The sequence below is a fragment of the Pleurodeles waltl genome, chromosome 7 (assembly GCF_031143425.1).
Source record: "Pleurodeles waltl isolate 20211129_DDA chromosome 7, aPleWal1.hap1.20221129, whole genome shotgun sequence".
Lineage (NCBI taxonomy): Eukaryota > Metazoa > Chordata > Amphibia > Caudata > Salamandridae > Pleurodeles > Pleurodeles waltl.
This window is the reverse complement of record NC_090446.1, coordinates 669,163,693-669,235,781: the sequence shown is the minus strand read 5'-3', so window position 1 is coordinate 669,235,781 and position 72,089 is coordinate 669,163,693.

The window sequence follows — 72,089 nt, the reverse complement described above, 5'->3', positions numbered from 1 at the left end:
TAGGTGGCCTAAATGTTGGTACATCTGTACTTCTCTGTCAATAGTACCCTATATAGACATGATTGGCTCCTATTTTGTTAGCTGTTCTGACAAAAAGGCCACACCAATTTCCTTCATGGAAAAGTAACCTGTAAGTTTGCTGAGCACGTGCTACCTGACAGCTAGCAATTGTGTTCCTTGCCATAGTGCATCAATGATCCCCTTATATTTCCCCAGCATTACACACAGTCAGCAAGTTATTTGGCAGACATTGCACTAATCCCCTGATGTCACTACAGAGCATTTAATCGTGCACATTAACATAAGTCGTACTCACCAACAGTGCCACCAATCATGATTCCCAGGTGGTCCAAGAGATCCTGCTCCCTGGTGATGAGGTCAGCCCACCGGTGCTTCAGCTGGTGGTCACTCCTCTAGCTGGCATACACAGGCTGCAGGTGATGCAGCACCTTTCCCCACCGGATTCTGCGCGCCTCTGTCGGATACCCCTGTATGACCCTGCCCCCTGCCTGGATCATGAGCGGCAAGAAATGTGTCACCAGCCAGATGAAGCCCCCCAACTCCTCTTCCCCCATCCTGCCAAGACGTGGCCTACCAGACATACTTATAATTGACGATAAGGAATAGGGGTACAAGAAATAGAAAGGGGAAAAGGGTGAAAGTAGGGGTACAAAGACAGAAAAAATGTAAACCTAAACACTAAAAGAGCCCAACTATCGGCAAACTATCACTACCCACAACAGACTCCCACAAACAAGAAAAACACAAGATAAATGGACAAATGTAGACAAAACACAGTACTACAGTATACACAAACAATATTTATTTCACAAAAGGACTTTACAGATAGCACACAGGACAAAAACAGCACAGCATCTCAGGACAACACTCTCTACACAGCCACACAGTCTAGAAGGATCATAGACTGCAAAGTGAAAGTGAAAGTACACCCACTGTACATGATCTGTAAACAGGATATCCTATTACATCACTTTTTGTATGAAAAGTCCCGCCTTTTTCAGAGAATGCGTCATTTTTCATTTACCAAAACTGTATTTGCGTCATGTTTTTTTGACGCACAGACGTGAATATTAACCCGCATCCACATAATGATACATGGACTGTACAAATATCTGGATGCGGGTTAAATTTTACTCCTGTGCGTCCAAAAAAATTACGCAAATACAGTTTTGGTAAACAAAAAATGAAGCACACCGCTAGGGACGTCAAAATTACAGTGCATTAACTGGTTTGGGGCATTTTTACTTGTTTTTTGGTTATTTTACATTTGGAACACATCAGAGATTGGCTAATTGAAGACAGTATGGTGTATGTGTTGATGGTGTATGTTCACATGTGTGACATCATACTGCAGCGGAACATCATCCACTACACCCTTCACAGTATTTTTACAGTTGGCTGACGCAATAGATAGTCATAAGTGTGGACTACGTATATGTGTTGCACTAATGGTGCATGTGTGGCATAACTAGAGGATAGCAATGTGACGCACATATGTACAATACCTAAATGCCTTTGGGTCAAAGTGTGTGCTTTGACAACTAATGTGTTGGTTGACCAAATGTGTGTGTATCACATGAAGCATAATTGTACATATGGTTGTATGAATATGACGTCCATGTGTCCAATCCTTAGATGCAAGTCAAATTGAAAATGAGCAAGGGCATGTGTTAGTCATACATGTAACAACACCCGTAAAGTGTACTTGCAAGTTTTAGGGTCACGTAGACACCACATGTGACATAGCATGCACCAGATAGATGGCAGACGCTTGTTCATGTCAATGGTCCACATTTTCTACATCCTATGTCCTAGAGTATTGGTAAGAGCTTCCTAGGCACTAGTTGGTGAATCCCACAGTGAGTCATACACATGCATTGAGGAAGTGGGCACCATGTTGTTTGCACAGACAGACAAGGGTGAATCTCATATGTATGATGACACCACAGTTGAGGCCATAGAAGTGAGCCCCAACTATCAAGTGGCTGTGGTGGACCAGCATACAAGACAGCACGTGTCCACATATTTCCAGTGATCAATTGCACATAGGTGTCTTGTTCATGTGTGTGGTCCAATGATGATCCTGTAGATTGTTTGGGGTGTAATTTGTCACAGTTGGGTCCAGGACTCATTATGAGTCAATGGCAGCTATCCCTGTAACTACTGAGTATCCTTGGTTGATCAATGTGAGTAAAGTAGATGTGGACATGTGAACCAACATGTGGATGGTCCCACCCTGTCACTAAAGACGTGTAATGAGACAGTCAACAGGGCAACCTTGGTGTGCTGGTTGAGATAATGTCTCAGGTGTCATGTTCCGGCAGGTGTCATTACAACATTTGTACACAGGTTGGCCTCTGCACTTCCCACTGCATCTGGGAACATCATAGCCTCTGTGCTGATTATTCTTGCAGCTATTCACCACACACAGCCCATCACTATGTTGTGCACACTGTGATGCTGTGTGTGAACTGTCATGGTCCTGACATTTGTGTATTATTCATGGACATTATCAGAGGTTGCTAGTTGTGCTTAAAGCCCCGTACCCAATCCCTGCCTACGGCCCTGGGACACTGTCACACTTTGTCATTCATGTATAAATGCAACCCAGACAAGGGATGGACCATGTATTTTGCTTTCCCAACAGGATGTAACTCAAAAGGTACAGTTAAAAGGCAGATGATGCTATACAAGGTATTTGGGTATGCATGGAAGAAGCCCATGCCCAATGTCCCCTGATGAATGGCAAGTTTGCTAACGCAAGTGTGGTACATATGTAGACACAGGGATACTTTAGTGTGATGCACAGACAGTTGCCAGTCTGGCTGACAGAATGCATGGTGATTCAGGATCCAGTTACTTGACAAGTTACGTAATCAGTGGTCTGACTGAGACTGTTTTGAGAACAAACTAGACAGTTGACATGTCAAACTGTGTACGTCCTGTGTTTTTGAAGGTGACAAATGAACCCAGTGGCTGTGTTACACAGCTTAATTAGTATCAATGGTTGACGGTGTATTTGACATAATGGCAACTCCTATGCTGTTCCAGGCATCATCAGGGGCAGTGCTTTTTTAAATGTGTGGTGTGCATGGAGGTGATCATAGGTGTGGGCTGCATCTGTTTCTCACCAGTCCTGTAGGTGAGACTTGCATTCTAAGGGCCAACAGACATTTTCACAAGGGGAAGCAATCTACATGTGCTAACAGGGCTTTGAAACTAGAAGACGTCCTTGCAGTCGGATGTTCAATGACAATGGCATACCATAGGAAAGGGTGTAGCACACTGGTTTGCTAATGTTTGTCTGTGTGTGTAGAGGAGGTATTATCAGGGTACACATCTTAGTATTCCAGGGACGTCTTCCGACAGGTGGGTTGTGACCAGGTGCATGGGTGTGTCAGGAGTTAGGAAATGGCCTGACATGTACATGGAATGTCATGTGCGCAATGCATGTCATATGTGTGGCACTTGTGCTGTCTATGTTCTGCTTCTATGGAACTCTAGTCACAGATAGTCCTTGCAAATATTGGATGCAGTTGGACTAACTGCTGTCAAGGGTCTGGTCAGGCATTCCTGTTACTGATGCCAAAGCACATTGACAGCCTCATGTATGAGGCTTGTTTTCCCCTTATTGAGTGATGGTGTCTTAGTTGTGTGTCATATGCTGTGTTGGACCTTGCTTTCAACATGTATATGTGAAATAGTTGTGGTCCTCTGCTATTGGCCTTCAAAGGAAATATGTACATGATATATGTCATTCAGAGTGTGTGTGTATGTGACCATTGTATGTTAGGCATCACATTAGCTCTGTGATGTTCCGTGTCCTACTCAGTATCTCAGCAATGCTCCATGAGGCAACACTCTTATTTTGATAAGTAGAGATGAAGGTGTGCAAAAAGGAATAGCCAGACCATGATATGGTGATTAGAATAGGTGTTTATTTAAATTAGTTAACTAAAGTGGTGAAGGTGATCATATTCAGAAGAAATTATTTACAATCTGTTGCCGCCTGCGTATACCAGCGGCTTTTTTCTGTAGTTCCCCCTCCTGTTGGAGGCCATCATCCTCCTCTTCCTCCTCTTCAGGCATGTGTGGCTCTGGTTCCAGGACGGGAATGTTTCTTTTGATACAAATGTTGTGCAATATTGCACATGTGAGGATGATCCTACAGACCATCTCGGGGGAACATAGGAGGCTTCCACCAGTGATGTCGAGGCAGCGGAACCTTGATTTGAGGATGCCGAAGGTCCGCTCGACAATGCTGCGTGTCCTCCTATGGGCGTCGTTGTATGCACGCTCTGCAGCAGTACTTGGGTTGCCAAAAGGTGTCATACTCCATGGCTGGATGCCATACCCCTGATCAGCTGCAAGAGAAAATAAATGGGATCATGTTGATGTAGCTGGCACTATTGAAAAGACCTTTTATGGCAGTAGTTGTCTTGTGTTGTCTGTGACTCTTTTGTGTACTAATGTGGCATCCTATGCTTGTATGGCTGTACCATCTGCATTGTGTTGTTTCCTTGGCTGAACGAGTATTTGCCTGCTGACCGTTTGTCAGCAGTATGTTTTGGGATTTACAGTACAGTGTGCCCTCCCTAGCATTGTGACTTGTGATACAGGTGTCCCTGTGTTTTCACTGGGGGTGAGATGATAGTTCCATACACAGGTTCAATTTGACAGTGTTGTTAACACGTTCATACAAGTACCCTGGACATCCCATACCCTGAAACTTATGCAATGTATTAATGTAAAAGTCATTGGGACACTTACAATTTGCAAGGTGACATTTAGGCAACCACACTCATTAACGTCTTAACATTAGGCTGTACAGTAATTTCCGATGTGTGACAGGTTCAATGGTGACTTCAGAAACATGGCTAGCGATGTCACGACCTCAGTATGTTCCTGTTGACATGTTACTGTTGTGGTGTATGTGTTGTGTGTCCTAGAGGGTTGCTGTGCAGTGTGTATATAAGTAGGTTTTTGTACTTACCAACAAGTGGTCCATTGCCATACCGTCCATCCTGGAAGTGTTCATTGATGGTGCAGTGACGGAAGATGTATGAGTAATGTACACTCCCAGGATATTTAGCCACAATGTCAGTGATCAATCCCTGGTGATCGACTATGGCCTGCACGTTGATGGAATGTGTGTGCTTCCTGTTGCAGTAGAGGTGTTCAGTTGCAGCAGGTGGCAAAAGGCGTACATGTGTGCAGTTGATTGCACCAAGGACGTGTGGGAAGCCACTGATGAGGTAGAACCCCTGTTTTGTTTCCTGCTGCTTCTGCAGTGTGTTGGGGAAGCAGATGTGACGGGGTGTCAGTCGAATGATGGCATCCAGTACTTTGGGCTAAAAGGCGGAAAATGATGGTTGTGATATTCCGCCAACCAGGGCACCAGTTGTTTGGAAAGAGCCACTTGCCAGCATATGAGGTACGGCAAGCAGCTTTGTTTCTGTTGGGATGGTGCGGGGTGTCACCAAAGTGGGGGCCAACTGCTGTTCAATGTTGCGCAGAAGCTGTTGAATGGCCTGCCAGTTCAACCGGTACCTCTGTAAGATGTCGTGGTCCCTGAGGCCCTGCAGGGTGGTTCTTGGGCGGAATATCCTCTCCTGCCTTCTCCGCTGCCTTTGGGGTCCCTGCTGATGTTGTTGTAGCTGCTGTTGTTGCTGCTGGGCTCGGCGTCTGCGTGCACGCTGGATTAGAATCACCTCCATGGCTCCCTGTTGCTGCTCTGCTGCTCTGCTGTTTGTTCTGTGTGTTCTGATTAAATACAGGTGTGTTTGCCCCATTTTAACGCCTGCCCTGACCCAGGCGTTAATTTTTGACGCAAATCGGGCTGTGCGTAATTTTCTCGCTCCGCCTCCCGGCTATTTTTTGGACGGGAACGCCTACCTTGCATATAATTAATGCAAGGCCGGTTGCCGCATCCAAAAAATGACGCACACAGCGGAATTTTGTCATCCGCGGGCTCGGGCGTCAAAGTTTAAATACGGGGCAACGTTTGCGCTGATTGTGCGTCAAAATTTTTTAAGCACAATCGGCGCAGACGGAGTATAAATATGCCCCCTGGTGTCTTGCAACCAAGGAACGCACCTTCCCCTGTAGGTCGTTCCACCTCTTCCTGATGTCATCCCTTGTTCTGGGGTCCTGTCCCACGGTGTTGACCCTGTCCATGATCGTCCGCCATAGCTCCATCTTCCTTGCAATGGATGTCTGCTGCACCTGTGATCCGAATTGCTGTGGCCCTACCCAGATGATTTCCTCCACCATGACCCTTAGCTCCTCCTCTGAGAACCTGGGGTGTCTTTGTGGTGCCATGGGTGTAGTGTGAGTGGTGTGTGTAAGTGTGTGTGGGGTGATGTGCTTGGGTGTGTGCTGAGAGGTGCATGGGTGGGGTTCTATGGCTCTGGCTGTGTGGGTGCTCTTAATGTGCCTCTCTCTCTGTTGTAAATTGTTTGTAGTGGTAAAGGGTTGTGGGTAATGTGGGTGGGTGTTTTATAGTGGTGTGGGTGTGTGGGTGTGATGTGTGTATGTGTGTCAGGTGTGTGTAGTTTGAATTGTCCAATGTGGTATTGTTTTGTTTGTGTGTGTGTATTGTGAGTGTGGCGGTATGTACCATCAATGGTTTACAGCGGTTGAATGTCCGCTGAGGTGATTCATGGGTCAGAATGCTGTGGGCGTATCATTGACCTTTGGTCCGGTGGATTTCTATATGTGGGTCATAATACGGGTAGCGGTATACCGCTGCAGTCGCTGTATGATGGCGGCAGTCAGCATAGCGGTAAGCGGCACTTACCGCCAATGTCATAATGAGGGACATAGTGTTTATGTGAGAACACAATTGGATATGAATGTTCATCACACAATATTTGCAGAAAGTTCAGCTACCCCTGCTTCTCTGCTCCCATATCATCTATGCCTTTGTCATTTACACTTGCAGTTCACTCCATAACAAAAGGTTCCAACAGCATGAGTGAACACATAGGCTGCATCTCTGCACCACTGCAATACAGAGCTAATATTGGTTCCCTTCTCCCAAAGGCTAAGATTGTGAATGGAATTTGCCTCTCCAAAATGGGGCACCACAAAATCTATTTGATAGCCTTCCACATGCAGATGTCTCTTTTAACATCACATTGCTCACCATCACCAAATTACCTTCTAAGCAGGAGTAAGGACACCAACATGTTGTGTGTGGTGTTGCGTTGGATCTTATTATCCTAATGAGACTACTGGATTCAGGCGGCAGAATCACTTACGCTGTGGGGGACTCCTAATCCGAGTTTTGCTCTGGCTAACTAGCAGTGCCTCATCTCCAACCAAGAGCAGAGATGATTGTGCAACCGAGCACATGATACAATTGACTCCTCAGGGAAAAACGTGGTCACTCAGATCTCATCCGTTTCTCTCAGTTACATTAGTCTCACGTATGCAAGGACAATCAGAGGCAGAGTATAGTTCAATTAGGTTTTATTGAAGTAAATGCATCTTAGATAATAAAGCATATATTGCAATAACTAGGACGATGAAGCATGACAGCATTAAAATTGTGACAAGGAGCGTGAAACATAAAAATAACTCTATCACATTGTCCCTAAGATCATTAAAAATAGCTCCTACCTAGGCTATGTTAGAGCACAGCATATTAAGCTCTAATTCTGCCCTTCAGGTTTCCTGGGAAGACATCATCCCTCATACCTGAGCAAGAGGCCTGTAGTCAACATAAGCAGCTGCAGCCAAGCACTCAGCAATCAGCATACAGTCGTGGTCATTTGCCTGGAATCTCCCTCCAATGTACATGGGTCAAAGTAGTGTTTTTCTAATAAAACAGCTGATGTTCCAAGAAAGGATCCCCACGTAAGAGTGTATGTTTCTGTGAACATTAGAGACAAAGCTTACCAGTTTGCTGGCAACCTATCTTACTGCAGCCTTGAGAAAAGCACACAGTGAAAGAAATGTCCTGTTGAAGAACGCAGTGCTGGCCTGGGAAAAGGACAGCTAGATAGAGAAAATAGCAAATGTGGCTATTGTTAAAATAATAAAAACGAAGCTGAATAAAATATATGTAGGTCAAAGTGCACAGCGGCAGTCCTAGTTTGCTAAAATAAAGTGTGTAAACCCGTAGTTAAAATGGATACACAAAACCCTCCCCTTGACAGTTCAAAGGTGGTTCAAAGCCTAATTATGTGTAAAAGCTACTAAAATTCAACCTAAGGCATTTATGTAAGAATGTCAATCACAACAAGTTAAAGGACACTTGAGCATGTATTAGAAGGGCAATTTAAAATGTTAAGTGTGGTGCCAAAAAAGCCGAATTTCAAAAGTCAGTCATTTGGGAAGTTGCCAATTGAATCTGGGATAATTGAAGACAGGAAATCTTCCACTTCGGCAGGTGGTAAAGTAGGAAGTTCATTGCCAAGGAAAACCAAGGAGCATTTGTGTTCCAAAGCCTGAGCTCCAGCCAAGGCAGCAGCATTCTGTGGTGTGCCCAACAATGAGTTTAGACATGCATCATCCACGAAGGGCAACTCATAAGCAGCTTCCTATAGCAAACACACCCTCAACACGCATGTCTGGTAATGAGCTCTCAGTGAGAACATCAACAGATCAGCCTCCAATGAAAGCAAGTGCTGCGTAGAAAGACAAACTTTCAGTGCATGTTCAAACGAGCACCAGAGGCACCGAAACATGGGCTGCACACAATGCAAAACCGGTCTGAATGACAGAGACCAATCACACTCCAATTGCTCCAGGAGAGATGCTCAAAAGAACTGCATTTAACATTCATGACACAGCTGCACTGGTGGAAGAGCTTTCAGTCCTCCTTGTTGTGACGGGACAGCCATTGCGGAGAAAAAGTAGCAATATCAAAATGCCACCTGTTATAGCCAAAGCTATCGGAAATCCCCAAAAAATACTGGAGAATATTGAGTGGATGGCTGAAGGTATTTAGCTGAATATAGAGGAGAAAGTGTGAACGAAACCAGAACCAACAGCCTTAAAGAAATTTGTGATTCCAGTAGCAGTGGATGCATTAAATATCCGTCCCACGAGCTTACCAAAGTGTCTCGAATGTTAGTACTTAAAAGGGACTGTATGTCTGCTGATGACCTTGCAACCTGAAGCCGATAGGTCTCGCGTGCGGATGTGAGCACCACGTTTTTGAAACAATAAAGCCTTGAGTCTGCTCAACTTGTCAAAATTCACATTTGAAGTAGCAATATGGGGCCAAATCTCAGCTACTTCCCTCTGTTGTGTAGGAGGAAAAAGTATGGTCCCGCAGCATGTAACAATCTTAGAGACTGAAATGACTTAAACTATTCTGGCTCGCATCCCACAACAGCTTTTACTATTGAGGAGGACATAGCTGCAATTCAAGAGCATCTGGAACACAGGTCTAATCAAGGGGACTGGGACTCTCTTCAGATAACAAGCCAAGTGTGCTGCAGAAGTGTTACACGTCCCGTGCAAGGACAGCTGTTTACAAACCATCGAATGACTGACGGAAGTCTCGCATTCACTACCGTTAAGAAAGATCTCTTTAATGCCACTGACACGTTTGTACGAGAAGGGCAGCTCCCACACCTCATGGATGCAACTATATTCTAGCCTTTCATATCTGCCCACTGGAATATGTTTTAAGCAGGACGTGAATTGAAGTGTTGAAATAGGCAGATTAATAACCCGCTGTATTAACCATTGAGCAGATGGTATTTCAGCCACAGTAAAAGGCAACTTTTCTGATTTTTTAATAGTTAACATGATATAAGTTGCTTCCTTCTTAGCCATTAGCTGTTGTTGTCGCGTTAAATTAAATGTGGGAAATATGTCCCTTGCACTAACGTGTTGCCAGGGAACACGACCTGCCTTCACTGTTTGTAGTGTCCAACCTAACTCCAAAATGGACCTTAGCTGTTTCTGTCCATGATGTAAAGAGGACATGTCACTTTGTATTATGTCTATTGCAGAAGAAACAATGTTGTTTAAGGTGTATATCCGGTTGGATAGAGTATTAATCCCATAATCCACAACAGCTAATGCCTTCTGTAAATTTACCTGATCAATTTGCCTTAACCGGGCAGCAGCTTCTTGTTGAGAAAGCTTCCAAATTTCATTATAGACTGCATATAAGAAGCGCTTTCTCTGTTGTTTTCTGGGGCCTAAATGGAATTCCTGTAAGTCAGTGTTATTAGACAGGAGACTGAGGTGTTCTCTAACAGCATCTAGTGAGGAACTCTTCAACCATTGCTGGCATAGTTTCCCTACACTGTATGTTGTACTATACCCACATGTTTAGATGACACATAGCGAAGGTCTAGTCTAATTATTCTAAAACCCCGTGGAGTTTATAAAGTGTTTATGAGACCCATTGGTATCTATTGCCCACAATAACCACCCACCAGGACGTGAAAGTGAAGCATTAAATGTGCCTTTCTGGACCCATTCATCAAGCTGATCTTCAGTTGCATTTATATATTTTTACCATTTATAAAATTTTGCAGGGGAAGGAATACTGGGAGCATTCAATTTCTTAATTTTTGCTAAGCCTAAACAGCTTGTCTGTTATAAAGTTTAATTTAAAAATATCATTTGAACAGGCATCAGGCATGCTCTAAATAAAGCCTCCTTTCCCCTTATTTGCCAATTTTTTGTTCCCCACACACTTTTTAAGTCAATCAACTTCAACCAATATTCATAGCCTTCTATAGCCAACGGGGAAACAAAGGAATCCGAATAAATGAATTTTGTATCAGTCAATAATATAGGTACATTTTCCATGTATGGCAATTTGAAATAATGTGACTCAGCTTTTTTAACATTGTGCCCAGAAAAATATGCAAATTTGTCAGAATATGTTTTAGAACTCCCTTGTGGTGGAATTGGACAATGTTCCCATTGTGTGTAATAAAAAATAGTCTTTGGGGTACTTGCTCTGTGAATGAAATGGTGTCCATAATAATTATAGCAAAACATGTCACCATAGTTCTCTTTGGATTGATAAACATCCTCACTTTTTAAATACAGTAAAACGCTGCAATTCAGTCATTATAGTATCAACTGCTTTAACATCCCAGGCATCAGAAACAACTACGGGTATTATTACATTCTTCACAGAAATTTTAAGCACATATGGCATTTGAATGACCTCTGTGGGGCCGTATACCTCAAATGTGACATTATCCCAAACAATCCCATCAGGAATTGGTATAGCAGAAATGTTCATGAAAGACAAGTCTCTGCGGACCTTGTGACAAGAAAAATGGGGTCTAAAGACCTCATCCACCATTTCAACTGTTGATCTTTCAGGAAGATAATGACCATGTGTTAATAGAAAGAAAGTAATAACAAAGCCACTCCAAAGGAGGAAAGCTCAGATAGTCAAGGAAAGCCACAGATAGTTCCATAGCAAAATAAAGTAAATTGTTTTAAGCCAATTTATCAGCTTCTGTGTTTTTGGCAGTTCAGGTGTAGAAGAGGCAAATGAGTCCGAAGAGGTGTCATTGATGTCGGCAAAGTATCCAGAAGCAGTTCGTACAAAAACTGGAGCCGTATTTGAAGGAGGAGAACTGGTAGGAGTCGCCTGCGGTGGCTTACTGTAAATGATGCCATCCATCTGTACAGAAATTGAATCAAATCTATCAGCAGTTTCTGTGCTGTTTGTTGAAGTAGATGTTAGTGGAACTAATGCAAGATCATTTTCCACCCTCCCCGAAGCTTGGAGAGGTTTCAGCGTTGCTGCTCAAAACTTGCACAGGGACATCTTGGACAGTAGAGAGATGGGTTTGGGAACTACTGGTTGCTACTCTTGGTCTGCTGTGCAGGATCGGCCACATGGTGTAACTTGACATTGTCTATAGATACAAAGCGGTTTTCTTTAGCACCAGGCAACGGTGGTAGAAGAACAGTTCTAGTACCATGTATTCCCAGGACTGGGACCGGTGCACAATAAGAAGGACCGAACTCCTTTTTCACAGCAACATTTTCACATACTAAATGCCCAACCTTTGGAATCCAGCCGGTAGGTGTTCTTGGTACATCCTTAATTCCTACAGAGTCAGCATTGGCAGAAGCGTTATCTTCACGGAACTGTTATAATTCCTGCAAGACAGTGACATGTTCATTTCTGTCAAAAGGTGTTTCTGCAGCCTCCACTCCAGGACCATCAAGATCTGGAACATACATTTGAGTTCCAAACAGGCACTCGTATGAAGTATGACCCCCCAGGAACCTTCTAAGCAGATTACTAAGTGCTCCCTGGACTCCATACAGGTGATTAAACCAACTACGACCTGTACCTAATACTCTGGCTGTTAAGGACTGCTTTAAATCACAGTTTCGTCGCTCCACGACACTATTTCCCTCAGGATGAAATGGAGACGAGTAATGGAGTTGGACCCCTAACGAAGCCATGGCGTCCCTGAAGGCCCTTGAGGTGAAATCAGGGCTGTGGTTCAAGTGGAAAGCCGCAACTGCATATGTGCCGATAAAGACTTTCAAATCTTTATTAACAGTCCGAGCGTCAGCCAAGCGTTGTGGCCACACCCAGAAATCTGGAGCAGGAGTCAACAGCAACTGAAATGTATTTATATGCACTGTCCGGTGTTAGAGAACTGCAAAGGTCCAAGTACACACATTGGAAAGGTTTGTTGGAAATTAGGAGGGGTGTCTGCGGTGGGCGTTTGATGGGGGTTCCCTTAATTTGTTGGCAGATGTCACAACAAAGGACATACTGCTTGATCTGTTTGTGAAGACCTGCCCACCAATAACGTGCTTGCAATAATGATATTGTAGCTGCCACACCAGCATGGGTGGAGGCAACCCCCTCATGCGCTGCTCCCATTCGGAAGAAATATTTAGCAGGAAATGCTTTTGGAAAGGGCGTGCCTTCAGCCGTGGCTTTCATGGCAGCCCATATGTCATCGTCCAGTTTCGTTCTAGAACGAGTTACTGCACCAACAGCAGCCGTGGCTACAGCTGATTTGCTGCTTAATCAGCCAGTGTATTTCAAGTAACACATATTCCAATGTGCTGGTGTCCAAGTGTATGTGCAACATGGACATTTGGTAGCGTTTCCTTCAGATCCGCTACTTTCACCCACAGAAGTCTGTGTTTGATGGTGTTACCTTTAGAATCTCTGAACCCATTCTGGTGCCAGTAGTGCAGATATTCATTGAAGGACTGGACACAATAGTACAAATCACAGACAATCAGTGGTAGCTGTGCAGGATCCGTATGTTCCAGTGCCATCACCAGAGCCTTTAACTCTGCCAGTTGTGCAGTGCAATCCCCTAGGGTTTGGGTAAAAGTATGTTGTGGATAGAATTTATTAACCTCTATATAGCAGCTTACGAATGCGCAAGCAGCTGAGCTACAACAATAATACGTTTCCCTTGGGCCAGTGGCCTTTCTTCAATGACGGCCATCAGAACAGCAGTGAGAATTTTCTAAGTAGGAGCAAAGTGTTGTTCTCCTGTAGAGTACAAATCTGATTTGTATGCAATCAGGACTGTCTCACCCTCATTGAAAGTTGCATAGGTGAAACCAATGTCACCAGCAATTACTCTGATGACCAGATGTTTTTTATTATCCCTTGTGTGTAGGTGTTGTGCTGCAAGCATGTCTGTTTGCAAAGTTCTGAGAATATGTGTGTGTTTGACTGTCCAAAAGTTACTGGAAAAGTCGGGAGGTATTGTCATATAAGGATTTTATACGTGATGCGTAATCTGGAATTTAAGTTCTGCCAAAATTTAGGAAACCCAATAGTGATTGGAGTTTTTTAATGGTATTTGGAGGTTGTAACTGTGCGCATTTTTCCAAGAATCGTGGCGCTAGGCTCTTTCCTACACTTGATAGTTCATATCCCAAAAACAGGATGCTAAGGAAGGCTATTTTTATTTTATTTTTATTTATAGCTGAATTTGGCAAATCCGACAACAATGCGGGCTACCCTTCTTAGATGTTGCAGTAATTCATCATCTGTGAGATAGATATCATCTACATAGAACAATGCTTCAGGGTCAATGTCATGCAATATTGAAGTCACACGAGCCGCAAACAGTCCTGGACTGTTCTTTTACCCCTGCGGTAAACGACAGTATTTTTCCCGAGCCTAGTGCGCTGAAACTTGTTAGGTCTCTACTTTCAGGTGCTATATTTTGGAAGAAGAAACCATTGGAAATATCCAGTGTGGTTTTGCATTTTTTGCGCACTATGTTGTTTATAAGTGCTGTACTGTGTGAGTTTTGTATAGCGTATGTGCGTGTATGACTGTTTAAATGTCTGTAGTCTAAGACTATTCTGTACGAATGGTCTGGTTTAGCTACGGGGAATAAAGGATTATTCATTGGTGAGACACAGGTTTCGATTACGCCCTGGTACTCTAGTTGTGCGAGGATTTCCCTCAAGGGTGCTTTAGCATCATGTTTTATTGGATATTGGGGTTCAGGTTGAGGTTGATTTTTTATTGGAATTACATGATAGGGGAAATCTTTATCTTACGCTACGTAGTTGCGATAAAACGAGCATGCCTGCGCTAATGCCCAATCGATGGCATAGGATTCTGCGAGCTCATCGGGAACAAGAGGTGAGAAAGAAGGTTTGATAACATCTTTCCCATATGGACAAGTACAGACATCTTCTGGTGGTCAATCCCTTTTGGCCAGTAGCATATCATATATATTTACGACGCAGACCCAAAAGATTGCGTTGATTGTACATTCAATGTCTCCTTCTAACTGTAATGTTACTTGTACACCCTATCAGGCGTAGAGACTTGTAAGAAGTACTTGTACGAAGTAATCAGTTGCTTTCACCTCCAGATGCTCTTGAAGATTCCGGCGAACTATTGTGACCTCTGCCACGCTGTCTAGCAAAGATAGTGCCCACTTCTTGTTCTTCAATAGAGCCCTCTTCTTGAGTGGCAGGACCAATCGCAACTGCTGCCACTTTCTTCTTTTTGAATTAGGGTTTTTGTTGGAGAAGTTTCTCTTCTTTTTTTAACAGAAACTTCTGTAGAGCGTTGTGATTCCTGATTCGGTTTCACATACTCAATTCTTCGCTCTCACCGCCCACCTCTTTCACTGCGTTTTTCTGGTGTGTCTTGAAAGGAACTAGATTGCCGTGTATCAGTATATTAATATCTGTCAGGCGTTTTTATCTTATCCCTATTTCTGAGATGATATCTATTCTGTGGGGTCTCTGTATGGGGAGATTATCTCCTTTCTTTTGTAAGTGTTGTTTTTTATTTCAGCATTTCTTAGAACCCTCAGGAGCTTGCTTGGTAGAATCTTCATTAGATTTACTCTGAAACTGTGGTTTTGTGGGTCTGGCCCTCAGACTATCTCGACCAGTACTAGAGTAGGTCTCCGTGATAATCTTTGGCAGCTCACGTTCTTGATCCTGTGGAGGAATGTCCCGAAGCTACATGTGCACTGCTAGTACAACTGTTTCCCCTGTAAGATTACTCTGTACAATAGATACAGTAGCAACATTGCCCATAAATTGCATCCCCAAGTCCAGGGCCGGGGCAGCCCCGTATTCATCTTGAATTTGTTTTAACACTTCCAGTAGATTGGCAAGTGTCAGTGTACCGTGTGCGGTGGTATAGAGCATAGCAAATACCGTGCCCTAAGTATTGCAGGTATCTACTGTGGAAGCCATCCCAAATGGCATCCACATAGTTAATATTCTCTGCTTATCCTGAGGTCCCGTATGGGTAAATACTGCTTCCAGTGCATTTATTTTTTGAGCTAACCAAAACAGAATCTCTTCTCGTTTTGCGGGTACTTTACCCATGATCGAATGTACAGTTGCAGTATTAATGCCTGGTATTACTGCATGTGGTTGCGCCTGGGCAACAAGTGCTGGGTTTGTATTTAATGTTTGCATTACAAATCGTCTGTATATTGCCGTAGGGTCAGCATATAAGCGATGGACTTATGCTACCGTCAGGGTCGCTGCAGCAGGGTGAGGTGTATATGTGGCCAATAAAGGCTAGGTAGGACCATCATTACTTAGAGGACCTAACCTAACTTGTACAGTTGTATGGGGTAGGGTGCCATCAAGCCAATTATAATGTTCTTGATAAGATAGAGGTATTTCTAGATATGCATATGCTCTTTATTGTGCAGGCATGTTTGAAGGTGTATAGTGATTACATGTATTTGTGTTCCCATCAGCTGCTGGAAATGTGACCCAAGAATACCACATTTCTGTTCTTTAGACTGCATGAGCCTTAGCAACAAAAGTAACTGGACCACCTTGGGCCGTTAGGCCATGTGCCAATAAACGTGCAGTAAGGGGTGGTCGCATATTGACTGCAATTGCTACCTATTGCGGGTTTGCCATAATGAATGGTAATTTTGTACAGAGATAAGCACACAAAATGGGGATTATCCTTTTAGAGTTCAAGCTTGAACAACTTACAGCATTTGTTAGGTACTCCCTACTTAGCTGAGGAGGAAAATCTTCAATACCACGGACGTCTGCGTAGATAGTACTGAGGTGTCTTTGCATGTAGTTAGACAGAGATACTCAGGAGGACCCGAAAATTAGTGCCTGATGAAACGTTGGCGCTGCCATGTCACGTAGGCTCTCATTATCCTGATGAGACTACTGGATTCGGGCAGCAAAATCACTTGCGCTATGGGGGACTGAGTCTAAACCCATTACAGGTGACACCTGTCGCCCTAATCCAGGTTTTGCTCCGACTAACTAGCCGGGCCTCATCTCCACCCAAGAGCAGGGACGATTGAGCAACCAAGCGCATGACACAATTGACTCCTCAGAGAAATCATGGTCATTCAGATCTCATCCGTTTCTCTCAGTTACATTAGTCTCATGTATGCAAGGACAATCAGAGGCAGAGTATAGTTCAATAAGGTTTTATTGAAGTAACTGCATCTTAGATAATAAAGCATCTATTGCAATAACTAGGTCGATGAATGACAGGATTAAAATTGTGACAAGGAGAGTGAAACATAAACATAACTCTACCATATTGTCACTGAGATCATTAAAAATAGCTCCTACCTGGGCTATGTTGGAGCACAGCATATTAAGCTCTATTTCTGTCCTTCAGGTTCCCCTGGGAAGACATTATCCCTCGTACCTGAGCAACAGGCCTGTAGTCTACATGAGCAGCTGCAGCAAAGCACTCAGCAATCAGCATACAGTTGTGGTCATCTGCCTGGAATCTCCCTCCAATGTACATGGGTCAAAGTAGTGTTTTTATAATAAAACAGCTGATGTTCCAAGAAAGGATTCCCATGTAAGAGTGTGTATGTTTCTGTCAACATTATAGACAAAGGGTATCACTTTTGCTGCAATCTATCTTACTGCGGCCTTGAGAAAAGCACAGAGTGAAAGAAATGTCTTGGTTAAGAACGCAGTGCTGGCCTATGCCAAGAACAGCTAGATAGAGAAAATAAAACAAGACTGCAAATGTGGCTATTGTTAAAATAATAAAAATAAAGCTGAATAAAATATATCTGGGTTAAAGTGCACAGTGGCATGCCTAGTTTGCTAAAATAACGTGTGTAAAACTATAGCTGAAATGGCTACACAACTGGGGGACACACAAATCTCTCACTAATGTAGACACATTCCTGTCTGTTGCTTACAAGACATTGTTGTAAAGTAATTCATGTTGCCATTCACAGACTGCCTTACATGAATGATAGGGATGGGCTTAGGACTCATGCTCACCAGTTACTGTCAACATAAAGTATAATAATTTTCCAGGGGAAACTGCTGTCATACATGCATCAGGCTGGATGTGTCTGTACGGAGAATATCAAAACTGTCAGTGTGGAGGCACATTCTCACATTGTCATAGCACCAATTTAGCAATGTAATGTCAAACCAGAAATATCATCTGCTTCACAATTGTGCAGTTTGCCACTGTCACCAGTGATGAAGCCTACATCCACTGCACACATGTAACATACCATCACATTTAACCCAGTGAAAAGCTAGGGGACGTTTCTTTAAACTGTCACTCATGTCACTGTGTAAATGCTGGCATTCTCTTGTATGTATGCAGCCATGTGTCTGCCCACACAGGAATTGCCTTGGAAGGAGGAATTTCGTGGCATGAGACAGCACAAAGCAACACAATACACACAGCATCAGACACAGCCTGACTAACTTACATCTCCAGAAATCATTATGGGCTTTTGATGTGTGCCATCCTCTCACTTCTTGCCATAAAACATGGCTGGAAAGTAAAGAGGTTAAACCATAACAATATTTCAAAACAATGACTTACCCCCTTGTTGTGGCTGTTGGGCCCTCAACTGCCCATCCACGTCCGGGCAAGCCGTCGCAAGGATGCAGGCCATTAGTGGGGTCAGGGTGTGGTGCACCCCCTTGATCGCTGGGAGGGCTGACCGACTTGGCTTTTGGCTGATTTTCAAGTTGCCTGACTCAGGTCCTCCACCTCTTCCGATAGTGCAGGCTACACCTCTTGTGGACTCCAAGGGTCTGCACCTTCATCACAATGGCCTTCCACATATCTCGCTTTTGATGGGTGTTGCCCTGTACAGATGACATTAAAAAACAGGAAGAGGCAATTCAGGGTCACTGTTGGGCAGCACTGCTGTGACATATATTCCAAATGAACACTTACATTCATAAAACAGTTGCAGTTTCTTTTGTCACCAAAACAGTCATTTGTGGAAGTACTGATTTGCAGTGAAGTTGTGTGTACCATCAATACTTGCTAGATCCTCATGTTACCTACTCAGGCCTACAACATGATCTTGGCTAGAACTATGCAACCAATTCTGTTGTGAGAGCCACCCATTATCACTCACAATCATTATGAGTCACTGTAGGCCAAACCACCTGTAAAATCCTTGGACATAATCATACTCACAACCTACATTGGCTTCCTACCTAATCTTCCAAGAGTCAGAATCCATGGTCTACATCACATACACTGACGGAGGGCAACAGGTATGTGTCAGTGGGAGCAGGGATTTGTGGGTTGTTTGGACATGTGTGGATTCTTATGGGATAGACTGGGAGGGATGATGGTGGGCCACTGTCATCTGAACTTGCTGCACCCAAAATAAGTCTAACTATATGCGGCTTCATGACAAGTTGAAATCATTCAGAGCTAAATGATAGACAATATGTGGTTGACTCCCACTTGGCAGTACAGCATCAGGCAACTCCAGACCCCAAATGTTTCAAACCTAATCACTAAACATTGGCTTTATGGTGTTGATCATATAAATGATACACTGACTACTGGCCATTGTCAGTCAGTGGCCTGCAGTTTGTGTGAGGAAATAGGATTTGTGTGATACATAGCCACACATTGCAGCTTTTACTGTCAGGTGGCTTACCATTGTCATACAAATAACAGGCATACATTGGTAGCAAAAATCTGTTCCACATACATCACTCTGTCAACTAAAAGCACAACAACAACCACATTACCAAAAGTGAATCAAATATCCTGTGAAACATAAAGGAGGAGGATACTCAGTCAGACATTCCCCAATCAGACATGGACCTGTTCCTCTGGGGTCCATTAGAGTTGGCTGTATGGGGACAGAACCTCTGTGGTAAGGAGCTTCAGCTCCTCAGAGGAGAAGACAAGGGCCACCATCACTTGCATTGCGCAACATCCTGGCTCCCAGAGGTCGATAACAGCAGCAAAAATTGAGGAGGTCTTGATGGCTGCAGTGTTAGGAGGCAAGGTATTTTTCTACACAACGCGGTTCACAAGTACACAATGGACGCAATCTGTGACAGACACAGACACAGCCATTGGCTTTCATGCGCAGCCATCACACATGTTAGCCTATGGCAGGAACCGTTGTGGAGGTTCCCAGCTACTACGTGGTCAATGTCCGCTGACGGACATCGGTTACGCAATGCCCTGACAGCAAGGTCAGGCAGGCGCCATTTTAGGGTGATTTTCTGCGCATTTTACAATTGTATATGCTTCACCAGCACTCAAAATGGGGGCTAGTGCATTTCTAACAGACACTTTTCTGGGCAAGATTTGACATGTAAAAAATGTGTACCATCACCTTGTGTGGACTGTGTTTGTCAATGATAGTGCCATGGAAGTAATACTACTCCTGTTGATGGTATTTTAAAAATAATATATAAGTGCAAATAATCATTTATACTACGTAACAGCAATATACCCATTCAGATGTCACAACTTGGACCAGAGAGGGCATGGCTTGCTGGTAAGTACAACATGGCTTTTAGATATTTTTCCAGAATCCTAGCTTAGGAAGGGACAATGGATTGATGTAATAGTAAGCTCTTGGTGTGTTGCTTCTATGTAGGAGATGCAGCGTATCCTAACTGACCATGGTTATGAACACCACTGAGAAATCCAACAACGCCAGGCAAAGTCCTTTTCAATGAGGCCCATGGAAGAATACAAAGGCCAGTGGGGTGGGCTTTCGGGCTCCAGAAGGCTAGGGTTATGTCCCTGGACCAGACCAGTGGAGCCTTCCTCTACTCACCCGATAAGGTGTGCAAAGTCACAGTTGCCTGCTGCATTCTCCATTACATCCCCCTGAGGAAAGACATCCCTCTAACTGCAGAGGAGGGTGACCATGATGATCCCCGGGTGAAGATGTTGAAATGCCCTTTGAAGATGACAGCGGTGAAGAAGAAGTAGACACGTCAAGATGTGATTTCTCACTTCTTCACCAGTGTGCAAATTTACCTTTACAAGGTTTATGCTGCAGTGTCAGTACAGCTTGGTCCCTAGGGTACATATCTGTCAGCCATGGTACGCTTTTAGGACTGGGCAGTGCAGGAAGCGTCAAGGCAAAGATGCTAGTGGATCAGTGTTTCCCCACTTTGGTTTATGTGGTCATTGAAATAGTTGAAAAGTGCTTATGCTAAGTATGTGTGCCTTATTGACTTGTCAATTGAGTTACATGTTCTATGTGTTTAATTTGATTTTCCATTGTTATTCTGTTTCAGAGTCCTTCACCATGTCATCTTCATTTGGACATGTCAACGTTGTGATATTTGCAGTGACATGTTGCTGTTTGGAAGTACAAAGTGAACATGTGTTGATTCTGGGAGAGAAACCCACCCTCTGATGGCAAAAATGTTCCACAAACAACTTGCACTCTGACGGCAGGGAGGTTGGGAAGATTGCAACTGACCTGTTTTCTGTGTGATGCTGCCATCAAGGCAATATGTGCCACTTGAGTTACTCAAACCACATGTGCATGTTAAGAACTAGCATACTGTTCTCCCTTCACATTGGCTACATCTTCAGTTTGTGGACAGTGAGGCGTTTCATCATTGGTGATAGGACCTTTTGTTAGCACACCACGAATAGGGAATGTGTCATTGCACCAGATACTGCCACAGTGTCCTCTATTGGTTATGTGGCCTCAAACATTATAACTGCCATGATATGGACTATTGGTATTATTGATCTAGGATTCTTGTTGTGAGGGCAGGGTGTATGGCTCCAACTGAGATTATGCATCAGTGATAGTTTGCCTATGTAATCTGTTCCCATTGAATTATCCCTTTCCTCTATGGTATCAAGGTATTGGAGCCTATAGACCTAATTGGCACAGATATTGGGGTTAGGACTGGTTTTTGACACCCAGCCTCCATTTCTACAAGGACTTGTTTTCCAACTCTGTATGTTCCACATACATTGTCAGTAGAGTTTGTTATCTTTTGAATACATTTTTTTATACTTTCCCTATTTGCAACTTTTTTCTACAAAATGATGGTACATAGTGTTCCCAACATGATGTTGTTATATGGACATGACAATGGAAAGGCCACAAATAATCAAAAAAGAATCTTGCACTCAGTGGTCATTACATTTATTGTGTAGATCGAAAAATAAGTGTGAAGTAAAACAAATAATTTGTTTTCAACAAAAAAAAAGTTTGCCATGGTGGATGGAAGCATGGTGGTACAGCCAAAAACATTTTGGAGTCCAATGTTCAAAATACTACAGTCTTCAGAAAAGGTAACTGTTCCATGGTAGTCCACAGGGTGAATAGTAGACACACAGGAGGAGATTAGGTTTGGCACCTCTTGGAGGTGCTGGTGTTGGTCTTACCTTTCTCTGCTGCTGGTCTAGATGATCTTTCCTTCCAGAGGTGAAGGGTGGGCACAGGTGCAGGGACTGGAGTGGTAGGATCAGGCTCCTCCTGTGGCAGGATCTCCATGTTTGTGGCTGGCAGAGTTGTAGTTTGCCCAGATGTTGAGGGGTCACAGACAGGGGCTGATGGACCAGGAAAAGCTCTGCGCATAAGCTGGTAGATATCACACATCACCCCAGTTAAGGAGCCCAAAGTGGAATTGATGTTCTGGTGCTCCACATTGTTCTCCCTCTGTATCTGCTTCAGGTCACGGATATCAGTTAGGACCTGGCTGATCACTTTTTGGGACTGTAGGCATGATCCCAAGACTTGGTCAAGGGTGGTCTGACTCACCACAAACCCAGTAGCCTCCCTTGCTGGCCCACAGATTCTCCACCATGACCCTACCCCGACTGGCCTATTCCCTTGAGGTGTGCCCCAAAACCCTGGCTCCTGGCAGACCTGTTGCCAGGGTTTTTAGAGGCTCAACATGAGCCAGGCCTTGGGGGCACAGGACAAGTGTGTTGACTGTTTATGCACAGGTAGTGGAGGTGTCCTCCTGCTGAGGTGGCCTTGCAACCGTGGGAGGAGGTGTTGCTGTGGACTGGGTCTGACCTATAGAAGTGCTGTAGCCCGACAGGCCGGATGGGCCAGGTTGCTCCTCTTGATCTGGACTCGCAGCATTGGGGTCCTCACTGCAGGCTTGCTCCTTGCCTGGAGTAGAGGTCTCCTGGATGCCAGATGGTTGTACACCAGTCCGGGTAGTTGGACCTGTGAATGATACAGAGGATATGTGAATTAAATATTGTTTGTGCATTTTACATGTTTTTAATTACACTAGGGCCAATCTAAAACTTAGAAAGGGAAACATTGGCTGATAAGGCCCTTGTGTGATTTTCACTGTTTAACCCATGCAGCTGATATACACAGATCTAAACTCCAGTCCTGACCTTGTAGAAATGTTCTGAAATGAAAAAGTGCAAGTTAAGATTTGTGGGCTACATGTGACAGAAATTGGGGCCAACACAGTGGTGGATACATTGAAGCCCTGAACACTTCCAAGGCCTAGCAGACCGCAAAACATTGGATACACAATGGTTCATAATGCACATGATACTGTAATTGAACATCATATGAACGGTGAAATTTTACTTGTGTGGGGCTACTAATTCTGTTCTGCAAGCCACTACAAATCTTCTTATGTCTTGGGTTCAGAAAACAATAACTTATGAAAGCAGTTTCAACAATTCAATGTAGCTATGATCAGGTTTATACATGGTTGAGATACACAAGAGGTGATATTTAATTCCTAAAAATGACATGGTTACTGACAAATTCATCAGTTTTTGAGATGGCTGTGCATATTGAAGTAATTGACAGTGTTATAACATTACACTCCATTTTTGATTGTCAGATCCAGAAACAGAGCATCATGGTAGTTGTAGTCATCTGTTGACACCATGGAGAATACTTGTTTGAAAAATAGCTTCCACATATCACTTTCAATGATTGCATTAGATATGAAAACACGTTTGCAACTGGTACACAAATATGTATATCAAGTGACTGGGGGATAATGCAACTCAGGGATACGGTAGTCCTTTGTGAAAATGGATGTAGTTTTGGACCTGTTTTGAGCAGGACAACAACATACATTGATAGACAGTAATGGGCAGAGCCCATAAAAGGGGTGATCCATGGGAAACTACACACAATCTGGCTAGACATGTAGCATTCTGTTAGGAGGAGAGCTACACCAATGCTGCTGGCAATTTGTATGACAAAACATACTTTGCTTAGTCACAAATTGCTACATCTGTGTTGCTAAGGTTGTTGCAGCATTCTAACAGCTTACCTTAAATGCAGGACTCCATTACTGATTAGGGAGACATACATAGGTCTGACTTATCAGTCTACACTCCACCAGGGATTACCATCAAGCCTTCAGGATGGAACATTTGCAAGGCCTTCTCCACACGGGGACAGAGTTGTAATAGTGGGAAAGGAGAACCAAGCCATTCCTCTGGTTCTCCAGGTGACATTTGAAGGCCAGTGAATGAACATTCCCCTGCAGGTCATTCCACCTCTTCTTGATCTCCTCCTGTGTGCACAGGTTGTTTGCTGCTGCATTCACCCTGTCAACTATTCTGGACCACATTTGCCTTTTCTGTAAATTTGCAGTATTTTGGGCTGGTGCTCCAAACAACTGAGGCTGTACTCTAATGATTTCATCTACCATGACAGACAATCCTCCCTCTGTGAAACTGGGATTTTTTCTCCCCGCCATTGCAAAATTATTCTTCACAAAACTAGTGCTAAAAAAGAAGGGTACTGTAAAAAAATACATTTGAAAAAAAGACACAGAGGCAGAGGTAAACTGTATCAAAAACCTGTTTCCTACACTGTGGATTTCACTGGCTCTCTGGTGTTCTGTAGTTGAATGTCAAAGGATCATAGTCTGATATGGAGTCTGTTTTATAGTGTTTTTTGCATGTTTTCACAATTTCCAAATTTGCAACAGGTGTGGGCTACTAGCATTCAACCAATGGCCACAGCCATGGTACTATACTGAATTGGTCCTGCCACGGACTCCTGTTGGCATGGGCCAGTCACTGACACACAGCAAGCATGACTATGGGTTCTAAATAGGGTAGGTGGGATACCGCCATTGAGATAACGATGGAGTGCTAATTGTCGATAATGGAGTCCGCCGCACAGGCTGTGGGATGTAGCTGACCCAATAGAGTATGCTCTGTCATGGCAGTCTTTGGCTCAGCTGCAATACATCTATATATGGTGGGCGGGAGACTGAGGCGTGACATTCTTTTTAGGCCCAACTCTAATGTCACTTGCTGGTAAGACCAGCAACATCTAAATTAGGCCCTCTGTGTTTCTTCAACTCCTTTGACAGCTCACCACCACATCAAAGTGTTTTGACTTCTCTAAGGTATCAGGCTTTAAAATATAAATTCAGGAATTGGCTGGAATGCAGGTGTGGAATCATGCAACAAGCTGTGAACCAATCTTGTGAAATCATGCGGTAAGCTGGACCGACAACATGCTTAAGTATTAGTGGGTATACATCTTAAAAGTGAGTTGCAAAATTTATGCAGCAAATAGCCAGCTTTGCAAAGCATCTTGGGCCATATTTAACAAATATTCATGCGATGCAACGCAGCAAGCCACCTTGCTATGCTGTGCTTCATGAAAGGTAGAGGGTAGGAATGCATCGTATTTAACAATGTACAGTGCAATTTTGCTCTCTGCCTGCGCTGGTTCACAAACTTCTGCTTAGTGCCAATGCAGGCATCCTTGCACCATTCTGAAAGGGTGCCTGCATTGTAGGCATGATTGTTATTGTGCAGGAAGGGACACCACAACAACAACAGTTCTCTGAGGCTTTGTCCTCTTTCTATGTGTGCTCATGAATGCAGCAGATCTAGAAAGGGGGGTAAAACAAGTAGAAATAAACATATTTCTCCTTGCTACGCCTCCTCTGAGCATTTTGGCACATTCTCATCTGAAAATGAGCCAAAATATATGGGTGATGCGTGGGAACACCCACCTTCCACCCGTGGAACACTTCTCTGGGATAGAGTAATGCAAGACAGCCACTTGCACTGCCTTGTGTTACTCTACATTTACCAAGCCACACAGGACCACACAAGGTGACCTTGCATGGCTTGGTAAATGTCACCCTTGCGTCCCCTTAAGTGAGATGAGAATGAAAGACAAAACAGACACCATTGATTGAAGCGAGAGAAAGCAAGAGAGAGAGAGAGAGAGAGAGAGAGACACAGATACCCATGTGGTGACTGAATTTCAAAATGTGAAAACAAACAACTTGAAATAAATACCAGCTTTCCTGCTTGTGTGATCCTAGGCAAATATTTTATTTCATACAGCCTCCTCTTGCTTTATTATCACATTTGAGTGCACTTTTAAATACTTGAGTTCAGGATGTATGGTGTACAAGTAACTCATTTAATAAACTATAATGGAACTCCATCGATAATATGAATCTGGACCACGTTTAGTGTTTACATGACTACTGACTAGTCTTTTAGTTCACTAATGGCATTGTCTTTAAGGGGGTGAGGCATTGATTTCTCTTTAAAATTGTCACTTTTAATAAATGTCTGTTTATTCAGTGAAATAATCAGATGTACTAAGGTGAAACGCTTCAACACGATAAAGAAATATGCAATTTTTGAAAGTTAAAGCAATTCTATCAACTTTACATTATGTTTGTTGCAGAATATATATATGCCAAACAGTTCCTTGGCTTGCCTTGTGCACAGACTCATAGAGCCAAACCAGATACATGGCTCGGCTCACCCTATTAATTTGCTGACATGTCCTCCTCTATTTAGGATTTGAGTTTAGTACATAGTGCTGTCAGTCATTTGAAAAAATTAATTGCGAAAGGCTAGGACTAGAAACCACGAGCCATGCAACATGCAACTCTACCATCTAGGTTTCTTGTAACAGAGACAAAGAAGAGTGCTTGCGGAGAGAATACATTTAAAATAAGTGATCGCAAGACAAGGACTCCTGGCCATTGTGTTGTATGTGACCATAGTCATCAGTTCCCAGAGACAACTACAAGGCTCAGTTGGGACAGGCTGGATATAGCTTCAGCTGGGGTGTGTAATACTCCTCAAATACGTTCTTGGTTTGGTAGTTGTGCCTGGGTGACCTGAGTGGATCTGCTATGTCTGTGTTGGGGTTTTTCATGCCATTGTTATTTCAATTAGAGGTTTTAACTTGTTAATTTTTTAGATTGGTCTTTTAAATATATGACAGCTTAACCAAAAAAGTAGTAAATTTGCATCCATAAAAGGTCTCCTTGAATTGATGCAAATTTATCTACGTTTAGAATTCACAAACATTGGAAGTAGTAGGCTTGGAAAGCTGTGGTAGTCTCAAGTTTCCTAACATACGACTGGCAATCAGACACCCAAAGGTTATGAGATGAATACTTGCAAATAGTCTAACCAGTAGCAATTGCTTAGAATAGTATTCCAACTCAACATTTTTCAACTACTGTGCCACTCTGCTAGACAGAGGCCCACCTAATGCGTAACAGGGCTGAATCTGCTCCTCATGGAAACTATCCATTCCAAACCTTCGTCATCTCAACCTGCCCCCACTCTGAAGCCCCGTGCTTTTTTAGTTGGTAAAATTTGAGATTCACACTCTCTGAATCCCCCTGACTAAGCTATGACCATGACCACATACTAAACCTTGGGTGAAGGTCGAGAAGAAGAACTCACAAATTTGATTCAAATATCTGTTACAGATGCACTGCAGACACTGGAAAATGACTCCACCCCTGCCTTTGTTGTCAACGATATTGTTAAAATACTGGAGTCCGGTGTCCAGATTATACTTCATTACCTCATACCCATCATCAATTCTCACTATACTTTTCATTTTAGATTTTCCCCAAGGAGAATTGAATGTTGTATCTATTAGTTGGAGAGACCACAACCCTTGTTTTCTAGGCAAATTACTAAATAGTGGCCAAATAATAGAGAATGAAACATTCATGGAAACATTTGAATTGACATCATTGGATTTCTTTAGATGAATGCAGTTGTTGCATTGAATGAGCAAAGAATACGTTCAGGAAAGGACATCTAGAGACAAGACATCAGTTGAACGTGTTTCCCCAAAATAGCAGACCTCGTGCGTTTCTGGGAAGACCACATTCACCAGACAGACAGAAATTTGTGCAATACTTGAGGAGGTCTGGAACATGATGTGGGCAGTGATGGCTGGTAATTTTGGCAGGGAGAGGGGCGATCAGGCCACACACTCATGCATATACACTCACTCACACCTATACATCCACAAACATGCACACCCCCATACACAACAATCACTCACAACAAATTCATACTTTTATACATACATACACACATGCGCCAAACATTCAAAAACATAAAACTTCCCTGTCCTGCAGCTCCCGGGGAGGAAAGCCTCAGAGGTCCCAAGAGGTATGGAACTGATGCCTTCCCTCATTGGCTAACCTTAGGCCTAAGGGACAACAGCAGTCCATCACTTGTCACATAGTGTCAGTGAGAATCTGTTGCTAGGTGTCATTGACACTTTGCCCTGGGCTTGAGGGTTTAAAACTAAAGTGCCCAGGTACAAGGCAATCAGTGACACTCCTCTCATCATGAAGAGGTGGGCCTTCAGGCACTTTTGCCAGGCTGACGAGGTCACATGCACAGGAAATCCTCAGCCTGGCAACGTTCAGCTAAGGCAGTCTGCAGCATTCGCATTTAGCACATGTATAGCTGCTAGCTGCCTGACTTAAACAACAGAGTATCTGTCAAGCTGACAGGGACTCTTCTTTTCCTGACAAAGGTGAGTGGGGTGGCCCCTTCAACTGGAGGGATGGGCTGCAACTGGATGTGAAAGTAATCAACCTGCTCCCAATATTGAGAACATACTTACAAGATACAGATATTGTGGTACCATATCATTGTGCGGCTGGAGGCTGTGTTTGGCAGTCTAGATATGTGCTGGAGGGGCTGCAATGTGCCAGGACCAGGGTTCAAAGAAAATGTCATATAGAAAAGGTATCTTCTCATCTGTAAAATAAATACTTTATATACAGTTATGGTTGGACACCCTGGTACTTCTACCAGGTGATAGAGGAGTGGGTACTCCTGTCCTCTAAGTAGTTTAACTTGAAATTTGATACCACACATGGTACTGGCAGCCAGGCAAGTTGTAGTCCACATGTTAACTGACAGATTCCCCTCCAGTAATTTAATATTGGTAGTTAAAGACAAAATCAGTAAACACCAAAAGATTTGGAATCCATTTTGCATATATATTAAGAAGGTTGATGTTTTCATATGGAGTTGTAGATCCATGCCCACATTGATCCTCCGTTAAGGGTTCTATGGTATGTCCTTCTCTTCTGGTTCAACTGATGACAGCTTTGACATCACTCCACTACGGTGTGAGTCTCTTTATGCTTACATTGTGAAAACCACTGGTGTATATTGAATCATCCTACATACCATAGTGTTTGTAATACTGTTCACAGCATGATTGTCTCTTTCGCTTATAAAACTTCCTAAAACAGTTGTGTAACCAGAGTGTAAAATATTAAAAAGACCAATTAAAGAGAGCATTGCCTGTTAGTCTATACTTTCTTATATATATGGTCTGTTTCTCGATATTAGATGTCTCAATCTAGATCACTCAACATAGAAACGGCGAAACTACGAGTTTTCTTCACAATTGTGAACTCAAAAATAGGGTTCTAAAGATGAGAAATGAATTTTCGTGTTGCATAATTGATGACATTTGAACAGAGCAGACTCCAAGACCTGGGATTTATAATGCAGAGAACAGAAACAATGGCAGCAATTAAAGATGTCCGCAGTTCGTGTGAGATTTAGCTGTAATTTCTCTATTGCAAGCTCGTATGGCCATCCACCGTACAGGGTTTAAGCAGCAACTCTTCTTCTGTTGCCTTTTGTGAAAACCTATTGGAAATCTTATCAGCATATTTATAAATTCCATCTTTATCCTTAGCATCTTTTAGTCATAAGATCTCCACTAGATTTTATTTCACCAAGTAAATGTTATGTTCTTGAGGTTGTGTCTATGGCAACAAAAAGGTGCATTTTGATCTGCATGCTGATAAACAAATAACATAACAGATGCTGGGGTCATATATACATATTAAAATCTAAATATGAAAGAGTAATACATGAAAGAGAAAAACCATATGGCACCCCTTATGGGACAGTCTGTGAATGGGAATATATAGAAGAATTAGCAACCACATGAAAGTGACCAGATGTCCCTGAGTGTCTTTTATATTTGGGGGAACAGAGATCGTAATGAAAAGGCGGAGTGGTTTAGTCTAAAGTGAAGTGGTAGGAGGTTTGCATTTAATGCAAGGTCATAGGAAATGTTCTTGTCCATCACACTGCTCTCTCATATACCTAACCGTATAGCCAATTATAAAACTCTAATATTGAGAGTTCCTTTGAAGATAATGGAGCAGCAACAACCTATAAAACCTGGTATATGTCCATTGTCTTCAACATTGCGATGTCTTAATCCTAATCCACAACCTCTGCGTCTCTCTCTCTTTCCCCTGCCTTTCCAAAATATATAGATTGGGCAGGGGAAAACAAAAGGCAGGGCAGCCTGTGCAGCAGAACACACACTAGCCTTCCTCCATCCCCCCCCCCATAGCAAACATAGTCACTGGAGCTTTGAATGGAGGGACGGAGGAATTCTGCTCTGCTCCCATGTCTTTCTGTCATGGGTGATTGAGGAAAAGCAGTTTAGGTTACCTGGGTTTAGGGAGAACCATGGACTGACTTCTGCCTCCTTTCACAGCTATTGCTCTCAACTCCTAACAGCTGTGGCCCTGTACATGGCTGTTACCTGTTGAACATTCACAGGAAAAGCTGTGAAAGTCTTCAGAGACGCACAGGGTTTCCAGCCCCTTGGCCTCCAGGGGTAATTTGTTTTTTAATAAGGACACTCTGCCCTAATGAGACATAGGTGGTCATTACGACCCTGGCGGTCGGAGACCGCCAGGGGTAATGTAGCGTCCGTACCGCCAACAGGCTGGCGGTACGGAGGCCCTTATTACGACCGCGGCGGTAGCGCCGTGGTTGCACCGCCGGTTTCCTGCCGTTTTAGCCCCGGTGGTGATAATCCACCAGGGCAGCGCTGCAAGCAGCGCTGCCCTGGAGATTATGACATCCCTACCGCCAGCCTGTTTCTGGCGGTTTGCACCGCCAGGAAGAGGCTGGCGGTAAGGGGTGTCCTGGGGCCCCTGGGGGCCCCTGCACTGCCCATGCCACTGGCATCGGCCCCCTAACAGGGCCCCGGCCAGCTTTTCACTGTCTGCATAGCAGACAGTGAAAAGCGCGACGGGTGCAACTGCACCCGTCGCACGGCCGCAACACCGCCGGCTCCATTAGGAGCCGGCTCCTATGTTGCGGCCTCATCACCGCTGGGCCGGCGGGCGCATACTTGGTTTGCGCCCGCCGTCCCAGCAGGGATGTCGTGATGGGGGCCGCGAGAGTGTGGCCGCATTGGTGGCTGCGCGGCGGTTACCGCTTGGCGGGCGGCGGTAGCCGCATGCCAATGCCGTAATGACCCCCATAATTTTCGAATAGCCTTATAGCCCGCTGTAGTGAGCTGTACTATCTCAAGTCTTTAATAATGAAGCGAACCTTTAACGGATGATATAATCCACTACATGAGATATAAAGTCATAATGCATGCTGGGCGTATACTAAGTTAAAGAGGTCAATAGGGCAACATTCTTTCTTTAGTAATCAGGGGTAAGGCAGAGCACTATACGCAATTTAAGACAGCCAGAATAGAAGCAGAGAGAAAATGTGTAAAGAAATTGATTTTTGCGCCATGCCTGTGTTCAAATTCTATGGGTCTATATTGCACTCTAAATTTATTGAAGGAAAAAAAATATTTAATTGAAAACTCTGGATTAGGAATATGGCCACTCCTTAATGCAAATAAGAAAGCTTTTGCATATGATTGTATACATGCTATCAAAGCAGACATCCTTTTGCTGTTATGGAATGGGCTTTTTTCTACCTTGGGTTATACCAAACCATCTACCATACAACGAAAATATCCGGCAGAATGTCCTGAGAGGGGATACTACTTTGATATAATGTCCACTAGTGGGTAAATCGTTCACTATGAAACCTCGAGAGCTGGGTTCTGTTCCTGCCTTCCCGTTTGATCTAACTGTATGATTCTGGCCAAATCGATAAATCTTCCTTTTCTACCAAGATTTAGCATCGGGGAACTGCTAAAGAAAACTGCAATGTGTTTTGTCAATTTTTTTTAGGGTTGTAACCGAGGTAATAAGTTACACAAAACATACTCAAACTAGAGCTTAATTTGTAAAAAAAAAAAAAAAAAAAAGAACATAAGTGCAAGTGCTCAAAGTTTTTCTCAGAAGCTCGCAGCCTGAGTCATCAACTGTCAGGGTGCAGAAAATCAAGGCTGAGTAGTCTTGATTTCCCCTCATGCCTCTTTAGTACATTACCAGACACACAATGTCCCTTTATCTCTACCTTCTTGATTCTTTTTCATGCCTGCTTTGTCTAATGAGGTAAAATAAGTGCTGGTCCCCAAAAATGTAGGGCTCCACCTGCTACCACAAGCTCAAATTAAGCGCACAACCATTTATGTCTATCATGATATGCGCCTGGGAGAAGTTGCACTGATTGGCTCAGGTCTGAGCAAGTCTGAGGGCTTATAGAGTATTTGTATAGTTAATAATTGTATAAAGTGCAAACAATGCAGGTAACAAATCAGCTTCTTGGTGCTTACAAAACAAACATGTATAGTGTAAAGAACACCCTTCAATGTTATAATACAGTCTAAAAAACGAACAATACATAAGTTATAAATAATAAACAATCAATAATAAAGTAGCTGGAAAACTGTTGTAATTTTGGTCCCTTTGCTGCTTACAGTCAGGCTGTGCACCAGAATTTGGGTTAATCCAGAGATGATTCCATCATAAGTATTGACGCTAAGAGCTAGTGCATGAGTCAAGCATTATGGTTTAACTTGAGGGAGGTGGTAACGCATAATTTTGGCTGCATCATCATGCATTACAAGAGTGAGATAACAATGTAATTGACCATACATTGTCTGTGCTAACGTTACTAATGTGAGGTGGATCACCTATGATTTATTACTGACGGTGCATTCACAGTAGAGAATTAGAAGTTTATATATATATATATATATATATATATATATATATATATATATATATATATATATATAGCTAAATAGATAGAGAGATAGATAGATGTGTTTTAAAGCTTATTTTTTTTAATTTCAACATGCTGAAATGTATTACTCAAGCACATTTATATTTGTGTTCAGATTAAGGCATCATGGTGAAACTGCATATAAACAGGTTTCATTTGATAAATATTTTGATAGTGCACCACTTATTTTAAATATATCATGAAAGTCCAAATATTGTATAGCATCACGTTTTTGTCTTGATTTTATTCAACTTTTTCTTGACATATATTCATAAAAACATCAGCCAACGTGTTTCGTCCTCAACTCAGGACTTCTTCAGGGCTCACCTATATCCTCCATGTTTGACTTATGACCGTGTGTCACCTCTGGTGGGTTCGCTGTTGGTCTGTACTCTTCTTGTTATGCCTCACCCTGTAGGCTGAACTCGATTTACTTTCTGTTTCGATTATAAAACTGAAACACGCTTGTGGGCTGGAGATAGACGCTGTCTCCTCCCTCCTTCCCACAAACCTTGCTACGGTAATATATTTTTTGTCCCGAGAGCTCAGCGAGCTTTCTTTTCAGAGTGTACGTGAGCGAAAGCATGTTTAATTTATAATTATTGTCTTCCTTTTGCAATTGTAAAATGTATTTATAATCATGCATTTAGAATGTGCATTTAATACCTTATTAAGTTAGCATAACCTAAGGCCTGAAATGTTTGATTTTTTATGTCTAATGTTCAACATGTAGATTTGCTCGCATTGCAATATTCTTTCTTTGCATGTGCGTTCATTAGAGTCTACAGTTAATGAAAGGCTTGTTGTGTGTATCGAAGATAGTGGGGTATGGGAGGATACTTTGACAAGGACAAAGAGCATTAAAGAACTGAGAAGAAAAGACTCCTATTTGTGTTCCAGACACCAAGAGACCTTCAAGGCCATCCTGATGTCCTGATGTGGGATGAGAGGTTTGATGGGAGGTGCCAATTTCACCTGTGCATGGAAGATGCAAAACTATTGATGTTGATATTGATGATGTGGACTTTACGAAGGTTATGTAAGTTTAATTGGCAATCACGTAGTTAGACAAGAGAAGATTCCCTTGAGACTTGGAGGGGTATAGACCTCTCTGCTTGTTATTCCTTTGTGTAGCTTTCTGACATACACCCCCTCTCAATCAGAACTTCTACTGAGGATTCTAGGATGCTGACATATTCCTCTATTTCCTGAGTCTTAATTAGGATGATCCTGTAGTTTAGTTCATGGTATTTAGATTAAATTAGATTCTCCAATGTTTAGGCAAGAGGATCTCAACTTATATACAGACCATCAGATTCTATTTCTCATCTTTTGTATACCTTCAACTGTGATTCTTGTATGCCTAATGTTTATATGATTTAACCTCATTCAACACTTTCCTTGACTTTTGGTGATTCTGTACTTATATAGCATGTTTATTAGGTTAATTGGTCAATTTAAACCAGTTTGGTTTTAATTTTGTAATAAATGTTTAAACTTTATCCTCTGCCTCCTGGATTTAATGCGTGATCAACTGAGTTACACTGCTAATTGATATGAAGGGTTTGTTTGACTCTCTGTAACCCCTCTAATACCCCAAAAATGACCCATCAGAATTAGAGAAGCAAGAATATGGGGCCCGAGCATCACCAGAGTGTTTGTTCCAGTGACATCTGTGCATTCCTTTCTAGAATGAAATGGTTCTAAGTACTATACGCAGAGGGAGTTGGAGACTTGCAGTTCTTTGAGCCTTAGGTGGTAGGTGACTACTGCTAAACTTCTATTAATCGGAAGACATTATTTGAAGTTGGGAAGTTTTATTTGTAGATGACCCTGCATCAAGCAGCCAAAGAGGAAAAAGGTCAGGGCCCGGTAAGCTTGGTCTGGATATTTTCTGGCTCTCCAGCCCAGTTCAATTGGCTGAGACAGGCTTGAACCATGCCTGGCTTTCCCACCTCTACAACAGAGTCGTTTTAAGGCATAGGCAAAGTGGGCAACTGCTCAGTGCCACATCTTATAAGTGCCCCCCTTGTAAAGTGATCAATGCCAGTTTCCATCACTCTGTCTCACTTTTATGGATTTCTCTGTCAGAACGCCTCTCTTTCTGCCTCAACCTCTGACTCTATCTCTCTCTACACAGTGTCTTTTTAAGGATGTTTGAGGCCTGGGCAAGACGTATTTCATCTATTTTGCAGTGGCGGCTCCTCTTAGTAAAAATATCCTATTATTCACTCTTAGTATAATAAAAAAGACAACCCTTTCTGTCTGACAACACGCTCTGTCTGGTGGCTGGTGCAGGTTTATGAAGATGCCTGCACCATTTTTCAGAGAGAGATAACCAGAGTTGGAGAAATTTCAGCCCTGGGCTTGTGGCCCTGGCACATCTCTGTGACTTACTAGGCAGCAGAGCTAAAAGTAGACGTGGGCACTGCAGCCTTAAGCCCTACACGCCAATCAGCCTGTCACCCTGCCCCACCTTTTCCCAACTCGTCACAAAGTTGGGCGAAGGGTGGGGTAAAAGAGCAGAGACTAAAATCTCAATTCTGTTACTTTGCAAGTTAGACGTTTCTGTTTTATGCCCCATAGCTGGATACTGAAACGAGCAACCTTACAAACAGAACCTGCAGCAAGGTGAATAAAATGCTTTAAAGCTTTTAAATATTGTGTGCTGTGCATCTGGGTAAGTGTGTATGTTTATGGGTAAGAGTGTGTCTGTGAGAGACAGCATGTGTTTGTGGGGTGTATGTGTGTACCTGAAAGTGAGAGCATCGGGGGAGGGAATCAGGGAGTGACAATGAATGAGAGGAAGAGTGAGTATGAGCATGAATGAATGATACTGATTGAGGGAAAATGAGGGTAACTGCGGGAAAATGACTGTGAGTGCAACTGTGAGGGAGAATGACAGTGAGTGTAACTGTGAGGGAGCATGACAGTGAGTGTTACTGTGAGGGAGAATGTCTAAGTGTAGCTGTGAGGGAGAATGACAGTGAGTGTAACTGTGAGGAAGAATGACAGTGAGTGTTATCTTGAGGGAGATTGACAGTGAGTGTTACTGTGAGGGAGAATGACAGTGAGTGCAACAGTGAGGAGGAATGACAGTGAGTGTTACTGTGTGTGTAAGTCTTAGTGAATCACAGTCTGAGTCAGTCAAAATGAGTGAAACAGAGTGAGAATCAGTGAGACTGATTTTGTCAGATTTAGTCTGAATGAGTGGGACAATGTAGGAATTAGTGAGAATATTGAGACTAGGTGAGTCAGTGAGATTGAATGAATTTGAGTAAGATTGATTGACTGAGAATGAGTGGGACTAAGGGAGACTGACTGAGAATGACTGTGACTGAGAGAGTCAGAGGATGTGAGAGTCTGAGTCAGACAATGAGTAAGACAGACAGATGGAATTTGTGGAACTAAGTGGAAGCAAGGGTTATGGGGAGTGAGAGTGAGATTGGGTGACAGTTGAGTCGCAGTTAGAATGATTGAGTGAGAGTGAGTAGGGCTGACTTAGACTAACAGAATGAGGGAGACTAAGGGGGTCATTCTGACCCTGGCGGCCGGTGGCCGCCAGGGCCACCGACCACGGGAGCACCGCCAACAGGCTGGCGGTGCTCCCACGAGCATTCTGACCGCGGCGGTTCAGCCGCGGTCAGAAGCGGAAAGTCGGCGGTCTCCCGCCGACTTTCCGCTGCTCGGGGGAATCCTCCATGGCGGCGGAGCACACTCCGCCGCCATGGGGATTCTGACACCCCCTACCGCCATCCTGTTCATGGCGGGAAACCCGCCATGAACAGGATGGCGGTAGGGGGTGCCGCGGGGCCTCTGGGGGCCCCTGCAGTGCCCATGCCAATGGCATGGGCACTGCAGGGGCCCCCCTAAGAGGGCCCCGCAAAGTATTTCAGTGTCTGCCTTGCAGACACTGAAATACGCGACGGGTGCGACTGCACCCGTCGCACCCCTGCAACTACGCCGGCTCAATTCTGAGCCGGCGTCCTCGTTGCAGGGGCATTTCCTCTGGGCCGGCGGGTGCTCTTTTGGAGAGCGCCCGCCGGCCCAGAGGAAATGTCTGAATGGCCGGAGCGGTCATTTGGCGGCGGTACCTTGGCGGACGGCCTCCGCCGTCCGCCAAGGTCAGAATCAGGGCCTAAGTGAGTGAGACTGAGTGAAAGTGGGTGAGTCAGAATGGGACTGATTGAGCCTTCTTCAAACCCTCTGTAAAGTCAGGCTCACTCACTGGAATTCGAGGCAAAAATTACCCTCACGTCACCACTTTTAAAGGTCACCAGCCACCATTGTGTTTGTGTTTGAAAGTTTAAGTATTATATTGTTTGGCATCATGGGGCTTGATATATCTGAAAATAGACACTAAAGTTCAAAGTTGTCCTGAACAGAGGACCCCAAAATAGGTCACTCCCCGGGCCCCACAAATCCTTAAAATGCCACTGCTCACTACAACGGGTTCAGTCGATAGCTAGAGCTCTCTACTCAAGGGCCGTATGTATTTTTCAAGTGTAAAGAGCACGCAGACAGAGAGTTCCTGTATAGGGAAGGTAAGATGTCAAGTTGCTGCTGACAAGGTCGAAACTGTCTGGGAAAAGCAAAGGACTATTGGCAGCTATAAGAGGCATTCATGGTTCGGGTATACACTCGGTATCTTCCACGCAAGGCAGCGGACAAAAACATGTGCGCGTTCTGTCCTGACCCACTCCCCGCTTCCCTCTCATTCGACGTCACGAGACAGGGACAGGGCGCGCTACGTAGTCTTTAAAGAACAGCACACTGGGTCACAATGCCAGGGACGCACGATCCTCTCTCTGGAAGTGGCATTAATTTCCAGTCTGCTAAGGAGAGCCTGTGTTCCTTGGCATTTACATTTGCTCCGCTTCCGCCCCCATAACCTTTTCCGAATGTTCTCTGTTGCTCGGTCGTAAAATTGCACTGGGAAATCAGAAACAAAGTACTGCCATTCTGTTCACGTTTGTTTAGGAACACGAGTGCAGTAAGGGTTGAAACCCATTCATGGCATTAAGTATGCTGCCTCGTACCATGTTGCCAAAATGACACAATTTAACAACCAGCATACCACAAACGCCTTAACGTTACAGTTGCTACCATAGTGTTTAAAACAAATTTCCTCTTTGAAAAAACGAAGTGGGAGTCATTTAAAAAATAAATATTGCCGTGTGCCTAATGTGAAGTCACAGCGATGTAAAATGACAGGTGCTCGGGTCCTGCTTGAGATGAGTAGCTTTGACTATGGACATGATTGGACCCAGGAAGGTGCAGCCAACCCTTCTCAGCCATTTGTGTCAGCATTGTTCTTTGAACAACTCTTTGGACCCCTATGGACCAAGAACATGCTGGGAAGTGTAATATACTATTGTTTCACGGAGAGGTGGTCTTTGAGGAGACGATGGTTGCGGCGATGGTTCGGCACAGCTAACTAATAAATCCGCATGGGACATGGCTGCGTTGCAGTCATGACTGGCGCTGATCATAAAAAGTAGCGTCCGTGTCATTTATACTCTCGCCCCTAGCATGAGGCCCAGCGCGTGCAGTGCGATATCGCTGCCCCCCATTGGCCAAGCACACTGGCGATGAGGCGGGCGTGAACCCCACCCGCCCCAACCTGCATGGTGCCTCACCACTCAGAAACCGGAGGCACTGCTGTTAAGGAGCAGCAGGACACAGGCAGCCACACTTCATGCACCAACTGGCCGCGCCCACCGTCGGCAAAGAGACATAGGAGAGCCATTCTACTAGCCATGTGGCGCACCGTGCTGTGAGCAACTGGGAAAGAATGCATTGCATGCATTACACACGCCCACACAAAGAAAAGCAGTGCATACGATCCTGAAAGAGGTGCAACAGGCCTGTCAGAACATGAAACAAGCCCCAGGCTCCGTGACACTCAGTAGAAAAGAGTTGAGCTGAGTCCTGACCCACATTACACCAAACCACCAGCTGCTCTCATCTGTGTGTGTGTGCAGAAGAAAATCAGTGGGACGAAGAAAAGACCCCAGAGGTCTGGGCCCAGCACAGCTGAGACACGAGTACTGTGACCACAATACAGACCACCCCTGTGCACATTAGTATGGCGACCACCCTGGCAATCGAGCCTATCACTATTGATGGGGACCCGTCTGCATTGGTGCCAAAATGGAATGACTGGGTGGAGCTGACATCCCTGCAGAACAGCAGAGAGCTTTGCTCCTCCACTTGGGTGGGAAAGACATACATAAAATTTACAAAACGCTGACAGAGGAAACCATAAAGTCTCACAGCACCTGTCTCTGCCTCTAAACAGCCATTTTGAACTACTGGCAAAACTAGACTACAAGAGTTTTGTCTTCAGACAAGCCTGCCAAGAACCAGAGGAAACTCTTGACTACTTTCACAGCAAACTCATAGAACTAGCCTGCATATGTGGCTTCGCAGACGAGCAAGTGGAGATATGGGGACAAATAATACAAAGGTGCTCGTCCACCAAACTAAGAGAGTCAATCCTCCAAGAACCAGGCAAGTCCCTGCAAAGTATTCTTATTCTTGGGAGGTCAAAGGTACTCTCCAAATTCAGAGCCTCGGACACAGAGGCTGCCCCAACACTGCCCATCAAAACTGAGCAGGTCAATGCAGCACGAGCCTGCCCAAGCATTGCCACTCACAAAGCACCCTCTGACAAGCCTAAGGATTGCGGGTACTGTGGAGGCCCTACACAGTACAAATGACTGCCCATCAAAAGGACAGTGCTGTGTGGCAAGTACAACCATTCCTTGAAGGTATGCCGATTAGCAAAGTTGAAAGCTACCAGAGAAGTGGCTCACGCCATCTCGGAAGGCAAAGAAGGACCAGATGACATGGATGACTACACTGAGTGCTACGCAGTCCACCCTCCCAAAATGGCAAGTCAGCATAGGCACCCAGAACATCACATCGACCGTTGACCCAGGTGCATCAATTGAATTAATGTCAGAAAGCACCTGTGCCCCTGAAAGAAGCACTGACACTAACCAAATCGAAAATACAGGTGTTTGCATATGGCCAGGTTGCCCCGATACCACTGCTAGGCTATTTTCAGTCCTCAGTAGCATACAGAGATACCCACAGCAAAACAGTATTTTATTTGGCCAAAGGAAGGACAAGCACGCTGATCAGCACTCAAACCCTAGAGATGTTGGGGCTCATATCCTTCACCTTAGGGGTACAAGAGGAAGAACTGGCCTGCCTCCCTCACAAGTATGGAGACATTTTCAAAGGAATATGGCTGCATCAAAAACAGTGAAGTCAAGCTCCACATTGACAAAACGGTGCAACCTGTCGCCTTAAGGCACCACCGCATAGTCTTCCACCTTGGGCCAAAGGTAGAAGTTGAACTGGCCAAATTAGAAGGTGCTGCAATCATCGAAAAGGTGTTGGGACCCACTCCATGGTTCTCTCTGATTGTTGTCACTAAGAAGCCGAAGCAGCATGGAGAAGTCTGCATCTTTGTGGGCATGAGACTACCGAATTCAACCACCAAAAGGGAGCACCACTTGACCCCAACTGTGGACAATATGCTCAGCGAGCTCAAAGGTGCCAGCTGGTTCTCAAACCTACGGTCAGCTACCATCAGCTACCCCTTCACTGAAAACCACGGTACATCACAACTTTCTCAACACACCTGGCCCTGAGGCGATACCACCGCCTCAATTTTGGCATCTCTAGCACAGCCAAGATCTTTCAGACCACCATCCAAGAAGTAATGTCTGGCCTGCCAGGAGTCCTAAACGTCAGTGATGACATCCTCATACATGCTAAACCTTTACAAGAACACCATGAGCTTCTGAGCAGAGTCTTTCAAAGAATCAGCAACACTGGCCTGATGCTACACAGAGACAAGTGTGAGTTCCTCAAATGGAAGAGAAGCTTTTTTGCTTACACCTTTTCAACAGATGCCATCTCCCCAGACCCTGACAAGGTCAAAGATGTCCAGAAAAGCCCCGGCATCCACCAACACCTCAGAAGTCTGAAGCTTCCTGGGAATAGTCAATGTTTGTGGGTGATTTATTTCAGACCTGACCGGCCTCACTCTACTACTAAGGGAGTTAATGAAATCCACTACTCCATGGACCTTCCACAAAGTTAAAAATGCATTTTCAGCAGACACAACTTTAGCCTACTTTGACCCATGATGGTAAACTACCATTGCAGTGGACACCATTCAAAAGGGATTAGGTGCCGTGCTCACCCAGATGCAATCTCATTGAGGATGGACACCGGTCACCTTTGCAAGTTGCTCCCTCACGGACACTGAGCAGCGGTATTCGCAAATAGAGAAAGAGGTGATCACTATTCACTGGGCTTGCCGGCACTTCCACCTGTATGTCTATGGACACCCCTTTATCATCCCAACAGATCATAAGCCACTGATCCCTCTGTTCTGGGGGTCGGCATCCAAGCCACCCCCTCGAATAGAAAAATGGACACTCCAATTAGAAAAATATGACTACCAAGTAGAGTATTATCTGGGCGCCACCAACCCGGTTGACTACCTATCACTACACCTGCAAGCGGCAACCCCTGATGAAGCAGCCGAAGGTGAGGCAACATAAGCCTACGTGAACTTTATCACAGAGAGGTCTAGGCCTCTCCCAATATCTGTGGCTGCCTTACAGCAAGCCACCAGTAAGGACGAATGTCTACAAATGGCAATAGATTCCTTGCGGTTAAACCAGTGGCGGGCTCTCAAGGCACAGGTGCCAAATCGGATCCCCGAAACAAAAAAGACTCTGGAGATGCTACTGCATGTCCAACACGAGCTGTCCCGGGACACCAGAGGATACCTCCAGTGAGGGCATCATCTAGTCATCCCTGCCAGTTCGACGTAGCAAGCCATTCAACTGACCGACATTGGACACCAAGGCATCACTAAAACAAAGAACTAGGTATATGTAAAAATTTGGTTCCCCGGCATGGACACAATGGTAGAACAAGCTGTCAGGTCCCGTCAATGGGGTCAGGCCACAGGCCCTCCAGACCGCCCGCCACCTGTTATCACTGAAGAAGGCCCCTATTGCCAAAGGAAAGGAGTCAGCCTAGATTTTAGGCATCTCCCAGATGGACGACATGCCCTTGATAGCATTGATTACTAACTCCCAATCTGCCGCAGAAGTGATCAACAAGATTGAAAAGATCATTGTCACACATGGCATCCTGGGAAGCGCAAAAACAGACAATGGTTCCCATTCCATGGACAAGGCTTAGCAGAGTATCTACAGTCGTGGGGCATTCCTCATTGAAAAATAACCCTGTGATAGCCCCAGGCAAACAGGGAAGTAGAGAGATTCATGAGGACTCTCAACAAAGTGATTCACATTGCCCATGCCGACAATCAGCATGTGGAGCAAGCCATAGACAGCTTCCTCTGGGAATATTGTCAAACACCACACTAAACGGCAGTTCGAGGCCCCAGCCACGCTACCATGGCATGTGTAGTTGTGGATGCCATCCCACATCATGCCTCATGGGTGCCCGTCCCTATCAATGACTCTGAAATTCTACACCGATGACGAGGGACAAACCAACGAGCCAGTAGAGCACAAAGGGCCCCGATGAACCTGATCCAAGTAGGTGACATGGTCGTGGTATGGGAAGATACCCCAACAGCAAATTCCACCTACCATATGAGCATCAGCCGTGGAGGGTCACCAAAAATAAGGCACATTAATAACAGCGAGCTGGGAAGGGGAAACAGTCACCTGGAACGTGACCTTTTTCAAAAAGATCCAAACCCCTCCGACAATGATTGAGACCAAGAGATGTCTTGCCTGATGAAATGACTGAGTATAGTGATCCTGTACCCTCCAGAAGCCAGGGATCCAAGACAGTAATGCCCCAAGCTCCCAAGCCACTGGCGATCGAGAGAATCCTGGACCCCGTCCACCGACCAGCACCCGAGAACACTCAAGAGTCGATGGCGAGCCGAAAAGAGCATCCAAGTTATTATCTGAGGGGTAACCCTGCCCCATCCTCAAGGCTAACGGTATTCCTAATGTGAGACTGATCTGATGTTTGAACTGGCCAAGTTTCATGTTCTGTTTTGTTCAGTATTAAAGTTGGGGAGGGATGTAATATACCATTGCACTATTTCACAGAGTGGTGGTCTCTGAGGAGACCCCGTGAGTGTAGGCTCAATGGTTGTGCCGACGCTTCGACACGTCTAACTATTAAATACATATCGGGCGTGGCTGCATGGCAGTCATGACAGACTGCGGACCCAAAAAAGTAGTGTCCGCATAATTTGTACTCTCATCCCTGGCGTGAGGCCCAGCGTGCGCAGCACGATATCGCTGGCTTCAATTGGCCCAGCACAGAAAGAACCTTTTTTCAGTGAATGGTACGAAGATTGGATGTAGGTTAATGTCCTGACTGGCTGTTTTATGTTGGACTATAAACTCTGGCTACACATAGTTTTAGCCGGTTGTATGAGACATCGGAGTGAAACTTAGCTCAGTTTTGGCTGCCTGCTTCCTAAATTAGAGAGCTAAGTACACTTAGCAGGAAAAGGCCTGTGCACCGCAAATGCCTTTAAGTAATTTGTGCTGCGGAGGCAAAATAGATCTGCTCCCACCTCTCCGCAGGCAACAAAAAAAACTTACCAGCCTCACCGCCACGCCGCTCCTCTTTCCTGGTCATCATAGGCACAGATCCCCAGTCGGCACTGCGTCCAGTCCTAACGCTGCATGAAAGCAGCATTAGGATTGGCTGGAGCACCCTGGCTGGTCAATCTCAGGCAAGCTGGGAGCCTGTGCCTACTCTCTCCAGCCCGGCAACACAGTGCTGGGTTGGAGAGTGCACAGTGCGCATGTGTATTTGGCCGGCCCAAGACGGCCGGCCAAACATACATATGCACTGAGGGGGAGTGCAGTGTACTCCTCCTTTGTCCCTGTCATGCCCATGGCCCCACCCCTTTAACAATAAAAAGATAATAACCACAGTTTATATTGTTAAAGGTTTGCAGTAGCTGTTTCTCGCTGGGGGGCGATGCGCTGCCTGGAGCACATCTCAGACTGTTTCCGGGATCTGGGCTCATGCTATGGGGCTTCTGATGCCTGAGCCCGCTCTTTCAGATTACTGTTTAAATGCACTTATGGGATGGTGATCACTCAACTGCCTACCTAGTTTGCTGAAGGCTGTCTGCTGTTGCAAGTGATCAGACTTCATAAGATGGTATTGCTTGACATGTAGGACTGACTTATCAAATGTATATATTTAACACTTCTCATTCGATACTGCTTTTACAGCAGACAAATGGGAGTGTGTATTATTATCATTATAATTATTATGATTATAATTAATATTAATATTATTATTATTATTATTGTCAATTTTTTTTTTTTTTCATGGCTGTCCCTTGCTAGGTTGCTTTGATGATGTTAGCATCATAGACTGCATCTGTTAGATGGTATTTGTTAAGTGATGAGCACCTTCTAAGGTAACATAAAAAGAAAGCACTAGCCTTCAGTATGGGTGGGACAAACTGCGCACATTAGTAGGAAGTGCATGATGACATGTGACTCTTACGCAGAAGGTTGCTCTTTGACATTGCTGAGTTCTCAAGCCTGAGTCTTCACCTTATATCCCTTTTAATGGTGTAGATCCACATAGGAAGCTAAAAGTGTGGGGTTGGCTTTGTCTGATTCTCCAAAGTTCTTGTGTAAAGCACAGCCTTTCAGATTTGGATACAGTTCACTGAAGCCAACTCAGTTGCCCAGGTTGGGTTTACTCACTGGAGAATAACAATGACATGGTTGTCCTACTCTACAGTCAACCCCGTTTGGTAATCTGTAGCTTGGTGCCAGTCTGGTCTCCACCACAGTTTAGACACATCACTATCTCAGTCCTCATTTACTATACAGCATGCTACCAACGTGGTCAAACAAAACCCTCCACAGCTTCCTCAATGGGAGCACAAGGTGCCCGAGGTGAGCACTGGGTAAGTGAAGTGATTACTGGGAGCAAGAGTGGCAACGTGTGATGAAGGTTGGACATAAATGGCTAAGATGTACGCAGATGGGGTGATCTGATTCTGCACATGTCAATGCAAAGTAAATGAGATGAACAAAGAAGAGACTTCTGGGTTTTCAAGGCATGCACATGGTGATGGAGGCAAGCATAGGGCAGATGAGCCCTAAACCGGATGGATCGTGGGAGATCTGGCTGAGTCAGGTGAGGAAATTATGGGTCATATAAATCAGGTTGAATAATGCAAACATAAGGGGTGAGGGCTGAGTGAAAGAGACAAACACAGCTTGCATGATGTAAGTAAGGGTTGGCAGGCAAATGCAGGGTGGGTGAGTCGAGTACAGCGAGGTTTATGTGAGAATATGGTGGCCTAGATGGGGCCAGGATGCGTAATGCAAGTAAGCTGGCTCTGTGGAAGAGACAAGCACAATGTTCCTAAGATAAGCACAAGATGTGTAAGATGGATAAGCCCAGCACATTGTAAATGCAAAGTTCAGGATATCATACGATTTTTTCAATTTAAGTAATGTTTAGAGGATAGACCAGGCCTCTTGAGCACTGCAAAAATAAATGTTAGTAACATTTTACAGCTTTTGGAATTTTTCTTAAACATCTCATTGCATTTTACATTGTGTGCACTGGAAGAAACGTTTTGGATTTCAGAAAATACTTTCATATCGAAGGTGCATAAAACATAGAAGGTTCGACCCTTGATTCTTTTTCCAAAACAATAGAAAACAAACAAAATACTGTATGCACATTCTGACTTCCTCAGACAGCAGAGCCTCTCACTAGTATATAGGCCAGATTCGCGAACTCAGCGTTGCTTTTCACTAAATGTAATAAAAGTCTTGCTACACAGCAATATAAAATCTAGACAAACAGCTCTGTCTGATGCTACCTCTAAAGTAAATTACAAAAAAAAACCTTAAAAGGGTTATCTAGTGAATGATGGCCCATGAGCTCTCAAAGTCCCAGCTGGAATCATCAAACAAACATTGAAGAATGCCTTTTGGTAGAGATGCTGGACGGACCTGTTTTATTTTGTCTGTACTGCATGGGCGTTTTACGGTTCTAGGTCATTATATTTTCAAAAATATGGCAACATCACTCTTAATGCATAATCATCGAGTGTTAGAGCAACCTGCTAAAGATTACCTCTAGAGTGAGAGTCTCAGTTAAGATAAAACCCATAAAAAAGGGGTTTGAGAAAGGACCTGCACAAGACGATAGAATGTGAGGGGTTTAAGCCTGGGAAAAATCACATTAGCCATAAGAATCAACGTCATTATGTGTCATGAGAGCCTATGTTATTTTGAACACCACTCTTTTTTCGACTCACTCAATTCTCTGTGTTTTCTTGCCAATCTCCTTTAGCCTCAAAAAATCCATTTCCATATGATTTTATGTAACCCCATCTTCCTTAGTGCCTGGGCAATCTGCTTATTATACCGGGCTTGGTCAATCTCGGACATCAATAATTGGCTGCCCCTAACCTCTTGCTATCACGTAAGCAGTTTTCACTCACGACCTGCTCTCTCCTATGCCTGGTGGATTCTTATCTTCTATGGGGCATTTGCTGTCACCCTCAGTCTGGCAGAATCAGCAGTTTGGACTGATTGTGGAGGAGTTTTGTGCATTCCTGTTTTTGTGCAATAATTACAATATGCAGAATGTGGTTCTATACTCGAACGCACATGTATGCAGTGACACGGTACCGTAGCTTTTAAAACAAATTTCCTATGATGTATAGAAGTGTGTTTCCTGCCCCTTGCTAACTAGACCTCAATCAGTGCCCAGCAGCCATATTGTTCAAAATGGACGTCTCTCTTGTCCTCCCCTGCACATATCACTGTTTGTTATTTCTGCAGCACACAGTCAAATAGAATAATTTTGGCTTATTTTCATTGTCATTGTTTGTGCTGTTCTTGATGAATCTTTTCTCCGGGTCTGTTACAAAATTGTATCTTTGAGTCAAGGTCCTTCCACTAGCTCACTGTACCCTATTCATTCATAATAGCTTGCTGTTATTTATGTATCTAGGGCCAGATGTATGAAAGCTTTTTGCATTCGCGAACGGTGCAAATGCCCGTTTGCAAATGCAAAAAGCCATTTCAGAATTTATTAAAGGCATTCTGAAAGCAATTTTAAGGAATCGCTAAAAAAAAGCAATTCCTTAAAATTGCAACCCTGTTTAGAGAGTCGCCAATTGCGACTCTCTAAATAAGAAATCGCAAATAAGGATTCCTTATTTGCGATTTCTAAAGCACATGTAAGAAGCAATTCCTAACTGCGAATTGGGCATTTAGGAATCGCTATTTACCACCAGGTTGAACCTGGTGGTAACCATGTGCAAATATTAAAAATGCATTTAAAATGCATTTTAAAAATTTACATGTAAAGCACACATGCCCTTTTGGCATGTGTGCACCTTACATGTTGTAAAAAATTATTTTGGGGTGCAGCTGAGGAGGCCTTAGGCCCCCGGCACCCTGGGGTTTTACATTTCCAAAATTGCGATTTCCAGTTAAGAAATCGCAATTTTGGAAATGCAAAAAATTCGCAGATATGGGCCTACAGGCCCATAGGTGCGAATGGGGCCGGTATCGCAATTTGCGATTCGGTAATAGCATTTGCGATTTTTAAGAAATCGCTATTACCAAATCGCAAATGTGATACATGGCATTTTGCGAATCAGAAATAGCGATTTCTTAAAAATCGCTATTTCCGACTCGCAAAAGGCCTTCTTGATACATCTGGCCCCTAGTTTCTTCCATCATCTTAGGATGAAATAAGCATAGAGTGTGTGCATAATCAATATTCATTTAGTGGGATAGTGGTTAGGTGTTAAAGCAATATGACGTTTAGTAGAAGTGTGCTCTGGCTTGCTAAGAAATTAACATTTTTGATTTTTTGATCATACCATAATGAATCTGCGGTGTTACTAAATTCATATTTTAAAATATTGCATGAAAACTCTCAAATTTGGGGATGTGCCACAAGATTTTTCGGAAGACATAGATGCTGCTAGGGTTGCTCTCAGTTTCTCTCTTGATTTTGCTCCCCACTGTAGACTCCGTCAAAAATAATTTTGGATGTGCACTTCTCTGTAATGCCCTATTTTCTGAGATCCTTCCTGGAATTGATTCTGTAGTGCCTTACTTTTTCATATTTTGTAATAAAACTGTCAGAAATGGGATCTTTGGTTGGCAGTCAGGTTACCCTCTGTCCAAGCAAGGACCCTCACTCTAGTCTGGGTAAGTCACACCCAGTCCAAATTATCCTGTGCCCACCCTCTGGTAGCTTGGCATTGAGCAGTCAGGCTTAACTTAGAAGGCAATATGTAAAGTATTTGTGCAATAACATGCAATAACACAGTATAACACCACAAAAAATACACCACACAGTATTTAGAAAAATTTATAATATTTAACTGGTTAAATACACGTCAAAACGTTCAAGAATTGAGAAGTACACATTAAAATAACACTTTAGAGAATGATAAAAGGTGTCTTTAGTCTTTAAATAGCAACAAGTGTCTCTTGCAAGCACAAAGTAACTGGTTTGCGTTCAAATGCTCTGCAAGGGACCGCAGAGGAGGAGGTGCAGGAAAAACGGGGAATTGTGCATTAGTTTCTCCGGTCGCACACAGGCGATGCATGGATAATTTTCCAGGCAGGGAAGGCTTTGCGTCGATTTCCGGTGCATCAATATTGATCCTCTTGGGGTGCGGGATTTTTGGACGCACCGGGGACGATGCAGAGAAATCCTAGGCATGCAGGTCGAAGTCACAGGAGCTGCGTCGATCCGGTGGGTGATGCGGGGAGATTTCTGTTGCACAGCAGGTGCTACGTTGATTCTTCTCACAGGAAGTTGGGCTGCGTCATTCCGGATCGGCTATGAGTCAATCCAGTGGGCTGTGCGTCGAAGTTCCGATCGCAACGCTGGTGCTGTGTCGATCTCCTCTCGGGGAGCCGGGCTGCATCATTCCAGTTTGGCGTGCAGTGATTTTCTCTCCGCGATGCAGGCTGTGCCTCGTTTCTGGCAGGACGTGCATCTAATTTTTGCCACATAAGGAGTTCTTTTTGGAAGTCTTTTTGGTCCTGAGACTTCAAGGTACAGGAGGCAAGCTCTTTCCAAGCACTTGGAGAGCACTTCTCAGGAGAGCCAGAGGGCTGCAAGGCAGCAAGGCAGCAAGGCAACAGCAGGACAGCAGTCCTTTGCAGAAAAGCAGTCAGGTGAGTCTTTTGGGCAGCCAGACAGTTCCTCTTGGCAGGTTGCTGGGTTTGGTTCAGAGTTACTTCACCTGTGATATCTTGTCCAGAAGTGTCTGAGTTGGTACAGTCAGAGGCCCTGTTTAAATACCCAAATTTGTCTTTGAAGTGAGGAGACTTCAAAGAGTGGTTTAGAAGTGCACAAGGTCCCCTTTCAGTTCCATCCTGTCTGCCAGGGTCCCAATATGGGGTTTGGCAGTCAATTGTGTAAGGGCAGGCCACTGTCCTTTCAAAAGTAAGTGTCAGGCTCACCACCCTCCCAGCCCAAGAAGACCCATTCAGTATGTAGATGTGTGCAGGTGTGACAGAGCATTTGGGGTTGTCTGAGTGAAATGCACAAGGGAGCTGTCAAGTAACCTAGCCAAACATGGATTGTAAGGCATAGAAGGATTTAAGTGCAGAGAAATCTCACTCTCTAAAAGTGGCATTTCTAAAATAGTAATGTTAAATCCAGCTTCAACAGTCAGCAGGATTTTGTATTACGATTCTGGCCATACTAAATATGCCCTGTTACTCCCTTCAGATCAGAATCTACCACTCAAACAGTATATGAGGGTAGCCCTAAGGTTAGCCTAAGAAAGGAGCAGGCCTCACAGCAGTGTAAAACTAATTTAGGAGTTCTACACTACCAGGACATATAAACTACACAGTTATACGTCCAGCCTTTTATTTAGATAGCACCCTGCCCTATGGGTTACCTAGGGCCTACCTTAGGGGTGACTTATATGTAGGAAGAGGGGAGTTTAAGGCTTGGCAAGTACTTTTAAATGCCAAGTCGAATTGGCAGTGAAACTGCTCACACAGGCCTTGCAATGGCAAGCCTGAGGCATGGTTAAGGGGCTACTTATGTTGGTGGCACAACAAGTGCTGTAGCCCACTAGTAGCATTTAATCTACCGGCCCTGGGCACATGTAGTGCACTTGACTAGGGACTTACAAGTAAATTAAATAAGCCAATTGGGTATGAGACAATGTCACCATGTTTTAGGGAGAGGGCATATGCACTTTAGCACTGGTTAGCAGTGGTCAAGTGTGCAGAGTCCTAAAGCCACCAAAATGAGGTCAGAAAAAGAGAAAGAGGAAGGCAAAATGTTTGGGCGTGACCCTGCAGAAAGGCCATTTCCAACAAAAACTCTTTAACTATTCCTCTTATCTACAACTCAATTATTGAGGGGGGTCATTGTAACGCTGATTTTTGATGTGTTGGGTGGCACCTTAGCACAGGGACATATTGCCTCATGACATTGAGGTGTAATACTGTCTGTGACTCATTGAATTGTAGGCATTCTGTTCAGGGAACTTTTTAGGTGAAGAAATCACCTGGTCCTCGAGCCAACACAATTATTCTATTTCTTCCTGTGCTTCACACAGACATTAGTGGGAACCATTAGGTGGTTTTGAGGCCTTCTTCTCCAATTAAACACATTTACACGCATATACTTACTAGCCATATTGAACTAATCCTCCAGGACTTATGTTGATCACCTCTTGTCCACATTAAACTGTCAATCATCAGATAAAGTAAGATTCATGCACACATAAACAAGCATTAGGTATAACCTTTTCAACATCTATTGGGTTTGTCAATTTTTTGAAACATGTTGCACAATAGCACATGGTTCTGTGCAACATGTCTTAAAGTAAACAAAGTCTTCAAAAAAGCATTATGACGCAGCCAGCGTTGGCTGTGCTGGAGGGCCCGCGGAGGTCTTCTTCCCACCTTGGGTTCAGAAACCTCAAGCAATCGGGTGAGACAACACCAATACCATGCTCACCCTCTGAGGTTGACTAAATCTTTGGACATGGTGACAGAGGTAGTAGTCAGAATCATACAATCCCAAATCATTGACATAAAATCCATAAACAATATTAAACGCCATAAATAATTTGAATACTAAATCAAACTGCAAACTGAATAAAGTTTCAAAGCTTTATTTCAATTCCAAAATCAATGTCACATTAATGGTACACAAAACTAGGTTATAAATATACATACAAACCATATGCTGACTGTTAGAAATGGGGTCTTTGGTTGGCAGTCAGGTTACCCCCTGTCCATGCAAGGACCCTCACTCTAGTCAGGGTAAAGGAGACTCAGCTAACCCCCGCTCACCAACTTGGTAGCTTGGCATGTGCAGGCAGGCTTGACTTCAGAATGCTAAGTATTTGTACCAACACACACAGTAACTTAATGAAAACACTACAAAATGACACAACACAGGTTTAGAACAATAGAAAATATTTATCTAAGGAAAACAAGACCAAAAAGACAAAAATCCAACATAGTCAAGTCAAGTTATTATTTAAAAAGCAAAAAGAGTCTTTAATCCTTGAGAAAACAGGTCAAACACTGTTAGCGTTGAAAAGTACCTGGGTAGCGTCAAAATAATATGCAAAGGCGACTGTGCGTCGAAAAAGGTAAGAGGTGCATCGATTTCTCACCCGCGAACGTAACCGTGCGCCATTTCTCCTTCTCCGGTCAGGTCGGCGTGCATCGTTTTTCCTCCCCTCAGGGGAGTGATGTGTCGATGTGGGCAGCACTCGGGTCCATGCCCAGCAAGGTTTTGCATAGAAAATCCTGCGGCACGGTATCAGCAAAACTGCGCAACATGGGTTTCGACGTTAACAGCCTCTGTCAGCGGGTGCTGCGTGTCATTCTTCCAGCTTCGTGCGTCGGTTTTCCAGCCGTAATTCTGGTGGAGCATTGATTTCTGCCGCAAAGCCGGCGGCACATAATTTTTCAGCAGCTTCTCGGAAGGTGTGTCGAATTTTTCCTCGTACAGCGGTCTGTGGATGGATTTTCAGTCTTGGTCTGCCAGCTTCACCTTCCAAGGCCCTAGGAACTGGATAAGGCACCACTTAGTGGGGCAGGAGTCTCAGCAGAGAGTCCAGGTGCTGGCAGGAGAAGTCTTTGCTGGCCCTGAGACTTCGACAACAGGAGACAAGCTCAGGACAAGCCCTTGGTAATTTCTTCACAACAGGAAGGCACACAAAGCCAGTCTTTGTCCCCTTTCACCAGGCAGAAGCAGCAACTGCACGATAGCTCCACAAAGCACAGTCACAGGCAGGGCAGCACTTCTCCTCAGCTCTTCAGCTCTTCTCCAGGGAGAGGTTCCTCTTGATGTCCAGAAGTGATCTAAAGTCTGTGATTTTGGGTGCCCTTCTTATACCCATTTTGGCCTTTAAAGTAGGCTTACTTCAAAGGAAAGTCTCTCTTGTTTGTGAAATCCTGCCTTGCCCAGGCCAGGCCCAGGCCAGGCCCCAGACACACACCAGGGGGTTGGAGACTGCATTGTGTGAAGGCAGGCACAGCCCTTTCAGATAAAAGTGACCACTCCTCCCCTCCCTCCTAGCACAGATGGCTCATCAGGATATGCAGGCTATACCCCAGCTCCCTTTGTGTCACTGTCTAGAGAGAGGTGCAAACAGCCAAACTGTCAAACTGACCCAGACAGGGAATCCACAAACAGGCAGAGTCACAGAATGGTTTGAGCAAGAAAATACCCACTTTCTAAAAGTGGCATTTTCAAACACACAATCTTAAAGCCAACTTTACTGAAAGATGCATTTTTAAATTGTGAGCTCAGAGACCCCAAACTCCACATGTCTACCTGCTCCCAAATTGAATCTACGCTTTAATCATTTTTTAACGGTAGCCCCATGGTAACCTATGAGAGAGATAGGCCTGCCAACAGTGAAAAGTGAATTTTGCAGTATTTCAATGTCAGGACATATAAAACACATTAGTATATGCCCTACCTTAAACATACACTGCACCCTGCCCATGGGGCTACCTAGGGCCTACCTTCGGGGTGTCTTACATGTAAGAAAAGGGAAAGGTAAGGCCTGGCAAGTGGGCACACTTTCCAAGTCGAATTGGCAGTTTAAAACGTCACACACAGGCACTGCAGTGGCAGGTCTGAGCCATGTTTACTGAGCTACTAATGTGGGTGGCACAACCAGTGCTGGAGGCCCACTAGTAGCATTTGATTTACAGGCCCTGGGCACCTCTAGTGCACTGTACTAGGGACTTACCAGTAAATCAAATATGCCAATCATGGAAAGTCAATTACATACACATTTTATACAAGAACACTTGCACTTTAGCACTGGATAGCAGTGGTAAAGTGCCCAGAGTAACAAAAAGTTAGGGGAGACCTTGACAAGGATGAGAAGTCTAACACTGACCAAAACGTCTGAAAGATTCAGCCTACTAAACATCAGCATTGCTAGACACTCCAAAATAATTATGTAGATATCAACAACACAATATGAACATTATTGTCAGATTTCAAAGCAGATGATGGTGACATCAGTAAATCATCAAAATACAGTTTTCACATTCGATTTCAGATTTCAATTTCAGAGCTAGGCCATTACTAACACTTACCAAAATTGGGACTTGCATGTATGGGAACAGGCCAACACTTGCGGTCAAAAGCAAAAATAAAAAAAGACAAAAATAATTTGGAAAACATGTAACTAGAATAACTTACTACAAGAATATGCTTGTGTAAGTGACTAAGCTAAAAGGAAACAAGAATCCACATTTAGTTAAACCTGTTCTCATGGGACAACTGACAGTAGTAGTTAATCCGGACACAGCGGTCACCATCTTCTGGCGTTGGTTGACAGAAGTACCAGGATGGTGCAGAACACAGGCTGCACATAGGACAGATCACCAGTTCTGAATTAGTTGGTCCTTTTAGCACTGATCCACATAACAGAACAGGGCAGTTAAGACTATAATGAGAATACTCATCAGGAACCTCAGAGTAGAAATGTGAGAGCAGACCTAAACAGAATAGACAAACTCCAACAGAGTTCTACACAGTACCAAGCAGGGAAGAAGACTGACTTCAGTTCCAAAGGTCTTCACTAATTAAAATAACCAAAATCCATTTGATTGGTCTTTCAGGTGGACACACTCCAGACGCTGATTTCAGCATCCAATCTTTGTAGATTGCACTACCTATTTTGGAACTTTCAGAATTATTCTCAACAAATGTGCATAGTCATCTGCAAGACCTAATACAGTTACGGCAAAATATTACATTTTCTGATGATTGGTAACCTTCATTTCCTTTCACTTGATCCACAATTAACTAAACTAATAGTCTTTCAAATAAGCTTCATGAGTTTTCCTCTGTAGTTCAGCAGCTAGAATAGATATTGTTACACTAACTAAATTTAAAACATGCTCTTCTCTTGCAGTACAATAGAACATTCAACATTACACTTGCTGCCTAAGAAACAAAATCAGGTCAGAGGGGACAGAATAAATAAATACATTGCCCTGCTTCCAAAATGAACTTTCAAGCCTAGTCAAATTAAGGAAGCTTAAATACACATTAATATATTTAATACATTTATAAAACCTATTTCAACCTTTAAATTCAAATCAAATGTGCAAAGCAAATTATTGAATTTCAAGCATTATTTATGACATGTTAGAAAAAAATTAAACATATATTTATTTTCTGAACCTGTAATTCATAATAATGAAAACCATGTATTTCAATGTAAGTGTGTTTAATTCATATTCAATCTATACTCATAATACATTTTATTTCTACTATTTTACCTGGAAATAATACTTTGATGTTAATATTTATTAATGTCAAATTACAATTGCATGTTTTCATGTTAAACATGATGTCAAAATACGATTGGTAGGCACAAATGTCCATCTTAATTTAAACATGCACATTTTCATTTCTACGTTACTTTTCTCTATTACGTTTTTAAAACTGCAGAATTATTAACTGCCATTTGCTACTTCTATTCCACTAGTTTATTGATAAAACTTGATGTCTGTCAGCTGCATCATAGAGATTTTTTTCTTTAAGCCATGTCTATGCAATATGTGCTAAAATAGTGCAAGGGGGCAAGCAGGAAGAAGCCGAGGTGAGGAGGAGGGTCTGACCAATAAGAAGCAAGGTAACAAGAGTGATACCAGATTCAAACAATGGTACGTAATGGTAAGTAAAAGGGCGGGCTCCAAATCCATTTTAAAGTTTTTTTATTTTTGAAGAGATTTTGGAAGCACAACACAAGCGATGTGCTTTTATGGCCAAAGGAATCTCATTCCATCCTTTGCCACTAGGTGGACACCATAGCATAAAAACCTCAAAACAGCAGATTCAGGTTATCCTTTGAACCTCAAAGTGGTCTAAATGAATTAATCTCAAAGTTCTGTTAGGGATTTAAGTAATGGATGCCTAGGTTATTTTAACACGCTCTGCTTCTTTTAAAGACAATGAGGTGAGTGGGAAGCTCATATCACTCAACCATATTACACCACATTTTAAAATGATCATGTAACTTCACTGAACACCACAATCTGGGGAAAAGGGACAAACTTGGGTACAGCATCATAAGATTTTTGCTTGGGAGAATTAAACACCTTTTCATATATGGTAAATGTTGTACGAAGGGAAAGCTTTGCATCCATCATGGTACTTAGATTTCTAAACTGCTCTATTGGTTTGGGGTAAGACCTCAAATAAACTTTCCAGATCACATCAGTCCACAGCTCCAGTGACCAAATTACTTTTGAGCAGTTTGGCACATATTTGTCTTGTTCTCTATTAGTTCACTCCATACCTCTATTTTCATATTAAGGGCTCCCAGCCCTTGCATCCAAGTGACCTGCTCATGTTCGTCCAGAGGCATTCTTACTCAGGCGCAGCGCTGGTTGCTTAGATTGAGTGTGTGCCTTTAGTATTCAATGCTCTATAGTCCAACGGTAGAAATGGACAGAGGCAGGCTTGGATGGATAGAGAGATGGGTATCGATGCTGTTGGACCACCTACCTGCCTCACAATGGCCTGCAGAGCTGAATGGTGATCAGACAAAGCAAGGCAGCAGATGTCAGCATACATGCACAGTGGTTCATGTTTCAACGCCTCTTATCGGCATCCAAAAAGCAGATACAAATAATAAATAATCATACCATTGCCCGGCAATTAACATTTCTGCCTGCAGAGGTAAATCAATAATCCTCGAAGATAAGTGCCTGATTCACCACCTCCCACACCAGCTGCCTGCAGACGGGAGATGGAATGTACACGCTCGGTTTTCGCGTTGTAAATACATTTGTTTACATTTTCTTGCTTGACCTGAGACATGGCAGGGGGAAGGCAGGGTGTCTGTGTCACACAACTACAGTGTAGCCTGATTGGACCCAGCACTTTCAATCACAGACAGTCGCAGGGCATCCATAACCCCATGCAGCCCTAAGATAACGCACATGAGCCGCTGCTGAATTATTCACCAGCTACTCCAAACAGGGCTACATTGGATCACTTCCGTACATGGCTACATTGGCTCACGTACTCCGCTCTGATAGCTGTCTCTTTTTCTACAGCAGTTAAGCAGAGCACGTTCTGTGCAGCTGCACAGTGACCAATGCCACCAAGGCTTCTGTGGCTGCCCCCTAACATACTAGTGAGAGAGTCACTGAAAGCTAGAGTCAGGCTGGAGGCAAATGCCTAGCTCTGGCTAAGCGCAAGGTCCGCTTGGAACCCCAATTCCATAGCGAACCAAGCTTTCATGGGAGGCAACGTGTTTCATGGCTACATCTGCCGACAATGTAACATGAACAACACCAGTTTTAAATCCCAGAAAATCTCATGTGCCGGAAAACAAAAATGTGTAAAACAGCCGGTTATGAAGCGCTCTTATATGCTTGAGCAATCTTCGCACTATGTAAAACTGTCTAAAATAATATGTGGATTTTGCTTGTCACCCATGCTCTCCAAGAATTAAAGACAAAGCATTAACCGTTTATGTCAGAAATATATACCAACCTAATGGATAAATTGCATAGTGTGAAACTGAAAAATCTGAAATCGATCCTGGCTTTCCTACTTGACCAAATTGTGTGATCCTAAGCAAATACAACACTTCACTGAGTCTCAGTTTGTTCATTATCACATGAGAGAGTGCCTTCAAATATGTAAATTCAGGTATGATCCCTGAAAAAGAACCTCTCCTTTCTTTGATTTAATAGCCTATAATGTTGCTCCACTGATCTAGGCCACATATACGGTACACATGACAACTGTTCACTAATGCATTGTCTTCAGGGTAGAGGTAGGAATGTTTCTCAGTTCATGTTTTAAAATTCTCACTTTTAAAAATCACCTCTCAATAAATCTGATTTACTAGGGGGCAAACGCTTCCACATGTCAAAGAACATACCTTTATGAATTTTGAAGACACCTTATCGTATTCTAACATGATCTTTGTTGCATGATTTACATGCCAAGTATGTCCAAGGCTTGGCTAGTGCACTGGCTCTAAGAGCCAGTGGCAAACCTTGGCTTGGCTGTGACTGAGCTCCCCCTATTAATTTGCTGGCTCTCCCACCGCTATCTAGAGGTATAAAAGTACTAGTACTCTCCTTGGCCAAGAAGAGGTTTCCTGTACTTCAAAGGAGGGTATGCAAAAGTGTCAGTACTCAGTACCTGAGTATCGCCCCATTTAAAGCAGTGCATCATAGAATTAACTTAGAGCTCCCTTGCATCATGGGATAAATTGTCCGCAACTATGCAATGGCCTTCCTGTGCTGCTCGAGGTTTGAGTTGCTTTCATGCATCTTACAAACTCACATGGATTCTACATTGGGAACTCTTATGTTCCATGGTATCTGGATGCTGGTCTATTTCATTCTCCGCAGAGGGGGAGTTGGTCCACGTATTTAACTATCTTCTTCTGGCGTTTCCTTAAGGCAGTTTGACAAGATCTTAATAGCTATATGCGTGGGTTATACCAGGTTCTGCCATAAGTCTTTAGGCGCTTGATGCAAGATGTTGTTCACAAACTAAGTCATCCACACATAGACACTGGCAGGTATCCACAGAGAGAGGCAAATCACCTGGTGCCTCACATCTGTGCAGATAATACTTATACATCCTTCGGGATAATAGGGTCGCAGAGCAAAGCACAATTTGGATACACTTCCTTTTGTCTGACTAAAAGTGTAAGTACTTATAAAAGACCTTTTCTCAGAAGTAAAATACTTTGCTAGGTAGGACAGAAGGAGCTTCCTCGAATTTTGGTTATCGAACCCTGGAGAGAGTGGGACAGAACCAGTCACTTATCAGTTTTTCTCCAAGACATTTAGAGCCAAATGTATCAAGCGTTTTTGCATTCGCTATGCCATTTTAGGGAATTGCTAAAATAGCGATTCCTTAAAATTGCAGGCCCATTTAGAGAATCGTAAATTGCGATTCTCTAAATAAGAAATCAAAAATAAGGAATCCTTATTTGCGATTTCTTAAACATATGTGTCATGCTTTTCCATAATGCGAAATGGGCATTAAGGAATCGCAATTACCACGAAGTAAAACTTGATGGTAACCATGTGCAAATTTAAAAAATGCATTTTTTTTAAATTGACATGTAATGCACACATGCCCCTTTGGCATGTGTGCACCTTACATGTCCTGAAATAGTTTTTTGGGGGTGCAACAGAGGGGGCCTTAGGCCCCCAGAACCCTGGGGTTTTGCATTTCCTAACTTGCGAATTCCAGTTATGAATTTGCAATTTGGGAAATGCAAAACATTCGCAAATATGGGCCTACAGGCCCATGGGTGCGAATGAGCTCAGAATCACTATTTGCGTTTCGGTAATAGCATTTGCAATTTTTAAGAAATCGCTATTACTTAGTCACAAATATGATACATACCATTTTTGCAAATCAGAAATAGCGATTTCTTAAAAATCGCTATTAGAGAATCGCAAAGTGGATTCTTCATACATCTGGCCCTTAGGCTCATGCCCAACTTTATATAATGGAGTAGATAATTGCATACTGCTGTCTCCTTGGATCGAATTGAATAAATGTGTGCAAGTGCAGGGCAGTTTGCACTGAAGTTTGCACTAACCGACCTTTGCAAAAATGATTTGCATCGACAGGCCAGTGAACTAACTGGCGCAAACCTTTGTGTAAAATTGTCCCACACCAGTACAAGCTTATAGAATGTTGTCCCTCAATTTGCAAAGCTCATCACATAAACAAACAAGCGAGTAGCACTGATTCCCAGGTGGAGTGGTTATGCATAAGAGGATGGCACATTTCCCAGCTCGCACCGCCAGAATTTAATGAGGCATGGACGATTAGGAAAAAAACATATTTGCTTCTGCTGTAAGAGTCCTGTTTAGAATATTCCTAAGGGGAGGAGAAATCATTCTGCAGTTTACAAGCATATTTATTTATTTATTTAGGTTTATTATATAGAGCCACCACGTTGGCTTACAGCCAAGTCAGAGTACTCTCAGACACTGAAAGGATGTCTGGAAACAGCTTCAATAAAATATAAACACAATGATGTAAGAAATTGGGTTACTGGTTGAAGGGGAGAGAACTCTACTCAAGCAGTAACCAAAAATGTTGTCAGGGTGAAACACAAGCAAACTCCAAATTAACCTGTGCTTAATTATCTGGTAGCCTGGCACAATCTTAGACAGGTTTCATTTAGAGGCAATGTGCAAAGTGTTTATGCAACACACAAACAGAAATAAAGTAAAAACATGATACAAGGAAAACCCCACACTGACTTAGAAAGATAGAGTAAAATTTACAAAATTATTGCACACCAACATGACAAAAATCCAAATAGTAGAACCAGTGGTATACAATTTTAAAGATCTAAGTAAAAGTAGTGCTTAAAAGCACAACGCGTCAACTGTGGTTATCTAGTCACGCCGGACCAGGACAATGTCATAAGTTCAGGCTCCTGCGATGGAGGATGGGCTGGATACAGGGACCAAGTTAGGTCTGCTGAACAAAAGCCCGTATTTATACTTTTATTGTGCCGCATTTAATTGTATTTTGTAAGTTTGCGCCACTTTTGCATCAAAATATGCTGCAAAAGCGGCACAAGAAAAGTATAAATACGGGCCAAAGTACCTTAAATCCTGGTTGTGGAATGTTACGAGATCCTGTGTTGAGGATGCGTCACACAGTGGAGGTTCTGATGAGCTGCGGGCAGAGAAGCAAGGTCCTGCATCGAGAATGTATCATGCAGTGGTATTTCAGATGGAGCTGCCAAGGTCCTGTTTCATCATCGAGAATGCCCTCAATGGCGGCTTATGACACGAAGTCTTGCGTCGGGTATGTGCCACACAGTGGCAGTTTGTTTGAGCTGCGGGCTGCGATGCAAGGTCCTGCATCTGGAATGCTTCACGCAGTGGCAGTTCTGATGCAGAGCTACGAGGAGGTGCATTGTGCTGCATCAGTTCTGCCCATTAGACCACAGCTGGGCTGGCAGAGAATCTTCAGGCACCACTTGGGAGTAATAGTCTCAGCAGGTGGAGTCCAGGTGCTGAGTTCAAGGTAGGTGGAGCCTTTTCTATCTCTGAGATTCTGGTCAGTAGCCCAGCCAGCTAACCCTTGCAGTAACTCTGGAGGTCTTGTGTTCAAGATGCAGGTCCATTTGTTTTCACTCAAGCAGCAGGGCAGCAGAATGGCAGGGCAGAAGAGTATCAGTCCTTCCTGCAGTAGAAAAGCACAGCAGCCCACCTGAGTTTTCCAAAGGTCCAGAGGTATACTGGAGTTTTGGGTCTGAGGATCCAATATTTATGCTTGGTGCCAGCTTTGAGGTCGGGAAAGGTTCTAGAGGTTTCTACTTCCAGAGGTGCTTGGAGGTTTCTGCCTCCTTACCGTGTCCCCAGCTTATCTGGGGGCCCAATAAACTGGTGAGAAACACTTTGTGAGTGGGCTGTGGCAGAGCTTTTGTGATGTGCAAGTGTGGTAGATGATAGCTCCTCCCCCTTATCAAGTCCAAGATGGCCCATCCTGCCAACACCGATTACCACTTTGACTCACTGTCTGGGAATAATATACAAAGACCAACTGCCAGCTACACCTAGTCATGTGACAGAGGATACCAGCATTCTGAAAGTGTCATTTTCAGGATTGTGATTTAAAATTCAACTTTAACATTAAAGAAGATTTTAATTTACAATTCTTTAGACATCAAACACTACATTCCCACTTGCTCCCAACTGAAAGTTGTCTCTTATTAAATGTAACAAGGTAACCCAATAGTATCCTACGGGAGAGGCAGGCCTTGCAGTAGTTAAAAAACAGATTTCAGAGTTTTTTCACTACCGGGACATGTAAAACTTAAAAGTACATGTAGAACTTTTTAAATACATTGCACTCTACCATATGTGCTGTTTAGGGTCTACCCTATGTGTAACCTATGTGTATTCAAAAGCAAGGTGTAGGTCTGGAAAAGGTTTTATTTGCTATGTCGATAGGGCAGTTTAAAACTGAATCCACAGGCTGCAAAGGCAGGACTGACATGTTTACAAGGCTACTTAAGTAGGTGGGTATTGAGTGCAGCAGGCTCACTAATAGCATTTAATTTACAGGCCCCAAATGCATGTAATATCACTTAACTAAGTATGTATAAGTAAATTAAGTATGCCAATTGGGTGTAAGCCAATGTTAGCATGTTTTAGGGAGTAAACACATGCACACTTTAGCACTGGTTAGCAGTGTTAAAGTGCACAAAGACCTAAGGCAAATAAAACCAAGATCAGCAAAACTGGAGGAGTAAGGGAAAATGTTTGGGGGAAGACCTAAGGCGGGTCTAACAACTGAGTTCTGTGCATTGAATGTACGGGTAGGTTAGGGCTCACATCATGGTGTACTCTGTGCTGTACCTCAGGGCTGGCCTCTGCGTCGATAGTGCCCTAGGCAACACCAAATTGTGTGCCCTTTGTTATCCTCTTCCCCACTGTTCCCACCCAGCCTTTCCCAAGTGCTGTGAATAACAGGATCTACTACTTATTAGAATAGAATAGAAATTAGTACAGATGCTGCACTATTCATTTTCTATCTGACACTGTTGTACCTGGGTGATCATTTACATATTCACTGTTGCTATTCTGACTGTTGATACCCTTCCCTTAATATGATGCAGAACTAGAAGCTACCCATCAGTGGAGTCTATCTGGAAGTACATAAGTGTGTGACAGAAAATTAGGGAGGTTCTACTTGCTTCATTCTTCACTGCCACATAACTTATCTCTGTCCTCATCTTTCACCTTACTCCTGTTATGATCTCCGTGGGGGCCCTTTTGTGTTCATGGTCAGGTCACGCTGATTATCTTAAAAGAAGGACCGACCTAGGAACACACTTCCCTATCCCCCCTCACCTGATCACTTATGCAACAGCAACACCCATGCTTCTTTTCACTGGTGCAAAATGTGGAAGTGAGAGCCCAGTAGAGAGGAAGAATGGGGAGGGCAAGTAAGGGAAACTACAGGAAGGGAATGGCAACCTGAAGTTGCTGGATACCTCAAACGAATAATAAAAAAAAAGAATGAAACACAATTTGCTAAGGGGTCTACGTGCGCCACTCTGAAGCTAGGAACCTTGGGCCTGTACTCAGCTCTCCCATGCCAAAACCCATCCTCGTTGTACCTAAACTGTTCTAAACTTTCAATGAATCAGTGCAAGAAGAGTTTAACTCTGGATACAAATGTCCCTTCCAAGAATATCCATGAGACAAATCTACATCCAAAGAATCAAAATGGGGATCATGTTCATAGAGCAGTGAGCAAAGTTTTTAAATATGCTTATGTAGTTGCCCAAATTTGGTGAATTTCTAAATGATGAAAAATGACGTTCCACCAATGTGCCCTCGATTGGAATGGTTTGACTTTGTCCATCTTTGCAGCCAGAGGTGCTGACCAATATAGATGGGGTATCAGTGTGCTGGGATTTCTATTTCCCAATGTCAGGTGAGTGCCAGCAGGGAAGGCAATTGCTAGACTGTGACATTTCCTTTCTATGACTTTGTTTGTCATGTGCTTGCGCTTACAGTAGTGGCGATGGGCAATGTGCTTGGGGCCACTGACAAAAAAGTCAACCATTCCTTTTTAAGTTTGGCACAGGGAAAGTTTGATCAGCAGCGTAGGGTCCCTTTTTCAAAAACTTTATTAGTTTCATTATTCATGGTAGTCTAAACTAAAAGTTGTCCATGTTACAAGGACGCCTCCTTCTCAGCTTTGTCCACCAGTAGTACATAGATAAATAGGGACTAACCATAGCGCAATGGCTAGAGGTGCTGACTTTGGACCGGGGTTCTAGGTTGAAGTGCTGACCTTGGCTCAACAATGTGTGATTCTGCACAAAAAACATAGGGCATGATTCAAGAAGTTAAGTTAAACTTTTCAGTAACGTTACTACTTTTGGCTATTCCCAAAATCCGAGAGTAGGTTACTATTAAAAAAACAGTTGTAAGTTCAGCACCACACATGGCCAACCGCTGGTAATGTAACACCATCCTGTAGAAAATAATGGAGGTAGGGAATTAAAATAAAACCTCATAGGAAATTATTAAATTAAATTAAATGATTTAAAATAGTTGTTTCAGAAAATAATCCAAAGCCATTTTAGTCTAGTTTGCCCAGTACACAAAGTATTCATTCAGTTGTGTAGAACACAATGATTATATGTGCAATAAAGTGCACATTAACCTGCATTCCTACAAGTTACGGAGGAGTTTAAGAACCATATAGAGGAATGAAGCCTAGGGGCAGTTTCTGTTATGAGGCCATGGTATTCCAAGGTGACTTTCAATATTCTTATAACATACTATACAGGGTATTTTATTCCTTCTAATGCACATGCATACCAGCTCTTTTTATACAAATGTCTTAAAGCCTCTGAGTTGTGCTCCTTCACATGAAAGCGTAGCATGTTTGCAAAAATAAAGACTGCAATTGGAATCTGTATGCAAAATTAAACTCACCAAAAACTAGTTACTAATGTCTCCCAAAATTCAAATTGGACTTAGTTTAATGCAAATCAGATTAAGAATTGTCTTTTAATCAAAATGACCAGTAACATACAGAGAGTTTCTTTCTCCCCTGTATTGAACTATGTGGAAACACGTGTTGCCATAAATCTCTCCTTTCTGCTGATGACTGTTAAGCTTAGAAAACTGTATTGTAAAAATGAAAATACATTTCTAATTTTTGTTGTTTGAACTGCAGCTTCAATGCTGCTCCATGCAGCAGGGAGCGTGATGTCATAACTCAATTGAAATAAGTTATTACAGTGATCAGTTACTTCATTTCCCTATAATAGGTGACCAGAGATGTCATGACTTGACTGTAATAAGGATATTGGAGGCGGGATTTTTACAGCGATTGCAGGCTACCATTACTGCATTACCTGCTGTGTGTGAAATTTTCACCCCCTTATAACTCTTAGTCCCTAAAGTTTTATTTGTACTATACCAAAGCTGCTCCAATCCACTCCACTCCAATTTACCCCACCCCATCCCAATTTACCTCACACCACATTACCCATTCCAATCCACCCCACTGCACTCCATTCTGGTTCACTGGACTCCAATCTACCACATGCCAAACTACACCACTCTAGTCTACCCCAATCTACCCCACTCCATCCAATTTACACCACTCCATTCTAATCTACTCCAGTCATTCTCTCTACTCTCTTCCATCTAATCTGCCCCATTCTGATCTACCCCACTATACTCCAGTCTACCCAAATATACTCCAATCTGTCCACATCTACCCCACTCCCCTCTAATCTACTAAATTCCACTCCGATCTACCACTTGATCTAACCCAGTCATCCCCCGCCCACTTCAATCTTATACTCCACTCTACCCCACTCTACCACACTCTACTCAAATCTACACCTCTCTGCTCCAATCTACACCAAGCTACCCAATTTCACTCCAGTCTACCCCACTCCACTCTAATCTACCCCAATCTACCCCAATCCAATTTACTCCACCCAAGTATACCACACTCCACTCTACCCTACTCCACACTAATCCACCCCACACCATTCTAATTTACACCACTCCACTTCAATCTCCACTCCACTTCAATCTATCCCACTCCACTCCATCTACTCCATTGTACACCACTCGACTCTACCACAAGCTAATCTACCCCACTCCACTCCAATATCCACTCCACTCAAATCTATCCAACTTCAATCTACCACACTCAAATCTACCCCATTTCACTCTAATTCACCCTATTTCATTCCACCCCAATCTACCCCACTTCAATCTACCACAATCTACCCCACTCCCCTCCACTCCAATCTACTCAACTCTATCTAATGTGCTCCAACACACCCCACTTCAATCTACTCCACCCAACTTCAATCTACCTTTCACCACTCAACACCACTCCACTTTACCCCACTCCAATCTACTCCACTCCACTTCAGTCTACTCCACTCTACTCATCTCCAGTCTACCCAATCTACCCCACGTCAAACTACACCATGCCAATCTTTCCCAATCTACCCCACTCCATTCAATCTACCCCATTCCACTCCAATCTATCCTAATCCAATCTACCCCACTCCACTCCAATCTACCCCAATCCACCTCAGTCCACTAATCTCCAATCTACCCCACTCCACCCTAATCTACAACACTCCACTCCTTTCTACCCCAAAAGACTCCACTCATCCTCAATCTTCCCCATTCAAGTCTAATCCATTCCACTATTCCCAACTCCACTCTACCCCAATCTTCTCCTAAGTACACAGAGACCCACACTATTATTTCTGATAGGGACCTGGCTCAATGAGGGCTCAGGACCGGAAGTGACCCTGGCCCAACCTAGTGATTATCCGATAACAAGGTTAGACAGACCCTCAAGGAAACGGGGTGGAATCGCTATCCTCTTTAGGAACACAGTTAGGGTCTCCGCTAGCCCCCTCCATCTCCCCGACTGTGAGAGTGTACTCTGTTCTATTCTTTTAAACCCTCACTATACTTTTGCTGGGGCTTTAATATACCCCCCCAGTCCAGCACAACATTTCTTGGAAGCTCTCCCTGAGAAAGTCGTTGACCTAATCTGTACCAGACCTAATTTTACGATTCTTGGTGATTTTAATATTTATTTAGAAACCCCAAATAATGCTGCTGCGAGAAGCCTCTTAGATAACGTGAAGGCATTACACCTCACTCAATTGATCAGAGGCCCCACCCACAATAAAGGGCATACCATTGACCTTGTCTTTAGTACCAAAGTTGTTCTAACTGCCCTACCTCCCACCCCATTAACATAGTCAGACCACGTTAGTCTCTCTGAATCTCACTATCAAAAAACCCTGCAAACCCTCCCAAACTATATCTCAACCATATAGACGGTGGCATTTGCTGAATGCCAATGAATGGATTGGCACTCTAGAGAATTCTAAACCAACTCTCAATGGAAATATGACTGACTCTCTAGAAGCCTTTAATAAATGGATTACCAACAGCCTTGATGTTACTCTCCCGTGTACATCAAGGCGATCCGGTAATCGAAAAAAAAAGGCCTCCCTGGTTCTCTATCCATCTTCAAACAGTAAAAAGAAACTGCAGACGCATAGAAAGGAAATGGAGGAAATCTTATGACATCTCATCCAAAAAGGAATATAGGGCAGCTACCAGACAGTTCCATGTGGCAGCGCAAAGTGATTATTATGCAAAAAAGATAGAACAGACAGCCAAGACAATTCCCTGAAAGAATTCTTCTGTATACTAAAAGAAATTGTATGCCCTCATTCTCAAACCGAAGACATAGAAGCCTCCTTTAAACACAGCAATGAGCCAGGCTCTTTTTTCCCCCCAAAAAAAACTCAGATATCTACTCAGCCTCACACACTCTCATAGCTCCCAGGCGGTGAGTGGACACTGTATCAGGGACATAGTCAGCCTAGCAAGGATTCCCCCTCTTTCTGTAGAAACAACATTAACATTAATAAGTATGCTTAAATCTGGATCCCCTTTAGACCCTGCACCTCCACCAATCTTAGTCCAAGGAGCATCAATAATAGTTCCCATCCTGACAGATCTATTGAACATGTCACTGATTAGCAGCTCCCTCCCATCACAGTGGAAGCATGCAATCGTAAAACCGTTGCTCAAGAAACCTACCCTGGATCCATCGGTACTGAATAATTTATAGACCTACCTCAATGTTGCCAACTTCTGTTAAGATCCTTGAAAAGCAAGTCAATACTCACCTCTCCACTTTTTTGGAAGACTACCAGATTCTCCATCCCTCCCAGATGGGTTTTAGACCCCTTCATAGTACAGAGTCTGCTTTGATAGGAATGACGGAAGAGGTCAGGAAGCGATTAGACCAGGGAATGGTCTATGCAATTGTGCTTCTTGACCTCAGTGCGGCCTTTGACACTGTAGACCATAATACTCTACTTCGTAGAATGAGGGAAATAGGAATTACAGGACATGCCCTAAAGTGGTTCACAGAGTTCTTAGACGCAAGATCATTCCAGGTACTCGACTGCTCTTTCTACTCAAGTAGTTTTAAGAGCCATTAGGGAGTTCCTCAGGGCTCATCTTTAAGGCCCACGCTGTTTAACATTTATATGCTCCCACTGGCAAGGATAGTGGAGCCATTTGGCCTCTCGCTAATATCTTATGCAGATGATACCCAGCTGATAGTTTCATTCTCCACCTCGCGGAACTCTTTTGACTCTCGGCTTGCTCCCTGCCTACGGGCAGTCTCCAATTGGTTGGCTGAATGTACGCTTAAGCTGAATGGAGGTAAAACAGAGGTCATGATTATGGGCCATCATTATCACCCACATCAAGCGACACCCACTGTGCACCTGTTAGGAGATCTTCCATCGCCCAAGAATTACATTAAAAGCCTGGGTGTGTGGTTAGATCCATGGCTTCACATGGACCATGGGACAAAGAAAATATCTTCCACCTGTTTTGGGATATTCAGACTTCTTAGGAAAGTCTTTAAAGTTCTCCATCTTATTGCAAAGAGACTCATTGTACAGGCATTAATTATTTCATGTCTGGAATATGGAAATGCCCTGTTTCTGGGCTCCCCAGATTATGTCAAGAAGAAATTGCAGGTGGTTCAAAATACGGCTGCCTGCCTTCTCTTTAATGTGCCCAGACACCAATCAGCCAAACCTGTCCTTTTAGCCCTACACTGGCTCCCAATCGAGCAACGACTAAAGTTCAAGGCACTTTGTTGCATTCACAGAGCTCTCCATGCTAAGGGTCCCCCGTTCCTGCGTACCTTAGCTACTTTTCACAAGCCAATCAGACATCTTAGGTCATCATCAGTAGTATTAGCAGTGATTCCGCCAATAAAAAAAGTTAAAAGGGGCAGAAGATCCACAGATTATCTTGGTACTAAACTCTGGAACTCCCTGCTTTTTTCTCTCTGGCAAACTAGCCACAAACTATCATTTTGTTGGCTATTAAAAACGTGGCTGTACTAACACCTGTCACTCATGCCTAGTTGTTGGAGATTTCTGTACAGCTCTGGGAGGCCTCAGGGTAGCTATGCGCTCTATAAATTTCCATAACATAACATAACACTCCACCCCAATCCACCCCATTGGCCCCACTCCACTCCAGTCTAACCCATCCCACTCCACTCCAGTCTACACAATCTACTCCACTACGCTCCACTCCAATCTACCCCAAACTACCCAACTCAGCTCCAATATAGCCCCTTCCATCCCAGTCCACACAAATCCACCCCAATATCTACTCCAATTCCGCACATATCTACCCCAATTCAATATACCCTACTCCAGTCTACCCCACTCCACTGCAATCCACTCCAATCTACCCCACTCAACTCTAATCTGCTCTACTCTACTCCACTGCAATCTACAGCAATCTACCCCATTCCAGTCTAGCTCACTGTATCCAAAACTACTGCACTACAATCTACCCCATTCCACCTCACTCTATCCCACCCCACTCTACCCCAATCTACCTCACTTCACTGTATCCCATTCCACTCTACCTCAATCTACTCCACTCCAATCTGTCCCAATCTACCCCACTCCAATCTACCTCACCCTACCCCACGCCAATAACGTTTAGCCATGCTGAACAGCAGCCACACTGTTGTACAACATTGCTAAAACACATTGCCAACGCCAATAGCCCTTGCATAGTCAAGACCTGTTGGCGTGCCCATGTTTATTATATTTGTTGTCAACTTAACAGCCCAGAGACATTTGCACCACCGCTAATCAGGCAAAACCTGATTTCACAACTATTTTATCTGGATGTGTGTAACAGGAATCGGACAAATACATTTTCTTTATCATTAAATGTGAAAAGGGTCTATGTGTAAGTTGAAATCAATGTACCCACTTTGATTTTCTAATCAGTAGCAAAAATAAAGTACAATTAATTTGCTATATTTTGTAAAGGGGTATTGAAGTACTAGGATTAATTTTCTAGGGTTGAGTGCGCGCAAGCATTCTGGCCCCTGTTGAAATCTCTCTGTGGACTTTTAACCACGCCCATCAGTTTGGTTGGTTCATGGGCTTGCCTTTTAAAATATGCTTGATTTCAGTAGTAAAAGGCATGCATATGTCATGCCTTTTCTGGTGTTTAGCCCTCATCTACAGCACGGGTAAACTACTGAAAACATACAAGGCTCTGTGTTTTCCGAATGGCTTCTGCACTATTTCTTTTTATTTCCTGTGCAGCGTGATCTCGCTGGACAGTAGTCGAGCGCTTTGCAAGACATTGACCCTGTTTCATGGATAATTCTACTTTTGCTGGTTACATGGATAATTCTACTTTTGCCAGGTACATGGATAATTGCACTTTTGTCAATACGTTTCACCGCAAGCAAACTTCTGTTTCCTTTTCTGTATCTCCTTCATGCTCATGGCGACCGTCGGCTCGCATATGTGAAACTGTTTTACTTTCCATTATCAGTTTATGTGGCAAGAAAAGTCAGGTTAGGAGTTTACAACACTAACAGCTCTAACTCAAGCAAATGTGAGACACATTGCATTGCACATGTTTGTTTATGACAACGATTGATAAGCAACGCATATATTGTACTTTTTTCAAAGTCCTTTTCCTCCATTTACACGATTGTGCAAAACTGTGTAACACGTGCTGCTGAAAAACAATGTATTTCGGGTGTTTCTATATATCTCTGTCACGTTCTTCTTTGCTCTTTGCTTAATGCAAACATGTATGTTTATGGAGGAAGTATGTTTTTTAGAAGTATGCATACAAATAAATAAATGCTTAAATTATTATACTTTTCTATAGCTCCACTTGATCTCCTCTTCTACTTGGAACTCTTTTCTCTTTTCTTCTACTTTACTTTTCTTTCTTCCATTTCATATTTTCACTGCCCACTTCATCCTTTGACATTTTTTTTTGTGCAAGGATAATCGATTCAATTTATTTTTCCTTGAGCTACAGTACATTAGAGCACAGTATTCAAAGAGAAACGCAAAACTGCAAATATGACATGGCACATGTCTGTGGTGGACGCAGGTGGACAGAATCCCGCTGCTGTTTTTATAGAAGGGGCTTCCCTACCCCTTAACTCTAGGCTGATAGAGGTGTTTGTCTTATCACCTTTTGACGCAATGTTGAACTGCTTGCATTTGCAAACTTTGTCCGAAATAATTTATCTTGTTTAGCTTGCAATGTGGCCTTGAGGTGTTAATATCTCCCTGCTCCCCAGTTATCCTTTTTAGGTGTGAAAATGGCCCAGCCAGGGTAGTTATGAGTTCAGTCGCGAGGAATCATGAAATAGCAGGCTTTTAACCCTTCTGTCTCTTAAGAAAGTTGACTCTAAGGTGTTTTTGTGCCTGGAACCTGCATAAAAAACACGAAGCAGGAAAAAGACATTAAAAGTAAACCAATAACTTTTTAAAAATATAACCATGGTACTGTACTCAATCTGTGAAAGCAATTCAAAAAAATGATCGACTTGTAACTATAGGTCTGTTTGAAATGTTTAAGACCTTTCTAAAGCTCCATTACTGTGGATAATATACAGGTGATTTACATCGAAAAATTGTATTAAAAAATCAGAAGTGTTCTTTTCACATTTCCAGATTGCTTTTATAAAGCTACATGCATTGAGGGTGCCACTTCAGAGCCAAATAAAACGTACACATCCCCACAAACTCATGCACCATGAAACATTTTTAAAGCATCACAACTAATTGCCTCTGTTTGCATATGGCATCCCAGATACCAGCTGGTTGGGTTTCAATGAATAATGAAATTGTTTATTTGTAAATCTGGTACGTACTTTTTTTATTTCACACTATGGAAATAATGGCATGTTTACAAACTCATGGACTATGTTTAAATGTCGATTCAATTATTGAATAAAAGATATATATGTAAATGGATGGCCCAGACTTGCAAACATTTCGTGCTGATTTTGTGTGACTAAAGTGACCCTCACCCGCATAGAATGGCTATTTTAGTTTTACTTTCCAGCGTAGAACTTGTTTTTGCTGCAAAGTTCCCTGAAAGCACCACAAAGCAGTGTTTTCGTTGTTTGCCTTAATTTGTTTGAACGGGCCATTCAATGTATGGTACATGGGCAATCGCATGCAACCACCAAAGGTTTTTGGTGCAAAACTACCTAGTAACAATTGTAGACAATGGTAGACAGGGCTGTGCACCAGAAAATAATGACTCTTTGAAGCAGGTGTCAAAAAGGAGAAATATTTTTACTTCTCCTGACTTTTTCAACTTTGCATGTGTGCTGCACTGTACGGGATACATCAGAAGTGAGAAAAGTTTTATTAATAGTGTAAACATATTTATTTTGTACTGGAAGGGCACAAAACCACATGGTAGACATGATGCAGATACTTTTGCATTATGGTGTAATGATGACAACAAACGCCATGCTCCTCAGAAGATGGGGATCATCTGCAATGTGCCAGTTAGGGCTAGTTACCCGAAGGAGCAAGCCCACAGTATGGGACACAATGCCTAAAGTTCACCACACCCTACTCAACAGAAAGCGAGGATTGACTGCAGAGCACCAGGCGGGATATTCAACCTCAGGAGAAAGCCCATGCCAC